This window comes from Tenrec ecaudatus, chromosome 8 (genome assembly GCF_050624435.1).
Source record: "Tenrec ecaudatus isolate mTenEca1 chromosome 8, mTenEca1.hap1, whole genome shotgun sequence".
Classification (NCBI taxonomy): Eukaryota; Metazoa; Chordata; class Mammalia; order Afrosoricida; family Tenrecidae; genus Tenrec; species Tenrec ecaudatus.
Genome location: NC_134537.1, coordinates 93,425,493 through 93,497,581, shown reverse-complemented (window position 1 = coordinate 93,497,581; position 72,089 = coordinate 93,425,493). Strand labels below are relative to the sequence as shown.

The following is a 72,089-nucleotide window of genomic DNA, read 5'->3' as shown; positions in this document are numbered from 1 at the left end:
ATGTGAGTATAGACCAAATGTGACCTCCAATCCATGACTTGTTGCTTTGTGTAGAATGATTTCTTAATTGATGGTGCTCTGTTTACATTGAGCATGTGGGTGGTGAAGGTAGGTTGTAGTAGTTACATAATCTGCTGTCAACTTGAGACTATTAAGAGTGAAGGGGTGGAGTTTCACCTGCCAATCAGGTTGCAACTTGATGATCTCATTTGGAGCACTAAGGAGATAAATAGTTTGCTAGAGGAGGGAGACATACTCATTCTCTGAGAGACATTCCTGTTGACAAGCCACATGGAGCTATGCTGATGGCAGCCAGAGCCTTGGAGCTGGAAGATACTCGTGGAGACCTATGCCAACACTAAGATTCTTCCACCGACACTGGATCCACCAGACTTTCCACCCACTGGCCTGTGATCCTCCTGCACTCAGCATCACTGCATGTGTTGTGTGAGTCTGAAGAGAAATTTACAGACTGGTACTGGACATATGGGCTAATATCAGACTTATGGATTTGATCTGGACTGGGCTGGGATGTTTTCTTAATGTACAATTACGCTTTATATAAAGCTCTTTCCAATATACATATCAGTGACCATTACTTTGTTTCTCTAGTCAACCTGGACTAACACAAAGGTTTAAACCATCAGCCTTGCAATTAACAGCCCAACTTTTAACCCACTGAAAGAGCAGCCCAATGATTCCAACTAATAATGAGTTGATTCTAACTCATGATGACCCTATAGGAGAGAGCAGAACACCCCTTTGGGGTTCTAAGGCTGTACGTTTTCACAGAAGTAAGAAGCCACGTCTTTCTTCCTTGGCCCAGCTGGGGGTTTTGATTGTGCAACCTTATGTTTAGCAGCTCAACTCATGACCTACTTTGGCACCAGTGTCCATTTTGCATCACGAAGGCTCCTTCATTAACATAAAAGAGAACAATAAAGGATTTCTTTCCTCCAGAGCAGCCCGCATTGTTAATGTTGGTTATATGCTCTTGGAATTAGACTTGGTGCTGCAATGATTACAGCATTTAGTTGCTAACCAAAAGGCTGATGGTCTGAACTCCCCAGTTGCTCAACTTGCTTCCATAAATATTTAATGCTTTCACAATTCCACAGGGCAGTTCTTCTCTGTTTTATAGGGTTGCTATGAGTCCTATTATATTCAACAACAGTGGGATTTTGGTTTGATATTATCATTGTGATTTTGGTTTATAATACATCCAAACCAAACACTGAACTCATCATCACAGAGCCAATGCTGACACATAGTGATGCTATAGGACAGAGGAGAACTGCTCCTGTGGGTTTCTGATCATGTAAATCCTTATGGGAGGAGAAGCCTCCATCATTATCATGTGGAGCAGCTGGTGGTTTCAAACTGCTGACCTGGGGGTTAGCAGCCTAATACATAATCCATGACGCCACCAGGACTCCTTAAATGTCATGGCTGTTTCTTTTTTCTTGGGTAACTGTAGTCTTATAGAAAAATTATTTTAGATACTCATCTTCATTGTCATGTGGCAAGTTTAAAACATTTCAAAGAGCCTTTAAAAAAAAAACATTATTGTTCTTTTGAGTAGCCCTAAAGGTTTATTCTTTCAACTTATATTTTTTGGTGGTTTGTTACTAAGGATCTGGAAGGAATCAAAAAAAGAACTATATATACATTTTACATTCCATATCTTTAATTCATTCTAACAGAAGTGTTAGACCTGTTCTGATATAAAACCCACAATGTGAGAAAATCTATCCAGTCATGAAAAGTTGCTCAACCTATTCCTGGCTAATATTACATTGATACTATTTTGTTGGTAGCTTATATTTAAGCTGTTTTATGTATTCACAGGAAATACTTTGCAGCATGGATTAGAAGTCCTGGGGATTTGTCAACGCTCTCACTGATAAAACTGTTTGTACCCTGAGCACCATCTTTGACCAAAACCTTAAGAAATAGTAACATATTATGTAAAATGATTAGAACAAAGATTCAGAGAACCTCCAATTAATCTTGCCTTTAACTGATTTCCCTTTTTCTTCTTCCTCAGTGTTTCTACACCTCCTGCCTTTGAAACTTGACCCACTAGCTTTATTAGTTTTCTAGTGATGCACAACAAATCACAACAATCGTAGTAGCTTAAAGCAGAATCCAGTTTCTGTGGTATAACAGTCTGGGTACAGCTTCATTGGTCCTCTGTAAAAGATCTAGGAAGATGACAACCAAATTGTCAGCTAGATATCAAAGTGTGGTGAGGAAATCAGATGGGTCCCAATTGACAAAAAACATAGCATCTTGAGTCTTAAAAGGCTCGTCTTAATACAAGCAGTCATCTAAGTGACTTGTCAGCTAAACCCCTACAGAAGGAACACAGCGGCCCATGTCACCCAAGGATTGAAAATAATAAAATCCAAAACCAGAGGAGGGAATTGTATTGGAGCTTAAATTTGGGGTCTCTGATTTGCAGAAGGCAATGGATGACAGGGAATGCTCAAATTCCATCTACAGAATCGCCATGTGGATTAAACCTTTACTGAGCATCCTTGGATCATTGATCAGGGCTGTGAATACTCTTATCTTCAAACAGAGTGCACTGGAAAGTAGTTTACCACAGGTGTGCCAATCCAAACCAAACCAAACCAAACTCACTGTCATTGAGTTTATTCTGACTTACAGTGCACCTATAAGACAGACTAGAACTGCTCCTGTGCGTTCACGAGACTGTAACTCAGATTGTAACTCTTTATGGGAGTAGAAAGCCTCCTCCTTCTCCAATAGAGCATTTGGTGTTTCAAATTGTCACCCTGGTGGTTAGCCACCCAAATCATAATCCATTGCACTATCAGGGATCCTCACGTTTTATGTCCTTTATATTCCCTTCTGACCCATTTATAACTTCCTCTAGTTTTTATTATTTTCTGTTTTCATTTAGGTTGCTATTTTTGCGTGTTTTATTTTGTTGTAATTGCTGAAATACATGCATGAATATGTAAATATATGTGGGGGTACCCCGCCCCCTCAAAAAAAACCAGAATTTCACTGAGCAGAATGGAGTTTTCACAGTAGGCATTTCTCCCGTTAGGCCATCATTGAGCAACTCACTCTGAGTTTGTGCACCTAGTGCTGTTGCCTGGTTCACTCTGGTCATAGTGAATTTTTTCATAAAAGTAATTTTGTTCAAACTTAATTTTTTGTGATGGTTGGTTTAAGAGAACAGCATGTGGATGTGAAATTTTGTTTCCCGATTGGGAAAAATGCCCCAGAACCTGTTGTGATGTTGAACACAGCTTACAAGGACAACCCTATGGGAAAGATTCAACTGTAAGAGTGTTTTTCTTGTTTCAAAAAAGATGAAATGTCGATTGATGACAAATTTCATTCTGGATGTCCATCAACTTCCTGAATGCACGAAAATGTCAACTGGTAGTGTGTTTGGAGTTTGTTCCACCAGGTCAGACTTTTAACCAATTTTTCTCTTTATCAGTTCTGAAAAGATTGCATAACAGTGGAACAAAAAAGGCCTGATTTGTGGCAGATGGGGGACTGGTTTTGCCACCACAACAATCACCTGCTCATACGACCTTCTCACTGTTCCAGGTTTTGGCAAAAAACAGCATGCCTCTCTTGCCCTATGCATCCTACTCACCTGACCCTGCTCTGTGCAACTGCTTTTTGTTTCCAAGGATGAAGAGGGACAAGGAAGGACAGCAATGTGAGGACATAGAAGAGGGGAAGAAAAAAATGAGGGAAGTGCTGTCAGCCATTTCAATCGATGAATTTGAAAAGTGTTTCCAAGAATGGAATTGCAGATTTGACAAATGTATTAGGTCAAATGGACAGTACTTTGAAGGCGATAAGGTTGTTTCACAAAAAATTAAATACATAGCTTTGAAAAAAATCCATTTTTTTCTTTTTTTAGTATCCCTCATATAACTTACTTTATATGGAATCTAGGATAGGTAAATCTATATATAGAGAGAGTAACAAGATTAATACCTCCTCAGGTTTATGACATGAGAGTTGGGGGAAAATGAGAGCTAATAAGGATATATGAAACAATAAAGAAAATGATCTAAAATTGATTGTGGTGATGATTCAGAAACTCTTTTTAATATATTTAAGATATTAAATTGTATGGTACACAAATTATGTCCTTAAAAATGTTGAATTAAAAAAGACGAATGTGTCAGCTGAACTACAATCCTAACTGGGGGCATGACTCTGGAAGAATCCACTTCCCAGTTCATTCAGGTTGCTGGTAGAATTCATTTTTGTGGTGATTTGGGCATAAAAAAATGAAAGTAAGTTCATTCAGGGATATAGCACTAACAAAAATTGACTTTGACCTAGTAGTATTTTCATAAGCTTCCATTGGCTACACGGTATTTAGGACAGTTGTTGTTTCAGATGTCATCAAGTGGGCTCCAATCATCGCAACCCTACATACAACAGAATGAAACTCTACCTGCTCTTGTGCCACCCTGACATCTTCTTACACTTGAGCCCAGTGATGCACTGTGTCAATACCTGTTGCTGAAGGTCTTCCTCTTTTTCGTTACCCTACTATTTTACCTCGAATGATATTCTTTTCCAGGACTGGGATCTCATCGTAACATGTCCAAGTTATACAAGACCAAGTCTCACCATCCTTTTCTCTAAGGTGCTCTGGCTGTACTTTTTGCAAGATAGAGTTGTTTGTTCGCTGGCAGTACATGGATTTTCAATATTCTTCACCAGCTTCATAATTCAAATGCATAAATTCTTTTTTTATTAAATCATTTTATTGGGGCTTCATACAACTCTTATCACAGTCCACACATACATCCATTGTTTCAGGCACTCCTGTACATTTGTTTCCCTCATCATTCTCAAAACATTTGCTTTCCACTTGAGCCCCTGGTATCTGCTCCTCATTTTTTCCTCTCCCTCCCCGCTCCCCATTCCCCCATGAACCCTTGATAATTTATAAATTATTATTATTTTGTCATATCTTACACTGTCTGGCATCCCCTTTCACCCACTTCTCCACTGTCTGTCCCCCGGGAAGGTGGTTAAAGGCTTGAAGATAAGCAAGTGGTCATCTAGCTTAGAAACAACTAAGCCCACATGGAAGAAGCACACCAGCCTGCCAGGACACAATGGCTGAATACAAAGTGGGGGCATAAGCAAATGTGGTGAAGAAAGCTGATGGCGCCCGGCTATCAAAAGTTATTGTGTCTAGGGTCTTAAAGGCTTGACGATTAACAGGCAGTCATCTAGCTGAGAAAAACAAAGCCCACATGGAAGAAGCACACTAGCCAGTGTGATACGAGGTGTCGAAGGGATCAGATATCAGGCATCAAAGAACAAAAAATCATATCATTGTGAATGAGGGGGAGTTCAAAGTGGAGACCCAAAGCCCATCTGTAGGCAACTGGGCATCCTGTTAGGGAGGGGTCGTGGGGAGGAGACCGGCCAGTCAGGTGCAGTGTAACAATGATGAAACATACTATTTTTCTCTAGTTCTTAAATGCTTCCCCGCCCCGCCCCCCCCCCCCCCCCCCCCCCGCACCACCACTATCATGATCCCAATTCTACCTTACAAATCTGGCTGAACTGTAGGATGTACACTGGTACAGATAGGAACTAGAAACACAGGGAGTCCAGGACAGAGGAACCTCTCAGGATCAGGGGTGAGAATGGCTATACTGGGAGGGTGGAGGGAAGGTGAGGGAGAAGGGGGGAACCAATTACAAGCATAAATTCTTCTTATTCCTTTCTTACTCAATGTCCAACTCTCTCATGCATTGAGGTGGTTGAAAACACCTTGGCTTAGGTGAGACACAACTTAGTTCTGAAAATAACATCCTTACTTTTCAACACTTTAAAGAGGTCTTCTGCAGAATATATACCCAATGCAATGCAATGCAGCTTTTGATTTCTTGATTGCTTCTTCCAGGAGCATTGATTATGGATTCAAGAAAGACAAAATCTTGGACAACGTCAATCTTTCCCCTAAATATCATGAAGTTACCTGTTGGTCCAGTTATGAGGATCGTCAGATCTTCTTTGCATTCAGTTGTAATCCATCCTGAAGGCAACATTCCTTGATCTCTAGTGGCAAATGCTTCAGGTCCTTAGTTTAGCAAGCAAGGATGTGTCATCTGCATATCACAGGTTGTTAATAAGCTTTCCTCTAGTCCTGATGACACATTTTCCTTCAAATAATCCTGCTTTTCTGATTATTTGCTCTGCATACATATTGGTCAAGTATGGTGAGAAGATACAATCTGATACATATTTTTCCTGATTTAAAATCATGCAGTGTTCCCTTGTTATGTTTGCACAATGTCTCGATTCATGTACAACTTCCAAATCAGTACACTGGAATGTTCTGGCATTCCCATTCTTTTCAGGGTTATCTATAGTTGTTTTTTAATCATTCACACAGTCGAGTGCCTTTGCATCATCAACAAAATCAAGTAAACATCCTTCTGATAGTCTTTACTTTCATCAAAGATCCATCTGAGGTCATCGATGATATACTTGGTTCCATGTCCTCTTCTGAAACCAGCCTGCACCTCTGGCCACTCACCCTCAATACAATCCTGCAACTATTGTTGGATGATTTTCAACAAATTTTTATTTGCATGTGATATCAGGGACATTATTCTATAACTTGAGAATTCAATTTGGTCACCTTTCTTTGGAATAGCCACAAATATCTATCTTTTCCAGTCAGTTGGCCAATTAGCTGTCTTCCAAATTTTCTGAGATAAATAAATGAATGCTTCTAGTGCTTGATCAGCCTGTAAAAATAGTTCGATTGGAATTGCATTAATTCCTGGAGCCTTATCTTTGACTAATGTTTTCAATACAGCCTGAACTTCTTCTTATAGTACTATTGGTCCTTGATCATATGCTGTCTCCTCAAATTGTTCAATGTAAATGAGTTCTTTTGGGTACAATGACTGGGTACATCTTTGTCGGATATTTCCTGCATTATACAATATTTGCAAATGGAATCTTTCAATCTTGCAACTTGAAGCTAGAAGTTTTTCTTGAGTTCTTTCAGCTTAAGATATGCTAAGCATATTCTTCTTTTTTGGTTTTCTAACTCTATAAATGTGGCCCAATAGAATACTCAAAATATAGAATGAAATCATTGACATCATACATAATTAAATTTTTACTTAAGATTAATGATGGTTATAGCAACAAGTCATTGTGCTGAACAGAGAAAAAGTTGAAGTTGTGAAGGATTCTTGTCTTCCTTGGATCCAACATCAATGCTCATGGAAGCAGCAGATGAGATAAAAAAGCACATTGCATTAGGTAAATTTGCTTCACAAGACCTCATTAAAATATTGAAGAGCAAGGATGTTACTTTGAGGACTGAGGTATTCCTTACCAAGCCATGGTATTCTCCATTGCATCGTGTCCAAGTGCAAGTTCAACAATGAATAAGAAAACCATAGAAGAATCAATGAATGCATTTGCATTGTGGTGCTGGATGGACAAGAACACTGAAAGTACCTTGGACTGCAAAATGGACAAAACAATCTGTATCGGAAGACGTAATGCCAGAGCCCTCCTTACAGGCAAGGATGGCAAGACTTCCTCTTATGTATTTTGCATATTGTCAGGAGAGTCCCTGGTAAAGTGGAGGGGCAGTGAAACCGGGAAGACCGTGGATGTGATGGATTGACCCCTGTCACTGCATCAATGTGATCAGGCATAGGACCCATTTTGAGGACATGAGAGATCATGCAGTGTTTCATTCTGTTGTGCATAAGGTCACTTTGGAGCTGACTCAATGGCAATCAACAACAACAAAAACTCCAGGTCTTTGCAGATTTCATTATAATATTTTACTTTATCTTTTCAAACTGCCCTTTGAAAATTTCTGCTCAGCTCTTTACCTTCACCATTTCTTCCATTTCTCTTAGGTACTCCGTTTAAGATCAAAGTTCAGAATCTCTTCTCATATCCATACTGCTCTTTTCTTTCTTTCTTGTCTTAAATGATCTTTTGCTTTCATCATGAATGGTGTTCTTGATGTCCTCCCACAGCTCATCAAGTCTTCTGTCATTAATATCCAATACATCAAATCTGTTCTTGACATGCTCTTAAAACTCAGGTGGGATCGATTCAAGATCATATTTTGTCTCTCATGAAGTTGTTTTAATTTTCTTCAGCTTTAACCTGAGCTTACATTTGAGGAATTGCTCGATTGTCTGTTCTATGGGTCAGTCTATCTATAGCTGCAAATATTGAGCTTCTCTATCGTCTCTTCCCACAGGTGTAGTCAATTGTTTTCTGTGTGTTCCATGTGGAGAAGTCCAGATGTACGGTCACTTTTTTTATCATTGAAAAAAAGTATTTGCTTTGAAGAAGCTGTTAGTTTTGCAAAATTCTATTATGCAATCTCCAGTTTTGATTCTATCACCAGGATCATAGTGTCCTGTTAGTGTTTCTTCCACTGTTTCCAACGTTTGCATTTCAGCCATCAGTAATTATTAGTGAATCTGGATTGCATGTTTGATCAATTTCAGACTGAAGAAGTTGGGAGAATCCTTCAATTTTTTTCATCACTAGCCTTAGTGGCTGGTGCATAAATCTGAATAGTAATTTTATTGACTGGCTTTCCTTCGATGCATGTAGACATTATCCTATTACACACAACACTCTACTTCAAGATAGTGCTTGAACTGCCATCATATGAAGTCATTTCTTTAGAGTGTGTCATTTCTGGGACAAGAAACTATATGTTTTTCTGATTCAAAATGACCAATACCAATTCACTTCAACTCACTAGAGCCTAGGATATATGTCTGTATGCATTCCATTCATTTTTTATAACTCCCAGTTTTTCATATTTTGTACATCCAGGTTCTGTTTATCAGTAGATTTTTGCAGCTGTTTTCTTCTCATTCTGAGTGTCACCTCATCATCAAATGAAGACCGTGAAGGCCCCACTTCCACAGGCTTCACTCCATGAATGTCATGATGGTAGACTCAATTTTGAGAAATCAAAGCATGCCTTCCACATTGAGGTGCCCATCTTCTAGCTTTATCTATGACAATGTTCTTCTTCCATTCATTTAGGCCTTCGACATCTGACAATGTTTCCATGCCTCTGTAAGTTTTCCAGTAGCTGCTTCCTTTGACATGTACAGCTATTTCCTTCTTCATAGTCTGCTCTTAATCTGGAAGCTCTGATGAAACATGTCCACTGTGGGTAACCCTGCTGGCATTGAAATATTGGTGACACAGCTTCTAGCATCCCAGGAACACATAAGCCACGACAGTATGGCAATCTGACAGCTAAGTGGTGGCAAAATTGCTGTAAAGGCACAAGCCAGCTCTAATATTATTTAAAATAGTATATATAGCGCCTTTATTCAATCCTTTTAATTCAGTGGCTATTCCCACACATTTAATAAGAACCTGTCATGTTCTATACCCCACAAGGATATAATTGGGTAAACCAAATTATTATATGGCCATACTAGAAATATCACACTTCAAGGTTATTCTTATTTAATTAAGTAGGATATGTCCACTTTAAAAGAATAAGGACTAAATTTTATATGTGAATAAAATTCCTACAAAGTTCTCCTAGCAGTCTGGCCTGATATTTGTTATGAATTTCTGAGCCCTATCTTTACAGATATTAATGAATATTACTACACATCAAGCTCCAGACCTGACAGATGAGGAATCTTGGGAAAGAGATATCCTCCTGGTTATAGAAATAGAAGTTGAACCTACAGAGATGAATTAGGTAAATATGGTTATAGACTCAAAATACACAAGTTGAAAGAAGCAATAGGGATATCTCTGATACATTGAATGAATACAGAGTCCTCAAGCAGATGCCAGGTCTTTCGTTTTCACATTGTGCTAGTTCTGTTAGTCAGACAGCAGGAATGCATTTGTGGTTTAGTAAACATTGAGAAAATGATTACTAAAAAAAATAAAATCTCTGAACAAACTTGTCGGGTCATATTCTGGCCTGCAAAATGCTGGTTGTTTACAATAGGAATGCAGAAAGGGAAGCTGAAGTCTTTAGTGTCCTAAGGACATGAAGGCTAGGGATGCATAGTGTGCTCCCTGGTCAGAAAAAAGCTGACAGTCCTGAAAGCTTTGCACTATGAACACAGGAGCCTCCTAAAAGCCATGGGTAGCAGCGGCATCCGCACCCCAATGCATGCTGAGATCTCAACGTCTATTTTTACCCATACAAATTCAGACCTTATCCTTTCAGAAATGTCAACTGCTGTGCAGTCATCTGAGCTATAAGCAGTGCATACACACAATATATATTCTTTCTATTTGAGGATTTTCATCTGGAGGAGGTAGGGCTGCTACTACTCAGCGAAGAGAAGAAGGAATGTGTGTGACACCTTGGTTCTCCCCGTGGCTGCTGCTCCGTACACCCGGGCCGGTTGTGATGGCAAGTAGACAAGAGCTGCAATGGCAACCCGAGAGGGACTTTGTGATTAGGACTCACGTCCCTTAGAGATGATGATCTGGATCGTGTGATGCAGTAAATCACACAGGCTAGGAAGGGGGGGATGGTGTCACTGGAAATGAAGGGGATATAAAAGGGACAAAGGAGGAAGGCAATGCCCCTGCAGGGCAGCCTTGGCAGCAGTGGTAGCGAGGGCTGGAGTTCATCCTAGGAAGCCCTCTCATCTCAGTGACCAGCAAGGGAGGGGCTCTGAAATACCGGGAACGCGTGTCTCCAGATGTGTGTGAAGTAGACATGAACAGGGCCAAAACGTGTACAGTGTGTCCTTCCAGGATCCCATTCGATGGCAGGACATGTTGCCCCAGCTCTGGGTGTGTCATCACATGACAGCTGCCAGTGGCCCCTTCATTGAGAAGTAGAGGGATTCCCCCTTCAAGGAACACACCCTTTCTAAGCAAGGACCCATTGTGGCACAGACACTCGGATGGGGTTGACAGAGGCTTTAGACCGACTTAGAAATTCTACTCTTCCTTGTCTTCTACCTTACTGCCTCTACATCCCATTCACAGATATGGGTGCCTGAAAATGCCCTCAGTGCCAGGCTCTTCCTTAGCATCTGCTTCTGGAGAACCCAGAAACAAGGAACATTCAAATGGAGATGATTTGAGGAGGGTTTAATGAAGGGATGCAGGTAAAAGTTGGCCACAAAGGATAGTACAGTGCCCCAGAGTCAGTAACAGTGGAGCTGTCACCACTGGGTGTTCCATTACGAGAGAAAGAGTAAGAGGAAGTGTTTACAGAATCTCAGAGGCAGAGTGTCATCAGGTAAAGAGGGATTAAGAGGAGCTGGGGCTTCAGGCAGAGGCCAGGATGACTAGGCACCCGCCTCATTCCCTTCCCACTTTCCAGTTTCCTCCCAGGGCTGCCTCTGGGTTTACCCGACCGAATGCCAGAGGGCCAGGGAATCTGGTGACGTGGTACACGGTTGAGGAGTGGATATGTGTGAGAAAACATACATATATCTTTTGCCTGTGCAAATCACATATGACAGGGGAAGAGAAAGTTTCCAGAGAGAGTAAATAAAAATGTCAACTGCTATGCAGATATCAAATGGGCTAAAAATTGAAATGAACATCTGTCAAATTCAGAGATGAAGACTTATCCATCCTTGACTTGACTTTCAATGGGGCTGTAGCAGTCGGGAGCAGGGAGCACTGGTTTGGGTCGTGAACAGACTGTCGGGATGTAGAGATGACGGGCAATGGCCTCTTCATAGAATTATCTGTGGAGGAAAGGAACAAGGCTGTGCATGAGGTATTTGATTTCACAATAGAGTAGAATAGTTTTTTGTTTTCGTAGGATGAGAGACATGAGCATGCTGCCTCACTAAATGGAACGTGCTATATTATTGATTGAAGAGACATCTAAGTGTTTTAAATAACAAATGTGTGGGAAGCAGAAGAGAGGAAAAAAAGAGAGGGGAGAGGATGGTTGATTATGTTCTAGTTGAGGAAACCAAAGGATGTGAGACCCAAAGCACAGCATGGCAGTGTAATATAGGGGTAAAAACGTGCAGTCTGGAGGTGGGCCAGCTAGGTTCAATGCTCGGATTACTCACAGATTCGCTGTGTTATCTTGGCTAGAAACGACTGCTCTAAGCACAAGTTCCCGATCTCTAAAAAGTGAATAACAATAGTACCTGCTTGTAAGAGTGCTGAGAAATTAAAATAAGATCATAATTTATAAAATGGTTAGCATATTGACTGATGTCTCCCAAATACTTAATGAGTGATATTTACTATATTAATCAGTCCTGATGGGGTTAGCCTGAAGCAGAAGGGAAGAGGATGTTCCCTTCTGTTATGAAAATCCTAAAACAAGAAGAGCCACAGAGGAGGGAAGATAATTTATAAATGGCAAGAAAGTAGGACAAATGTGTTGGAGTGCCTGGGTGGTCTGAATGATTAACAAGCTAACCAAAGAACTGGTGGCTTGAGTCCTCCTTGAAGCAGCTCAGAAGAAAGGCCTGACACTCTCATACCTCAAAACCAGCCTTTAAAAGCTGTATGGAGCATAGTTTTCCTTTAACACCCATGGGGCACCAAGAGTCTAAACGGACTTGCCAGCCACTGGTGCATGCTATGAAATGTGCAAGCAAGGCTAGGCACACGGAGAGAGTGAACTCAAAGTGTGCAGAACAAGAGCTCATCAGGTAAATTATTGCTGGTCCACCTGAAAGGCCTCTTTGAGGTTGGAGCCTTCGGATGTGCTGTGACATCAATCGGAGTGGTTGAACATTTTTCCTCAGCACAAGTGGGAGTCATTTTTTGTCCATCAGTACAAAATTCAGCTTTCAGTGCCCTGACCCACAAGGCAAAAGTGAAAACACAATGGATTACTTTATTTTTACTTTTTGAACAAATTATACTTTCATTTACAGAGACATTTAAAAAAATGAATGCAGGGATGAATAGGTTATCCAATATCCTTTATAGAAAGGGTATTGATTTACCCATAAGGCAATGTCTTCTGCTCTCATTTACAAACAATAGAGAAACATTCATTTGAGTTTAATTACTTGTAAAAAATGAAAGCCTGGAGAGAGATCTGAAGTCGAGCGTCAGATTGGAAAAGCCATTTTTGGGAGAAGAGAGAAAGAGGAGGATGTTAAGCTTGACCTGAAGGAAGGCATTTTGACAAGGAGTTGAAGAAAATGTTGTCCAGGTGTGTTGCTTATTAATCCCTTCTGACACGCACACAGGGAAAGATTCGCATTAGGCCTGAGTAGTTAACATGTCTGCGACACTGTCCCTCAAATATCAGATGTCTGCGGCTAGGCTGCGAGGGCTGGCTCAGCATGAGTTCATGGCTGCATTCTCTGACAAGTGCCTGCCTGAAAGGCCGGATTTCATGCTGTTGATTGAAGATGGATTAGTGCTCTCGAAGCAGATGTGTGGGAGGCAAAGATGTCATTCTATTGTGAACGTTTCTAAGGCTGGTATACAGCGTCGCCCAATCCACTGCTCTGGATGAATATTGTTTGTTTAATTTCAAAACTCCCCCCTCCCTTTCTAAAAGTTCTGTGGGAAAAATGTTTTATTGGTAAAACAGTTTCTGTTAAATTTGTAAATGAACACATATTATGTTGATTATGTAAATTTAGCCTATTTTCTTAAAAGCAATTTAAGACACTCTGGAATCCATGGAGATGCTTCAGGATGCATTGAGATATAGGTCTTCTTAGATCTTGTTTAGCATAGAGAAGACGCTGAGATTCCTTAGGGAGCCATTGCCCTTTGGGCTCCTCTCACTGATACTCTGCCTCCCGCCCCCAAGCCCTTGAAAGTGATATTATTATTATTCCTTCCAATCAAGTGGTCCCCTACTCTGAAGACAGTTTGCCAATAAGCATTTTTATTTTGATATATTTCTAGTTGTTTTTTTAAAGTATGCTTAGTGGTTTAAGATTCTTAAACCACTGCCTGGCCTGACCCTTAATCCAATTCTGCTTGGGAACCAATGGCAAACAAACAAAAATAAAACAGATGCTTCCCTGTAGCCAGTTTTTAGCAAAATTATTGTTCTGAGAAACACCCCTTCGTCCTCAACTTCATTTTCTTCAAAATACCCAGTAGCTGGATGACACTAGCACTTTTGCCTGTAATTCTCCAGAGAAAAAGTAGATCCAGGCAAAGGATGAGAGACATGTGCATGAGAACACACATCATGCATGCACAACACACACACACACACAATACATTTGTAGTTTGAGTTCTGTTTAATAATATACAACTCAACAGGAAGGTAACATGTAAATGTTGAAGTGAGTTGTTGATTTTTAACTTTAAAATTCCACCATAGCAGATGCCATCATGCCAATTGTTTTATACAACAGGTTACAGGTGGGCTTTTTCCCTCCATCTTATCCTTCTTCTCCTCTTTCTCTTCATTTTTCTTCTTATTGTTTAGTACTTGTACTGCCAGAAGATTGTCATAAACCTGAAGCTGCAGCTCAGGAAGAGGGGTGCTTCTGATCAGGAGAAGTGAGGAGGGAAGGAGAGAGAGTGGAGTACATTCAGGCCCACCAAACCCGGTGGACAATATTCCAGCTCAGAGCAGCCAATACACAGAAAGGACCACAGGGCCAACCCCACCATGAGACACAGGTCCCATAGCGCTACATGGGACAGCGTGGCACTGGGGCGAAACAATGAAGGCACGCAGCAGAGCAGCAGAGGGAATGAAGCGATGAAGTCCCTGCGGAACGTCAAAGGTGGACTTTGGGGCCAGAACTTGCCACCTCAGCGGACTCTACTGGAGGGCTTTTCTTTCTTTTTGAGGACTTTTCTTTTTTGTGTGTTGGTTTTTAATTTAATTATTTAAAATAGTTTTGGGTGTTTTTGTTTTCTTTTGCTGCTATTTTTTTCTTTGCTTTGTTTTTGTGCGTATTATTGTCTCTGCATGTCTACCTGGACAAGATGGGCAGGATAAACAATCTGGAGGAGGAAACAATGGAACCCACAATTTCAGGGGGACATGGGAGAGGAGTCAAGAGGGGTAAGAAAGGGGGTTGCCAACAAACCAAGGACAAGGGAAGAGCAATTGATCTAAAATTGATGGTGAGCAGGGCATAGGATGCGTGGAGGTGGGGGATTGATCAAGGGCAATGTAGCCTAGAAGAATTCATAAAACTTGAACAAAGGCCAAGTATAATAGTGGGTCAAGAGGAAAGCAAAAGTAAATAGAGGAAAGAACTGGGAGCCAAAAGACATTTATAGAGGTTTAAATATAGGCATATATATGTAAATACATTTATATATAATGATAGGGGAATAGATATATGCACATATATTTATTTATTAAGTATTATGGCAGCAGATGGACATTAGGCATCCACTCAAGTACTCCCTCAATGCAAGAACACTTGATTCTACTAAGCCAACACTCTATGATGCTCACCTTCCCAACACTAACGCTGAAGACAAAATGGATGCATAAGCAAATGTGGTGAAGAAAGCTGAGGGTGTCCGGCTATCAAAAGATATAGCACCTGGGATCTTAAAGGCTTGAAGATGAACAAGTGGCCATCTAGCCAAGAGGCAACAAATCTCACATGGAAGAAGCAGACCAGTCTGTGTGACCAAGAGATGCCAATGGGATCAGGTATCAGGAATCAAAGACACCTCCACCCCCCAAATCATATCTATGTCAATGAGGAAGAGGGCAGAGTGGAGACCCAAAGCCAATGTGTAGACAATTGGACATCCTTTGTTAGAAGGGCTACAAGGAAGAGACGAGCCAGTTAGGGTACAGTATAGCACGGACGAAACACACAACCTTCCTCTAGTTATTTAATGCTTCTTCCCCACCTGCCCACTATTGTGACCCCAATTATATCTTACAATTCTGGCTAGACCAGAACATGTGCACTGGTGCAGATAAGAGCTTGCAACACAGGGAATCCAAAACAGATAAACTCCTCAAGACCAACAAGGGGAGTAGCGATACTAGGGGGTAAGGGAAAGGGGGAGGGCGGGAAAGGGGAACCGATCACAATGATCAACATATGACCCCTTCCCAGAGGGATGAATAACATAAAGTGGGTGAAAGGAGACAGCAGTTGGTGTAAGACATGAAAAAATATATTAATTATCAAGGGTTCATGGGGGGAGGGAGGAAACCAAAAAAGGATGGTCATAAACATAGAAGGATGTTTTGGTAGATTTGTCTGTTTGAGAAAAGAAGTAGCGTGTGCTTCTGTTTACCTTTACTTTCAGAACTTGTCTTTACAAAATAAGACAAATGTGGGGGAAGGAAGCATATTTTTACCCTAGATTATTGTGTTCCCTCTACTGAGCTCATTGTGGCAATGGAAATGATTCCTTGGGAAGGAATTGTTGTATGTGGAGGTTCTCTTTGGAGGCAAAAACTTATCTAATATTTATAAATGCTATTTCTGTATTAGAATATTTTTCTGTGTTTTTAAGCAATCTCCTTTGCGTTGGTCTGGGTAGACTAGAGAAACAAATTCATGGACACTCATATGTATATAAGAAAGAGCTTTATATACAAGAGCACTTGAATATTGAGAAAACATCCCAGCCCAGTCCAGATCAAGTTCATAAGTCCAATATTAGCTCATGGGTCCAGTATCAATCTATAAGGTCCTCTTCAAACTCATGAAACACATGCAATGACACCAAGTACAGGAAGATCACAAGCCAGTGGGTGTGAAGTCTTGTGGATCCAGTGGCATTCTAAGCATCTCAGCTCTGCCAGGGGTCTCCATGTGGCTTCTCCGGCCCACAGGGCTTTGGCTGCATCAGGGTAGGTCCATGTGACTTCTCATCAGGAATATCTCCCAGGGAGTCAGCAGAGAGGAAGGGGGAGAAAGAGAGAGAGCAGAGAGAGAGAGCAAGTGTGTGTGTGTGTGTGTGTGTGTGTGTGTGTGTGTGTGTGTGTGTGTGTGTGTGGCCTCCATGGAGGAAATACTGGAATTCCCAGAATCTTCAGGAGAAGATCATGCCCACACAGAGGCCTCATTGGCTATGTCCTGATTGACAGACTAGACTCCACCGCTTTACTCTTAATCCTCTCAAGTCCCAAGTTGACACCAGATTATGTAACTACCACATCCTTCTTTTTTCAGTTACTAGAAAGGAACAATGGTGTGTGTGTGTGTGTGTGTGTGTGTGTGTGTGTGTGTGTTTAAATCCTACTCAAAGTTCCAGAAAGAGTTAAGACACATTTGAAAATTCCTTTTGGGTCCTGTGTTCTATGACCTTTTCTTCTTCCCATTTACTCTGCCAGCCAATCAGTGCATTCAGACTCACAAATTTCATACCACATGAGTTTATGAATGTTGTAACTCTCTCCAGATGAGCTCCACATCTTTCAAGACCCTTGATAATTTCCTCTTTAAGGAAATGTATCATACTGTGATGCCCACTTTGAAGGAAGTAGTGGCTGAAAACCTTATGCATAGCATCTCACATAATCAGACACTGAAGGCCTAATGAATGAAAGCAGCACATTGTCAGAGATAGTGCCAGAGGAGGGGCCCCTTGGGTTGGAAAGCACTCAAAATGTGACAGAGGATGAGCTGCTTTCTCAAAATAAAGTTGAACCTTGTGATGTGGATGGAAAGAAAATGTAGAGGTAAGACTTTTAGGATCTTTATTTGCCAATGGAACACAACTCAAAATGGGAAGGAAAAATCAGTTGCAAAAATATACTACTAATAGGAACATGGAATGATTGAAGTATGAATCCAGGAAAACTGGAAGTTATGAAAAATAAAATGGAATGCAAAAAAATTGATATGCTAGGTCTGAGTGAACTGAAATGAACTGGTATTGGCCATTTTGAATCAGAAAATCATATGGTTTACTATGCTGGGAGTGACATAATCAAGAAGAATGGCCTTCCTGTTGTTGTTAGGTGCCATTGAGCCAGTTCCAACCCATAGCGACCAGAAGCACAACAAAGCAAAGTATTTACTGGCCCTGTACCGTCCTGACAATTGTCCCTATTCTTGCTCTCAGTGCTGTAGCCACTTGCTCACCCTCCTCTTTTTTTACTGCCCTTCTATTTTTCCATGAAATGGCATTGCATTCGTTGTCAAAAGAAGACATTTCAAGCTCTGTCTAGAAGTATTATGCTGTCTGTAATAGGATAATATCAATATGCATCCAAGGAAATTCAGCCAATACAGCTATTATTCACCAACCATTAAAGCTAGTGATGAAGAAATTGAAGAATGCTACCAATTTCTTCTGTCTGAAATTGATCAAACATGTAGTTAAGATGCATTGATAATTACTGGTGCTTGGAATGAAAACATTGGAAACAGGAAAGAAAACACAGCAGTTAGAAAAGATGGCCTTTGTAACAGAAATGAGGCTGGAGATCAAGACAGAATTTTGCAAGACAAAGGGCTCCCCCACCAACCCGAAAATATGTCCACAAACACAAAAGGTAACTATGCACATGAATGCCTCCAGAAGGACCTATGGTATTGAAGGAATAAGTCCAAGCTGCATTGAAGGCATTCATGAAAAACAAGGCTCCAAGAATTGAAAGACTATCAATTGAAATTTTCTAATGAACTAATATAGCACTGGAAGCACTCACTTGTGTAGGCCTAGAAATTTGGAAGAAAGCTACCTGACCAACCAACTAGAACACAATCATATTTGTACACTAATATTAGCCTATATGTTTGTCACCAATCCATAAAGTCTTCTTCAGACTCTTGAAACACATGTAATGATACAGAATGCAGGATAATCACAGGCCAGTAGGTGGAAAGTCCTGTGGTCCAGTGGCAGTATATGCATCTCAGTGCTGACAGGGTTCTCCACGTGGCTTCTCCAGCTCTGAGGTTCTGGCTGCCATCAGCCTGTCTCCATGTGGCTTGTCAACAGGAAAGTCTCCCAGGGACTGAGCCTTGTCAGTAGAGAGTCTCCAAGGGAATGAGCGTGTGTCCTGCCTCCAATGAGTTACGGTAGTTATTTATCTTTTAATACCTCTAAATGAGGTCATCAAGCTGCTACCTGATTGACAGGCTAACCTCCAACCCTTCATTCTTAATCCTTCAAATTGACAACAGATTATGTAACTACCACAGATCACCCCTTGTCCATTCGACACTTTCACACAACTCTTTAGCCATCTATAATTTTTAACAAAACAAAAATATAATCATATCTGTACCTCACAGGATAAAATTAAAATGCATAAAATTCAATATGTGCCACCCTCGTTTAAACATAACATTCTATAAGTGAACAAATTAAAAATATCCTATGCCTAACAATTGTAGTTAAGTAACACCTTCACAGCAATTTTATAATCCTATGAATCTATGTTCTCCACCTGTGAAAGTTTGTAAGCCAGCCACTTCATGCCCTTATCCCTCAATTTGGGGTATCCAATTTCTATACTGCTCACTTACATCAACCCAGTGCTCTGAGAAGCCAATCATATTCTTTGATGTGAAGAATCTGCATTCCAATTGGAACCTTGTGAACTCTACATCCATAAACAATTTCAAACAAGGTCATGTGGTCTATAAAGTCTGCAGCAATAGGCACCATTCACAGGCTCAAAAATCTTCTCTTCATCTAGTCCTGTTCTGATCAACTCAATGTGGGCTGCCTCACTTAGTCTCACCAGGGTGCCCATTGGTCGCCTTGCCTTTAGACCATGGCCCTATCACAAATCCTCAACAACCATAACCCCCTTATGCTATGTCATGAACTTCAGTTCAACCTGCTCTCATCTAGTCCCTGTCTATGACCAGACTCAACCTGTCTGTTTATTGCTGCATTTCTCTCACTTCCACTCAACAAGTGGATCCAGATGGTCACCTAGAAATCATTTCATCTTCCCCACAGGATCCCCTTAATGTTCAGTCCTAGAGAGGAGCTTTTATCATGATTCCAGATTTTTCCAGCTTCTGACACAAACCACTAGTTCAAAATTCAAAAATCCAAAGAGTTCTTTTTTTCTTCAATCTGTCAACAATCCTCTAGGCGGATCTCTTGGCATGAAATTATCCTGAGTACTCCAAAGCACTGGGTGGGATTTATCTTTTCCAGAGTCTTTTAAAGCATGTCCTAATCCATTTAAAGATTCACATTTTAATGGCTCAAGGAAAGCGGGCCTATAAGCTCTCTATTTTCATATTTCCCAATAATCATTTATATCAACAATAGGAAGCAGAAGAAATCAGTTTAAACAAAGAGTCAGATACTAATCTCAATTCTTAAAACAGTCCATTTCAATCCTTATTTAGTTTATCTTAATTTTTATCTAAACTATTTATTGATACAAAAATATGGGATTAGGCCTCTGACAGCATTGTCTCAAGCCAGGGCCAGGCCTTCTGTCAGCCATTTTGACCTCAGTCAGCCATTTTCTCTAACCAGCATGGTCTCTGAGAAATTCAAGGGGTGATTTCTACCCCAGAGCTCAAAATATAAATTAACAACATTCTTTTTTATCATCTCAAACAGGAATAGCCAAAGAGAACAGCCAGAGAAATTAATCAAAACTTTAACATTCCCTAGTCTTTCCAGAAAGCATCCCAGTGAACTGCATGGACATATCTGACTTCTGGCTAGACAAAGAAGAAAAATCACCATGAGACAGAGGCCAAATAAACTTCCACTCTCCATCTCTATAATTGGTACCCGACTCCTGATACCATAATGTATTAGTATGCCCAGACTAACACATATCACATTCAAGTAAAATTTTGCTGAAGATAATTTAACAATATTTGCAGCAGTATATTGACAGGGAGCTGCCAGAGGTTTAGGCTAGATTCAGAAAAGGGTGTGGAATAAAGACCATCATTGCTGACCTCAGATAGATTTAGGATGAAATCAGAGATTACCAGAAAGATGTTTACTTGTGTTTTTGTTGTTTGTTCTTTGTTATGCGAAGACATTTGACTCTGTGGGTAATAACAAATTATTAATAGCCTTGAGAAGAGTGATAATTCCAGAATACTTCCTTCTGCTCATGTGGAACGTGCACATGGATCAAGAGACAGTTGTAAAAAAAGAAAAAAGAGAATGCTGTATGGTTTAAAATCAGGAAAGGTGTGTATCAGGGTTGTACTCTCTCACCATACTTATTCAATCTGTATTCTGAGCAAATAATCAAAAAGATGAACTATATGAAGAAGAATATGGCATCAAGATCAGAGGAATGCTTTTTAACTACCTACAATATGCAGAAGATACAGTCCTACTTGCTGAAAGTGAGAAAAACTTGAAACACTTGCTGATGAAGATTGCAGCCTTCAGTATGGATTATAATTTAATGTACAGAAAACCAAAATGCTCACAACTGTACCCATAGGTAACCTTATGATAAATGAAGAAAAGAATGAAGTGGTCAAGGAGTTCATTTTGCTGAAACCCATAATCAATGCTCACTGAAGCAGCAAGGAGAGAACAAATGACACCTTACATTGGCTAAATCTGTTGTGCAAATCCTCATTACAGTATTGAAAATGAGAATGCCTCTTTGAGGACTTATGTGTGCCTGACCCAAGCCATGGTATTTTCAATTGCTTTATATGCACGTGAAAGTTTGACATTGAATAAAGAAGACTACAAATGAATTGAATGGTGGTGCTGGTGAAGAATTTTGAAAGTCCATGGACTGCTAGAAGAATAAACAAATCTCTCTTGGAAGAAGGATAACCCCAATACTCCTTAGAAGCCAGGATGACCAGATTCCATCTTGCATCCTTTGGACACATTATCAAGAGAGACCAGTCCCTGGGGAAGGACATCATGCTTGGCAAAGTAGAGGGGCAGTGAGGGCAGGCCCTCAGTGATAATGGGTTGGCATAGTGACTGCAATGTGAGCTTAAACAGGGGGGGATTGTGAGGATGGCCCGGGACTGAGACGGTGTTTTGTTCTATTGTACTTAGTGTCACTATGAGCTGGAACCAACTCACTGGCACCTAAGAACAACAACCTATTTATGCTGGTCCCATAATTGACCTTCTTGGGGAGAAAAAATATCTCCATTAAGTCTTGAATCCAAGCTATGTGCTATAATTCAGCTTCGGAATGTTGTTAGAACACCAGACCTTTGCTAAATCTACCTGAGAGAGATTTTATTTTATTCAGCTCTTATTATTTCATGGAGTTACCTTGGAACCTTTCTATAGAAGCTAGAATTAGGGGCATTGGGGATTTAACATTCTCTAGTCCCAAACCAGGATCTTTTCAATAAATTAACACTTCATACTTAGTCACAAACATTGTAGACCAAGCCTGGGTTTGAATTTGAGATTAAAAAAAAAACTCTAGCTGTATGTATATTTTAATTTGTAGCTGCCACAACAAAGTACCATAAAATACTGTGTATGCTCAAGTACCAGCTGGCCTGAATATAAGCCGAGGTACCTAAGCTTACCACAAAAAACTGGAGAAACTTATTGACTCAAGTATAAGCCTAAGGGTGGGAAATACAGCAGCTACTGATAAATTTCAAAATAAAAATGGATACCAATAAAATTACATTAATTGAGGCATCAGTAGGTTAAATGCTTTTGAATATTTATTTCAAAGAAAAACAAACTAGCTCTGTAAGTTGAAAAGAGGATCAACAAAACAATATGGCATCGCCAATAACTATACACACTGTGTCACCGCATGCATCGCATTACTACAGACATAGCTTACCGCATGCACACAGTGCAGCTGGCATAGTTGGAGGCCTAGCGCAGGCTGATGATATTCCAGAATGTGGTGACAGGACTGTTGGCAGAGAGCAGCCAGTGTAGGGCTCAGACTATACACGCTGCAGTTGTGGATGCACTGTTACTGCATGCACAGCATCACCTCCTATGTATGGGAAGTGCTAATGCAACGCATGCAGTAACAGTGTGTATACAACGCAACTTGTATATTATGAGCCTAACCCAGGCTCCTCTATGAAAGCATTGTCAACACTGTGTTCAGATAAGGATTAATAAGAAAATAAAAAATAAAATATAGCAGACTAAGTACTGTAAATAAACATACTGTATATTCTAAACCAGAGATATACCGGTACTTGTGATCAGCAGTGCTTGAGGGCAACAAGGGGGCGTGGCCAAGCACGGGTAAGACTGTAACGGCTATGTCATTGGTCACAGCCTGAAGAAGAGCGGGAGAAGAGCGGCCGCATCTGACATGCATCTGACAAGGATGTGGTGCGCCCCAGGTACCAGCACACAGAAGAGGGCAGGTTCTTGCCCAGTACAGCACGGACAACCCCGAGGCTGCCGGCGTGCAGGAGAGAAAAGCACAGTCACCGGACCACCCAAAGAGGCTGCCAGGTGCCCGGAGATGAGCGGGAGAGACCAGAGAACACCTGCACTGCACGGGGAGAACAGGTAAGTGGGACCTTCACTCGAGTATAAGCCGAGGGGGGCTTTTAAAAAAATCATTTTATTAGGGGCTCATACAACTCTTTTCACAATCCGTACATACATCATTTGTGTACAGTGCATTCGTACATATGTTGCCATCATCATTCTCAAAACACCTGCTTTATACTTGAGCCCTTGGTATCAGCTTCTCATTTCCCCCCCTCCCTCCTCATTCCCCCTTCCCCCCTCCCCCATGATAATTGATAATTTATTATTATTTTATCATATCTTACACCATCCGACGTCTCCCTCACCCATTTCTCTGCTGTCCATCTCCCAGGGAGGGGGTTATATGTAGATCTTGTCATCTGTTCCCTCTTTCTCCCTCACCTTCCTGCCACCCTCCCGATATTGCCACTCTCATCACTCATCTGAGGGGTTCATCTGTCTGGAATTCCCTGTATTTCCACTTCCTATCTGTGCCAGTGTACATCCTCTGGTCCAGCCGGATAGGTAAGGCAGAACTGGGATCATGATAGTGGGGGAAGGAAGCATTTAAGAACTAGAGAAAAATTGCATATTTCATTGTTGCCACACTGCACTCTGACTGGCTTGTCACCTCCCCACAGCCTTTCTGGGAGGGGATGTCCAATTTCCCGATGGGGACTTTTTAAACATAAAAAATGTGCTGAAAAACTTGGCTTTAACACAAGTATATGTGGTAATTGCTTTTAAAATGCAGATATTTATTGTCTCACAGGTTGGTGTGCTAGAAATCTAAATTTGGGACTTTGTTGAATCCATTTTGTCTATTTCTCTGTCATCTCTAAAGGAAGAATCTTGCCTGGCATTTCTTGGTGTTCCATGGCTTGTAGATGACTCCTTATTTGATGTATTCCTTTTGTGTGTGTATATATATATATATATATATATATATATATATATATATATATATATATATTTCAAATATATCCTTCTTCTCTTTGAAATAACACCACTCGGAAGGGATTAGTATTAGGACCTTCTCAGGTAAGATTTAAAAAATATGTAACCATAACATCTGTAAAGGAAAGCCCCTCCTATAAAGAAAATCCTACCAAAGTCACCTTCACTGGCACCGGGGGCAGAACTACAACATATCTTTTTGATGACACAGTAACAAAATTAGTCTAAAGCTAAATTATTCATACAATGTGTAGGCATTTAAATACAGATTTTTAAAAATTATTTTGAAAACTTAATTTAAACATTTAAAAAGTCTTTTTAGTATATAATTCGCATACTATAAAATCCAATAGTTCAGTCACATCAAGAAGAGTTGCACAATCATCACCACAGTCAGTCTCAGAACATTTTCTTTTCCTTTTGGTTAACTTATTTTACTGGGGGCTCTTACAACATTCCATAAGTCAATTATATTGAACATATTTGTACATATATTGCCATCATCATTTCCAAAATATTTTCTAATTGGTATAAGCTCCTCTCTTTTCCTCTCCCTTCCCCTAGACCATTTTCTTCATTCTTGCAATCATTATCATTAGCTCCCCTTTTCTCCTCAACCATTCCTGCCATACCCCCGAGGAACCATTAATCCTGTCTCCATAGATTTACTTGTTATGGTTTTTACATACAGAGAAACATTTGTTTTTAAAAGGCCTAAGAACAGTAACAAATAAAAAAGATAAAACTCCAATAGAAAAGTAAACAGAAAATATTAAAAACTAGAATAAGTTAAAAATGAATCAATGGGGAAATCAAATAATGTGCTACATTTTAACCTACCAGTAATCACTCTAGTTATTCACTTGCCAATACATTCTGCATGACAGCAAGGCTATTGACATTCCTGGTCCATGGTCAGAAGGGATTCACCAGACATCAAGGCAGTTCATCATGTCATCATCCCACCTTCTTTTTCATGTACCATGTTTTTGGCATATTCTCTACTCCTTTACTGCGTCTTTATGTTTGAATTCCAGCTGGTTTCTTCTAACCACCCTTAGAACGTGCTCCCTCAACATTGGATGTCTATTGGCATTTCTGTGACACATACACTCACATCACATCATTCCATCCCAACCCTTTCCATCCCTTCCCATTCCACCCCACCCACACTCCACACCCCATCCCACCCCACCCACCACACCACACCAGACCACACCCACCACCCACAACCCCATCCCACCCCACCCCACCCACCACACCACACCACACCACACCATACCCCATCCCACCGCCCCACCAGACCATACCAGACCACATCACATCTTTAGTCTCTATAGATAATTGACCTAGACCTTCTGGATAAATTTTCCAGGAAAAAGAAGGGTAAGAGATAAAATTATCTTTTCAACTCACAATATAGGAATAATTAGTCTTTTCATAAAGGGAGTTCCCTTGAACCATTTAGTCAGGGACCCCAGGGAGAGGGCTGTGGTTCTGTTGCCTAATTCATGGCTGCTTAGGCAGAAAAGGCTATTTAGTAGGTCCAGAAAAACATGTGTAAGTCATGCTTTCTACTAATAAGGCCATTGAAAAATGTGGGTTTTTTTTAAAGATGTTTAGGTATGACAAAATGGAGACTTCAGTTACTATGCATATAAAGAAAAGTGTCCTTCTTGTACATTATGTATTTATCTGCATAACAAATTGCTCAGTAATTTGTAGCGTAGAATAGCAGTAGTAATTACAGCATAGTAGGACTGGAGAGAGAGCATGTGACCCGCCTGGGAGGCCCTTGTAAAAGAGGCTCAGGACAATGGGAGAACCGCACATACAGTATGTGAGTCCATGATGCTTTTTCCTCAAGCCCCTCAGAGCCTCATTCTGTGCTTTGCATACTGTAGCGTTAAATAAATGTCTATTGATCGGTACTGAATTGAAATGCAGTGGAAGACACTTGGCCTAGTATCAAATGAATACCTAGTGTAATCTTTATTCTCTTCGTCTAAGGTTACCTGTGACTCTTGAGAAGTTCCTTCCAACTCTGTCACCTGGGAAGCAGAGCTCTTGAACTAAAATGAGCTCTGTGGTGAAAGAGCAGCATAACAAGTGTTTGAATGCACATCTAACTTTCCTCAAAGTGACATGCCTGACCACAAATAGTCCTGAAGCAAGATAACCGAGGAACAATTAGTTGCTGTGTTGTGCACTACCCACTGAAAGCAATTAGTGGAGTCCTTGAAATATCACCAGTTAAGTGCCGATTTGGGTGAGCTGTGTGTGTGTGCTTAAGTCAGCTTCTTAGGGTTTCATTAAAACTAAATCTATATTTGGGGGCTTTTTTTCCTAGTCAAATGATTTCTTTTGAATATTTACATAAGTATATAAAATTGCCAATTTCTTCTGAGTGTGACACTTCAGAGCGATTTGCAGTGTATCCTACCTTCTGTGGTTCCTAAGGCTACTCTCAAGCCCAAGTTAAGCCTTCCTTACGAAGGGAAGATTCTATAAGTGTCAATAAGACAGATTGAACTTCAGCTCATAATTGTGTTTTATAAAACCTCAGTTAAGTTGAGGAGGCTGGGTGCGAATCTTTCCTCCTGGACGTTGCTGGTTGTAAGCCAGAGAATATAAAAAACTGGAAGCTATATGTTACTTTATAATTTGCAGCATTCATTTACATGCTCTCACTTGGACTGAGGAATTGAGCAACATTGGTAAATTCACCATTGAGGTCAGGTTCTATGCTCTTTTGATGGAGAGAGTTCACTGGGGCATGTGCTGTCGCGCGCTCAGTCTCGCCAGCAAGAAGGACGCGCCACAACAGGATTCTTCCACAGGCGTTTAATGCGGGTTCGATTTGCAGATGCGGAAAAAGACCCCGAAGCCCCAAACTACTGCTGCTTATATGCGCTCTATGGGGACGTGCTGTGCATTGATTGGTGCTTTCGCCAGAACCCTTATTAGCATACTTCAGGGTGGAGTTATGACTACGTCATCTAAGCAGTGCGCATGTTCTAAGTGGTTATTTACCACTTAACTGGGCCACCGCCCTGACTGCCCGGCGCCATCTTGTAATGGCGGCGAGAGCTGCGGCTTCCCACAATGTGCCATGCCAAACCCTGGGCACTGGGAAAACAATCCAAATCATGAGCTTGCTAAAGGGTTGATGGTAGTGATAATCCCTTTATTCACCTTATCTACTCCTGACTCGTTAATCAGATTATTTCAGTTGTGGTCTTTTACGGGCCTTACATTTCAGAAGAAAGATCCACTAGTTTCACGAGGCTCTCAGTAAACCAAGCTGACAATTTGATAGTCAATGATATCTATTGGCCCTGGTTTTGAAACGAGCAGGCACTGTGGGGTATAGGGAAGGATGTTCTGGATTCTGCCTTGAAGAAGCTTCTGTCCACTTAAAAGATGGAGTGTGTGCGTGAGTGAGCACACATGTGTGTGCATGTGCGTTTTATAATAAATGACTGAAAATGAAAGCGTCCCCTCCCCATTACATAATATATTGGAAAAAAGTTATAAAAATGGGATGAATCCCTTCTATTGCTCAGACTTAAGCTGTATCTTTCTATAAACAAATCTCTGACCAAGATCTATAGGGCTGGGAAGCTTGAACAGGGGGACACTATGTGGTGGTAGTGGTCGTGGTGGAGGTGGTGGTGGTGGTGGTGGTGGTGGTGGTGGTGGTAAGAGCAAAATTTCCAAGTCAGAAAGGAGCAAACATTTTGTAGAAATTTTAGCTGGAGCGAAAATTACTTGGTTTTGTACAAGGAACTGTGACTAACCAATGTGGAGGTGGCATATTTGGGGGAAAAAAATAAAAAGGACCACTTCAGCCAAAACCAGGGAACACAACCTGGAGCCTTGTTTCTTAATGAATTATGGAACAGGAAGCATTTCCATTTGTTCTCTGGTAGGTGGGCAGGGTGACCAGAGTATTTTCCATTTTAGCTCTCCCTGCATCTATAATTCAGAACTATAAACAGGGGCAATGACTGAAGCGCTGGGTTTTCATAAATCATTATCTTGGGTGACTGGGAGGTTTTGGATGCCGCTTGGGAGCGCAATGAATCAGTTCCTCTTCCCCTTTTACACTGCTTTTTCTTGAGCATGTAGGTGGGTTGGCGTGGCTTTTGTTTGCCTCATCCTCCAGGGACCTTGCCAAGGCAAATGATGGTGACCGAATCCGTAAACTCTTAAGGAAATAACCCTGCTGATGTAATGCTATGTTGGTGGGCATTGGAGCCTCGAGAGTTCTGAGTCTGAATTTTCAATCATCCTTATATTATGCCTGCCATCGACCATTCTCTCGTGGTTCATTTAATTTGCCTTCATCAGACATGCACTAATGAGTTCCTGCTGAGAGTGTGGTGTGTGGACAAGAAGCATTGACTTCCAGGCCTCCACTGAGCTTTGTGAAATCAGAAATGGGTAGATCTCAGACGGACTCCAATGCACATCAAAATAGGAGAAGCACTGCTTTCAAGCAGGCGTAGATGTCTCCAAGCTCTATTTCAATTCTAAATGTTAGTTTCAGCATTCGGGGATCTCTTGCTTTGAATCATTCATGGGATGTAAAGATTCTTAACATAGCTCTGGATAAGACAGAGTAATTGGGCTACAGTGACCAACTGTCCAGGTTTACCTGAGACAAAGGGATTTCCTGGGACATGGGACTTTCTGTGCTAACGCTAGGAAGTCCTGGGCAAGCCAGAAGAGGTTGACTATTTCCAGGGCATCTGTTTTCTACACGTTGAAAACAGCTTGATGGAGGTGAGATCTTTGGTTGCTCGGTTGGTTGATTCCTGGATAGGAAAGGTTGTGGCTGTTCTGTGGTAGGATTTCACCTTCCATGAAAGACATTCAGGCTCCTGTCCTGGCCATTGCACGTTGAAAGCTGGCACCATCCACCTGCCAGTGCGACTTGTGTGGTGCTCTCATGCCTAACCGGCTTTGGTGGCACCACCAGACTCAGAGACTTAGCGAGAAAACCACGGGATCCATGTCAAAATCAAGTCAATGAAAACCATAAGGATCACAATGGCCAGATCCAGGAGCAGACATGGGATGATGGAGGACCGGGCAGTGCTTTGTTCTTTTGTGTACAAGGTTGTCATTAGTTGGGGGCCACATTCCTGATTGTGGTTCTTTCTAGATCAACAAATATTCCCTCTAATGCTGAGGGTGTAAAGTCATGACAAATAGATTCTGAGCTTCATCTATTGCAATCGATTTATGGTGTTCATAGACAACTTATATGAGCCCGTAGACAGTCTCAGAAGGAATTCTGGAAGCTTGTAGGTGCCATTCCTAGACTCTCTGAGTCAGACTCTCATGTAGAGGCCTGGTCGATGGAGACAAGAGAATGAATCATCATTATTCTACAAACTGGAATAAGGTTCAGTTTGGTGATCAGTAGGTTAGACTTAACTTGCCTAAAGAGCTAGTATTTTAAAATAATACCATAGAATTACATCTTCAGCTATGGGAGATATCTTGAGGCTGGATGGGAAATGCAAAGACATAAACAACAACAAATAGAACCCTATCATTTTTGAAGAAAATAATTTTTATATGGAAAGAATTAACAAGTGAAAATGTATGCTTCAAAAATACCAATTTATAATTGTGACCACTGTTTACATTTATTTTTTAGGGGTAACAAGATGTTTAAGCAAACTGTTCTGACTTGATTAGGGGCATAGTGAACAATTATCAATAGGAATGCATGGAATTTGTAAGTTTATGTGTGTATTTACAAATAGATTGATTGCTGTATGGCACTGAATTGATTCTGACTCACAGTAACCTTGTAGGACAGAGTAGAACTGCCTTATAGAATCTCCGAGGCCATGGGCATTAACATGGAAGCAGCCGGCCGGCCACATCTTTCTGCTCTCCTTCTGGGTTTCTTTTTCCTTTCCTTTTTAAAAAATGGGTTCCTTATAACATGAAACAATACATATTTTGAGCCAGAATTTTCTCATATTGTAAGGCAAATTATTCTACAAACTTAAGCATGTATAAAGCATGGCTCTTAAACAATGATTGGTGGAACTGAGGGCTGAGCGAGGTGGTTCAGGTGCTGCGTGTACTTGGGTTGTTCAGGAGAAATATTCAGAATTAAGACTTTCAACTACAATAAACAAACTCTGGCACATTCACGCAACAGGGTGTTATCCATTCTTAAAAACATGAGGCGTCTGTGAAACAACTCAAGACACAGACACAATTAGAGAATCAAATGCTCTGCAAAGTTAGTCAATCTCATAAAGATAAAAATTGTATGACACCATTATTATATGGGGAAAAGGGCATAAAAAAACTGGTTTTCATGCCAAAGGATAAGACTTTAAAGACAAGATGAAGCCAGGAGTGGGGGAGTGAAAGGGGGAACAGGAAGGGACAGAAAGCTAAGGAGGGAGCCCAGGGTGGGGAATCTGAATAAAAAAGACCCACAACTGGAGGGCGGGGTTTAACGGGATACTGTCACTGATTTGAGGAGATAGACTGTGCCACTACGTAGAATATGTTTTCTTTTGTATTATTATATGCCACAAACATAAGGGACACATTAAAAAATAAATAAAAATTTAAAAAAAAAAAAGAGAAGGGTCACAGCGTGAAAAACCCTCCGCATGCCTTCCCCACGAGACCCACACATTGGTCTGCATGACTATAAAGGTAGGAAGAGTAGAAGTGAACGTGACTTGGGCTCTTCTGTGATGTTCAAGCTAGTTTCACCAAAGAGCAAAGACTCCTTTAACCAGAAGCTCTTCTTGAGCTGTTCTGTAATAAATATTGGACTTCACTGGATTATTCTTCCCTGGAAGTAGACATTCTGGCCTTAAGAACATTATCAATGTACATTTTTCTTTTATAGGAATACTAAACTCTAGGCCCAACACAATTTCTGATCTTCCCCCCACCTCCCGGACCCTCATTTCATCTCTTAGGCCCACCCCAAACCTGACCTACATCCGATCTCTGACCTTAACCGCATCTCAGACCTTCAGCTCATACCTGATCCCCAGCCCACCCCTGACCCTCATCCCATAGCTGTCCCTCCTCCCACTCCCTCTTCCCTCCGCTTCCTTCACCCCTGACCCTGACCCATCTCTAATATTAATCCTTTTGCTGGGCACTGTATTCCATTCTTGATTCAGATTCTCTTTCCTGCTGCATATCCACTCTTTATTCTGCAGTTTGATTGCTCTTAAGGAAAGACACACTACAGATCTGTGACAACAGAGTTTACTGAGTATGCGTCTAAATCAATAGGAGATAATATCAAATGATTTTACACTTCTCGGTCCTTTAAAACTGGGTCCAACCTAAATGAAAGAGATTATTTTGTTGAAAATTAAAATGTTCAAAGTCTTCGACTTTTGAATTTGTTCTATGTTTCCTTGTCTGCCTGGGTGTGCCTTGCTTTAGACAAAGACCACAGGGTCAGACTGTTCTTTTAGGGGTGACTTCCTACAATGTTCCAAGGAGCTCCAGTGACCTATGTTATTATACATTTTTAGAAAAAGAAAATAAATGAAAATGTTTAAATTTCATTGTGTAGCTTTTATGCCAGATACAATGCCTACAAACTTAGCATGAAAACCCCTCACTACCTGTTTTTAATATTAATATAAGTACAAGAATTCTAAACAGAATGCCGCCAAATAAGTTCCAGCAGTGTATTTAAAAATACTATGTATTATGATCAAGCAGAATTTATTTCAAGAATGCAAGTTTGACATAATACTAGGAATTTATTAATATAACACAATATCAATAAGTCAGAAGAGCAAGAAAAAGCCCACACATATGTCTCATTAAATATTCAACATGTATTAGCTAAAATGTGGTGTAGTGATTATATGTTTGGTTATTAACCAGAAGGTCAATAGCTTGGAAGCACAGTCAGTCAATAATAGAAAGATGAGGATTTTTATTCCCCTAAACAGTCACAATCTCATAACAGGGGCAGTCTACCCTGTCCTGTAGGGGGACTATGAACCAGAATTGACACAATGGTAGTGAGATTTCTGATTTTACAAAATAAAAATGTTAGTAAAGCATATCTGAAAGATATTTTCATATCATGTTTAAGAAGATAGGAAATCAAGAGCAATCCCACTTTAAAGGATGACGCTATTCTATTTCCATGTTATTGGTGGAATTTGGAGGGAGCGCTGTACATTCTAGGGAATTCTTATTCCAGATTACAAACCATGTAAAGACCTGACCACCAATATAGGAGTGTTTAGAAGCCCTGATTTTGGAGATAGATTGTTTTGGGTGAAACAAAGTAGGTTAATTGTTCAGTTTTTGCTATTAGTTGCTGTCTTTTACCATCTCCGTGATCTTGAAAATGCTTGCGTCAATTGTGGAGACTGGTGTCCATCCCTCTCATTGTATGTTTTCCTCATCTTCTCTGACCATCTAATTTATCAACATGGCGTTCTTTCCAGCAGTTAGTTTTCCTGATGATGTGTCCAATTAAGCAAAGGAAAGCCTCTCTACTTTGCTCCCAAAGCACGTTCCAGATCTATTTTGAAGACTGACTTATTCTTCTGGCAGTCTATGGTATTGTCCAAAGTTTCAGCACTACAGTGCCAGTGCATTCATTCAGTTCTTGTCTTCTTTTTTCATTGTCCACCTTTCATGTGTCTATGAGACTGAAACAATTCGTAGCTTGGTCAGACATAGCATGCTGTTGTTCTCAGATGCCATCAAGTCAATTCCAACCCATGGGGACCACATGCACAACCGAACAAAACGCTGCTCAGCCCGCCCCAGGCCCATAATTGTTCCTATGCTGTGTCCGCTGCTGCAATCCAGCTCGTTGAGGACCTTCCTCTTTTTCGCTGCCCCTCTACATCATCAAGCACAATGTCCTTCTCCAGAGACTGATGTCTCCCGGCAGCTCATCCAAAGTATGTAAGAGGATGTCTGAGAAGAGCACTCTGGCCATATTTCTTCCAAGACAAAACGGTGTGTCCTTTCACCTGCCCATGGTATTTCAATATTCTTCTCCAGCACCACCATTCACACGCACTGATTCTTCTTCAGGTTTCCTCACTCAGTGTCCAACTTTCACATGCATGTGAAGCAATTGGAAACATCATGGCTTGGGTCAGGCACACTTTAGTCCTCAAAGTAACATCTTGTTTTTCAATACTCTAAAGAGGTCTTGTGCAGCAGATTTGCCTAATGCAATTTGTCTTTTGATTTCCTGACTTCTGCTTCCATGCATTTTGATTATGGATCCAAGCAAGATAGCAACCTTTGAACAACATCAAGCTTTTCTCCATTTATCATAATGTTGCTCATGTTAGTCCAGTTGTGAGGATTTTGATCTTCTTGACATTGGTTTGTAGTCCATACTGAAGGCTGCGATCCTTGATCTTCATCAGCAAGTGCTGCAAATCTTTCTCCCTTTCAGCAAGGAAGGCTGTGTCATCTGCATATTGTGTTAATAACCCTTCCTTAAATCCCGATGCTCCTTCTTTCTATAAATCACCTTACTGATAATTTGCTCAGCATATCGATTGAATAAGTGTGGTGAGAAGATACAACACTGATGCACGTCTTTCCTGATTTTAAACCATGCAGTATTCTCTTGTTCGCTTTTCACAACTGTCTCTTGATCCATGTACAAGTTCTGAATGAGCATAATGAAGTGTTCTGAAATTCCTCTTATTCTCAAGGTTATCCATAGATGATTATGATCCATACCGTTGGAGGCCTTTTCATAGTCAATGAAACACAAGTAAATATCTTTCTGGTGTTTTCTACTTTCAGCCAGAATCCAGTTGACAGCAGCAGGGACATACATTCCGTTGTTCTAGGATCTCTTCTGACTGTGGTCTGATGCTCTGGTAGCTCTTTGTCAATGACCTGCTGCAACCATTGTTGGTTGATCTTTAGCATAATTTTACTTTCTTGTGACATCAGTGATATTGTTCTATACTTTGAGCATTCTGCTGAGTCACCTTTCTTTTTAATGGACACAAAGATGTGTCTCTACCAGTCAGTTTGTTGTCCAAGTAGCCGGCTTCTAAATTTCCTGGCACAGACAAGTTGCTTTCAGTGCTTCATCAGTTTGTTGAAACAGTTTCAAATGGTATTCCTTCAGTTCCTGAATCCTTGATTTTGGCTAATGCTGTTAGTGCAGCTTGAAGTGCTTCCTTCAGTACCATTGGTTCATGCTCATATGCTACCTCCTAAAACCATGGGATGTTGACTAATTCTTTTTGGTACAGTGAATCTGTGTATTCTTTCCATCTTCTTTGGATACTTCTTACATCATTCAATATTTTGCCTATAGAATCTTTCAAGATTACAACTTGAGACAAAGTTTTTCTTGAGTTCTTTCAGTTTAATATATGCTGAGTGTGTTCTTCCCTGTGTTGCTCTAATTCTACATCTTTGCACATTTCATTATAATATTTGACTTTGTCTTCTCAAGTTGCCCTTTAAATTATGCTCTCCAGCTCCTTGATATCATCCTTTCTTCCATTTGCTTTAGTTACTCTATGATTAAGAATAAGTTTCAGAGTCTCTTCTGACATCCACTTTGATCTTCTCTTTCTTGTGGTTTAAATGAACTTTTGTTTCTCGTCATGAATGATGTCTGTGATGTCCTCCCACAGCACATCAAGTCTTCTGCTCAATGCTTCAAATCTGTTCTTGAGATATTCTCAAAATTCAGGAGTGATAAACTACGATCATATTTTGGCACTCATTGATTTGTTTCCATTGTCTTCAGCTTGCTTATGAACAATTGAGTCTGTTGCATAGTCAGCCACGGGTCTGGTTTTCGCTTCCAATCTTGAGCTTCTCCGTTGTCTTATTCCATGGATGTAGTCAGTGTGATTTCTGTTTCTTCCATCTGCAGAAGTCCATATCTGTACTCACCTTTTGTTTTGTTGAAAAACGTATTTGTTAGGAACGAGTCATTGGTGTTGTAAAATTCTAGTATGCAATCTCCAGCTTTATTTCTATCACCAAGTCCATGTTTTTGAACTATTGTTCCTTCTTTGGTTCCAACTTGTGCGCTCCAATCACTAATAATTTCAATGCCCCTTGATTGCAGGTTTGATGAATTTCTTACTGAAATAATTGGTGGAATTCTTCCATTTCTTTAGGACTAGCATTTGTGGTTGGTGCAAAATTTGGTAAGAGTTGTGTTGACTGGATTTCCTTCACAGGGATAGGTATACTCCTGTCACAGACAGCATTGCACTTCATGATCGATTTGCAATGTCCTCTTTGACAATGTGTGCAATGCTCTTTCTCTTGGTTTTGTTGTTCCCCAAATAGTAAATTATATGATTTTCTGATTCAAACGGCCAATGTAAGTGCATTTCAGCAAATAAATGGCTAGGATATCAATCTTTATGTGTTCTATTTACTTTTTTTTACCCCTTCTGCTCTCCTTAGATTCATACTTTGCACAGCCCAAGTTCAGACCATTTGCAGAGTTTTGCATCTGTTTCTCCTTACCTTGAGTCCCACCCCATCAGCCAACACCTTAGGCATCTAAGTTAATCTTTAGTATTAAAACCTTAAAGAGGTGTTTTCAGCCAATTTGTCCAGTATAATGTGTCATTTAATTTCTTCACAGCTACGTCCATGGCCATTTGTTGTTGATCCAAGTAGAATAAAATCCTTGGCACCTTTGTTCCCCTCCATTTATTACTGTGCTGTTTGTGAGTTCACTTGTGAGGATTTTAAACTTTATTTAGCTTACATGCAATCCAAATGGCACCTTACCTGCTTCAAGTCATCTTAACTTTAAACAAGCAGGTTATCAATGTGAGTGTCCAAGTTATTAATGTGTCTTTCTTCAACTCCAATGTCACATTCTTCTTCATAGGAGGCAGCTTCTTAGGTCATTCATTTAGCATGAAAAGCGAAGAAGAAGGTGAGGGATTGAACTCCGTCACACTCCTTTTTGAATCCTTATTCCATTCCAACAACTGCCTCTGGATCCATGTACATTCTGCATGAGCAAAACTAAAGGTCCAGGAATTACAATTATTTATAATTATCCATAATTTATTATGATACACAAAATCAAATGCCTTTGAACTGTTCATAAAGTACGAGTAAGCATAAAGAGAAAACGTTACTACTGTACACGATTGAAGAAGAAAGCAATCGTCTGAACTTGAAGTGATGCTACCATAGGCTGAGTGTCAAAGAAGGCACATGCAGTACTAAACGTGGTTGTTATTGTTTAGTGCTATCAAGCGGGTTCAGACTCATAGCGACCCTACGTGCAATGAAAGGGAACACTGCCCAGTGCTGGGCCATCCTTGCCATTGTTCGTATCTTTGAGCCATTGAGGCAGCCACTGTGTCGATCCATCTTGTTGAAAACCTCCCTTTTTTTCCACTGCCCTGATACTTTACTAAGCATGATGTCCTTCTCTAGAGTATGTGAGAAAAAAATCTCACCATCTTGCTTCTAAAGAACGTTCTGGCTATGTTTTTTCCCAGACAGGAGTGTTTGTTCTTTTGGTCGCCATGGTACTTTCAATACCCTTCACCAGCAACCATCCTAAAAAAGGGCCATGTTTCAGGATTGGGGACTTGCACAGGTAGGAAGCCAGATGATCCTATGAGGAAGCCAAGGAAGTTAGAATTCCACTCCCTTGGAGAACGAGTCTGATTCCTGGTACTCTGGTCAAAGCATGTGAGAATGAAATTCATATGTCACACAGCTAGACCTCATCCCTAAAACAATCACAATTCACTGCTGCCTGAGCCATTTAGATAGACTCATGGAAAGCCTACATAGGATTTCTCTGCTCCCAAGTTTAAGGAAGCAGATAGTCTTTCTTCCAAGGAGCCAAATCTGCTAACCTTGCAGTTAGCACCCCAATGCTTACCTGACATGCCACCAGTCCTCCTACTAGGTCCCACTGAGTATATAAAAGCTACCCCCTGATGAACATGCTCCCGCATCTGTATCCCCAGAAGGAAACTATATGTGATGAATAGTTTCCCTCTCAAGATTTATGTACATCTGGAACCTAAAATGTGACCTTGTTTGGAAATGAGTTTGTAGATGAAATTAGTTGATGTGATATCATACTTGAGTTGGCCCTAAGTTTGATGAGTGGGATTCTTATAAGTAGAATGAACATACAGACGCACAAAGAAGAGAGGGATGCAAAGGTGACGGCCCAAAATGAAGAGATGTAGCCTCTGAGTCAAGGAGAGGGAAAGATTACCTGGCGTTGTCAGAGGCTGGAAAATGCAGGGGGGATTTTTCTTTGGATCCTTCAGAGGGAGCATGGTCCTGTCAACATGACTCTTCCTGGCTTGTAGCCTCTCCAACTACAAGTCAACACACTGCTGCTGTTGTAAGTCCCCCAAACCAGTTGCCTTCGAGTTACGTCTTATTCATTGTGACCCCATGTATACGAAATATGAACTGTGCTCCATAAGTTTTTCAATGCTGCTTTGCAGATTATAGATCACCAGGACTTTCATATAAGTTTGTGAGTGAAATCGAACCTCCAACCTTATGATTAGCCGTTGAGTATGTTAACTATTTACACTGCATAACAACTTCCCTGACCAGAGGTAAGCGCTTCACTTTTTTACCCCTGGGTTAGAAAAAGAGAAGGCTTTCTCATGTTGGAGCTGATCAGGAAGAAGAGACTCAGCAGGAGACTGACACTGGAGAACTGTATATACCAGATCCATATAGGGTCGCATATAACTTCAAATTGCATTGACTTTCAAATATTCTCTGGAGCCAGACTTGTCTTGCAAAAGACAACATTGCTTTCACAAACATCAATGTAGTGGAATTGTTTTGAAGCATCCCAATATTTTACCCTAAAGATTTTAATCCCCACAAGAAAGATGAAATTTATACTCGAGACTTATAGTGACTGGCAAGTCTTCAGACTTACAGTGAGTACAATCATTCTTTCCATCTCATTAGCTTCCCGACTATAAAAACCTCATCATTTTTTTTCAGCCTTGAAGAAGAATATTTTTCACTAGAGACAAAAGCAAGAATGAAGATGTCTTCCTGTTAGGACAGTGATCTCTGGTTTCCACAATAACTAAAATATTTGCTGAGTTTGTCGCTCTATTGTTATCTACTACTGAAAGTCTTCCTTCTAACTCAAAGTGTCAACTCTGCTCTACCCTGTAGGATCCTTATAAGTCAGAAGTGACCCTACAGCAGTGAGGTTTTATTTTTTGTTTGTTTTTTCTTAAGTCTGAGAAATATTAGTAGAGGAACCAGTGATCAGCAAAGTGCCAGTCAAGTATTCTTATGCTTTTGTGCTTGTGATCATTTGTCTATTATTTCATTATTGTTGCTGGGTCCTTTTAGGGATTTCTTGGAATTTTAAGTCTATAAGATGCTTCAGATTAAAGAGAAGAAAAGAAGTCACGGCCATGGGGTGTTTCCACCTTGTCCAACCTTCTCTACAGATAAGATCAGTAACTTGCTGGGCCTCTCTGTGACTCACAGTGGTTTGCTAACAATTTGGTTCAAACACTAAGTATTTTGGGCGCCTCTTCCATCAATGGTATGAAGTGCTCTGAAGGTAAGAGTGCACATCTCTCTATCACTTTTGATGCCCGCCTGTGTGGTCCCCGGCGTGCGGGACTGGGAGAGGTCTGGAATTAGGCCTGCCTTATGGGAGGAGCTGTAAGCAAACCTCCCTAGAGGTGAGGATGCAGTAGCAGAAAGGAAGAAAGGATGATGGCAGGTAGAGCGCGTTCAGATCTTCGGATGCACCAACGAAATTTTGTCTCCAGATGCCATGTAGGTTTAAAGCACAGGCCAAGGAAGATTTGTCTAGATTTGTGGGTATTCCCATCTTTTACCCCCTATCCCCATCCCACCCCACCCCCAAAGCTCCAATTTGAGTATGCAAACCTAAGAGAATAAAGCTATTGTTAAGAAACAGAAAAGTTAAAATGTATAGCTGATTTTCATGAGAAAGAAATGGAATGGATAAAGTATATTTTTGTCTCTAAGAAGCTATGAAGGGGGTCCCCATAGACCAATTGCCTTTAGTTCCTCCAATGCTTTGTTTGAAATAATGGAGGCATTCACAGTACTGTGCCGCTTGTCCAGTAAGCAGTTCACATTATTGATAAAACTAAAATCAGAAAGTTTTATTTAGTTGCCTTTTGTTTGTTTTTATTTTAAGATATAATAAACATATTTTGATGAATTAATATTTTAGTTTTCAAGGAGTCAAAAACAGATTTAAGATGCACAGCTTTGGGCAGGAGATAGAACTGATGGTTGCCCAAACTGGTCAGAGTACCAAATGCCATGGGATTGTGTACTTTAAAATAGTTAATTTTATGTTATGTTGAATTATTAAAATAGATCATTCTACCCAAAAAATGTAGTTTAAAAGTGAATAGGAAGTCTTAAAGATCATTTTATTGGGGGCTTGTACAATTCTTATCACAATCCATACATATATCCATTGTGTCAAGCACATTTGTACATTTGTTGCCATCATCATTCTCAGAACATTTGCTTTCTACTTGAGCCTTTAATATCAGTTCCTCATTTTCCCCCTCCCTCCGCATTCCCCCTCCCTCATGAAATCTTAATAATTCATAAATTATTATTATTTTCTCATATGTTACACTGTCCGGCATCTCCTCATGCCCACTTCTCTGCTGTCTATCCCCCAGAGAGGAGGCTATATGGTTCTTGTAATTGGTTCCCCATTTCCACCCCACATTCCCTCCACCTTCCAGGTATCGCCACTCTCACCACTGGTCCTGAAGGGGTCATCTGTCCTGGATTCCCCATGTTTCCAGTTGCTATCTGTACGTACCTATGTACATCCTCTGGTCTAGCCAGATTTGTAAGGTAGAATTGGCATCATAATTGTAGGAGGAGGTGGGGGAAGGAAGCATTTAAGAATTAGAGGAAAGCTATATGTTTCATCGTTGCTACCCTGTACCCTGACTGGCACATCTCCTCCCAACAACCCTTCAGTAAGGGGATGTCCCATTGCCTACTGATGGGCTTTGAGTCTCTACTCTGCACTCACCCACATTTACAATGATATGATTTTTTGTTCTTTGATGCTTGATACCTGATCCCTTCGACAGTTCATGGTCACACAGGCTGGTGTGCTTCTTCAATGTGGGCTTTGTTGCTTTTGAGCTAGATGACCGCTTGTTTATCTTCAAGCCTTTAAGGCCCCACATTCTATATCTTTTGATAGCTGGGGACCAACAGCTTTCTTCACCACATTTGCTTATGCACACATTTGTCTTCAGTGATCATATTGGGAAGGTGGACACCAACTGATATGATTTTTTGTTCTTTGATGTCTGATAACTGGTCTTTTCTATACCTTGTGGTCCCATGGGCTGGTGTGCTTCTTCCATGTGGGCTTTGATGCTTCTCAGCTAGATGGACTCTTGTTTATCTGTTAACCTTTAAGACCCCAGATGCTATATGTTTTGATCACTGGGCATCATCAGCTTTCTTTGCCACATTTTCTATTCACAGATTAATAGTCTGAAGGAGAAAACAACGGGGCCAATGGTTCTGGGGGGACATGGTAGAGGGGGAGGCTGGGGTAAGGAGATGGTGTTGACCAACCCAGGGACAGGGGAACAACAAGTGATCCAATATTAGTGACTAGGAGGGTGTGAGAGGCCTGGTAGGGATTCAGCAAGGGCAATGTAACCGAGAGAAATTACTGAAACCCAAATGAAGGCAGAGCATGACAGTGGGACAAGAGGAAAGTAAAAGAAAGTAGAAGAAAGAACTGGGTGACAGAGGGTATTTATAGAGGTCTAATTATAGGCATGTACATATGTAAATATATTTATGTAGGATGATGGGGAATAGATCTAAGTGCATATATTTATAGGTTTAATATTAAGGCAGCAGATGGACATTGGGCCTCCACTCGAGTACTTTCTCAATGCATGAATACGTTATTCTGTAAAATTGCCATTCCATGATGCACACCTTCTTGTCACGATTGCAGAAGACAAATGTGTGCATAAGAACCATCTTTTATATGAACAACCTAAAATGTTTTTTTTCACAAGAACTGCCTGATGTAAATCAAACTTTAAACAGAAACTAGGAACATCTATTAATAATTGAAATATGGAAGGTAAGAAGTATGAAAAAAATTAGGATTCAAAAAATGAAATGGCAGCCACAAAGATTGATATCCAAAAAAAAAACCAAAAAAACCCAAACTCACTGCCATTGAGTTGATTTCGGCGCACAATGACTCTATAGGACAGAGTTGAATGTCCCCTGGAGGTCTCCAAGACTATAACTCTTAAGTGAATAGAAACGCTCATCTTTCTCCCTGGTGGTTTCAAATTGCTGACTTTTCCATCATCACACTGACACATAGCCCATTTTGCTACCAGGGCTCTATCCAAGGCATTAGTGAGCTGCAATAATGGCTATTTTGAATCCCACAACCATATGGTCTACTAAACTTGGAATGACAAATTCAAGAGGAATTGTACTGCAGTCATCGTCACAAAGAACACTTCAAGATCTATTTCTAAGAACAATGCTGTATGTGATAGGACATCTATACACCTAGAAAAAAGGTCAGTTAATATGACTGTTAGTCAAATTTATATACCTACCACTAAAGTCAGTGATGTATACATTGAATTCTGAAAACTTTTACAGTCTGAAATTAATTAAACTTGGAAATAAAATGCATTGATAATGACCAGTAATTTGAATGTGAAATTTGGAAACGCAGTCGAAGAATCAGTAGTTGGAAAGTAAGACCTTGGTGATAGAAACAAAACTAAAAATCCCATGATAGAATTTCAGAAAACCAAAGGCTTCTTCATTGCACATACTCCCCTCTTCCCCTGAATAAACATAAACTATGCATGTGGATCTCATCAGATGGAATATAAAGGGATCAGATAGAATAAATCTATGGGAAGAGTTCATGGAGAAGCCAAATATTGTTAGCCAAAACAAGACTAAGGGCTGACTGTGGTACAGACCATCAATTACTCATATGCAAGTTGAGGTTGAAATTGAAGAAAATTAAAACAATCCAGGAGAGGCTCTCTGCTCCTCCTCGTGCGACAGACAGCCGCCTCTCCCGTTCCCGTGCATTCCCAGCCGCATCCCCGAGACACGATGGTGAAGGTCGGAGTGAACGGATTCGGCCGCATTGGGCGCCTGGTCACCAGGGCTGCTTTCAATTCTGGCAAAGTGGACATTGTTGCCATCAATGACCCCTTCATTGATCTGAACTACATGGTCTACATGTTCCAGTATGATTCCACTCACGGCAAGTTCAAGGGCACCGTCAAGGCTGAGAATGGGAAGCTTGTTGTCAATGGGAAGGCCATCTCCATCTTCCAGGAGCGAGATCCCGCCAACATCAAGTGGGGAGAGGCCGGTGCCGAGTATGTCGTGGAGTCCACCGGTGTCTTCACCACCATGGAGAAGGCCGGGGCTCACCTGAAGGGCGGTGCCAAAAGGGTGATCATCTCTGCCCCTTCTGCCGATGCCCCCATGTTTGTGATGGGCGTGAGCCACGAGAAGTACGACAACTCCCTCAAGATTGTCAGCAATGCCTCCTGCACCACCAACTGCTTAGACCCCCTGGCCAAGGTCATCCATGACAATTTTGGCATCGTGGAAGGACTCATGACCACAGTCCATGCCATCACTGCCACCCAAAAGACCGTGGACGGCCCCTCTGGGAAACTCTGGCGCGATGGCCGTGGGGCTGCCCAGAACATCATCCCTGCATCTACTGGCGCTGCCAAGGCTGCGGGCAAGGTTATCCCGGAGCTGAATGGGAAACTGACTGGCATGGCCTTCCGTGTCCCCACCCCCATCCGTCGTGGATCTCACCTGCCGTCTGGAGAAAGCTGCCAAGTACGATGACATCAAGAAGGTGGTGAAGCAGGCGTCCGATGGTCCCCTAAAGGGCATCCTGGGCTACACCGAGGACCAGGTGGTCTCCTGTGACTTCAACAGTGACACCCACTCTTCCACCTTTGATGCTGGGGCTGGCATTGCCCTCAACGACCACTTTGTCAAGCTCATTTCCTGGTATGACAATGAATTTGGCTACAGCAACAGGGTGGTGGACCTCATGGTCCACATGGCCTCCAAGGAGTAAGAGCCCCCCTGGACCAGCAGCCCCAGCAACAGCACTAGAGGAAGAGAGGCTCTCAGTTGCTGGGGAGTCTTTGCCCCCAATTCAATCCCTTAACATACTGAGAATATAACATCGGAACCCCCTGAAGGAAGGTGAGGGGCTTAGAGAGCCCGACCTTGTTAGGCACCATCAATAAATTACACTGTACCTAAAAAAAAAAAAAAAATCCAGGAGAACCAAAATATGGCTTTGAGTATTTTGCACTTGAATTTAGATACCTTCTCAAATATAGATTTGGCATATTGAATACTGATTGAAGACTTAATGATAACATTAAGAAAATCATACTTGCAGAAAGCAAAAGGTCATTAAGGAAAAAACATATAAAAGACCAAAGTGTATGTCAGAAGAGATTCTGAATATTTCTCTTGAATGTAGAGTGGCTAAAGCAAGTGGAAGAAATGATGGAGCAAAAGTGGTCAACAGTGACGTAGTTTATTGTGTCAACCTGGCAGATAAACACATGAGGGGTTAATTGAAGGGCGGAGGGATAAACGGCTCAGTGAGCATCGCCTTCCTAGTTCTCCGGTCTCTTGCTTTCTGATGGTTGGATCACGGTGCAGCTGCCTTAGCCAGTTCCCTGCTTCAGCTAGCTAGGCTCACTTCCTGCAAGACACCCCTGAGGAGAAACCACATGGACCTACCCCTATGCAGCCCTAGGTGCCAGAGCAGCCATCTGGAGACCCCTGCCAGCGCTGGGATATTTACTCATTCACTGACTTGGCTTTCCTCCTGCATTCGGCATCATTGCATCTGTTTTGTGAGATGGAGTACTTTGTGGATTGGTGTTGGACATATGGGTTAATGGGTTACTGTTGGACTTTTGGGGTTGGGCAGCACTGGGTTGGGATGTAGTCTTGATGTGCACTTAACCTTTTTATTAAATTCTCTCTTGTGCAAGAGTTTCTGTGGATTTGTTTCTCTAAAGTACCCAGACTAACACAAACAGAAAACTTCAAAAGACTTCTTGTGAAGGCAAAATAAAGCATTATAATGAAATGTGCAAAGGCCAAAAATTAGAAAACTCAAAGGGAACCACATCCTGAACATATCTCAAAATGAAAGAAGTTAAAAACAAAGTTAATACTTGTAGTTTAATATGGAAGGATTCTGTGGGCAAATATTGAATCATATAGAAAGCTGTAGAATATGTAAAGAATGAATACTATCGCTATACTAAAAAATAATTGGATAACATTAAACCATTATGAGAGACAGCATGTGATCAGGAACCAATGGTATTGAAGGAAGAAATTCAAGGTGCCCTTAAGGTATTGATAAAAAACAAAGCTACAAGAAATGCCAAAACTGGGCAGCACCAGAAGTATGCACTCATCTATGTCAAGAAATCTGGATGGTAGCTACCTGGCCAACTGACCGGAAGATATCCATAATTGTGCCAATTTTAAAGAAAAGCAATTCAACAGAATGCAGAAATTATGTAACTACATGTCAGTGGTACTACATGCAAGTAACATTTTGCTAAAAGTTGATTCAAAATTAGTTGTAGCAATATATCATCAGGAAGCTGCCAGAAATTCAAACCAGATTGAGACAAGGATGTGGAACAAAGGATAACGCTGTTGACATCAGATAGACCTTGCTTTAAAGCAGAGAATAGCAGGAATGTGATTACTTCTATTTTATTGACTACGAAAACACATTTGATTGTGTAGATCATAACAAACTATGGATAACATTTAGAACAATAGAAATTCCAGGACACTCATTATAATCGTGCAGAACCTGTACGTGGACCAAGAGGCAGTTGATTGACCAGAAGAATACACGACATGTTTTAAAGCCAGGTGAAGTGTGCATAAGGGTTGAATACTTTTACCATACTTATTCAGTTTGCATGCTGAGTGTGTTAGTCCAGGTGGACTAGAGAAACAAATCCAGAGACACTCATATATGTATAAGAAAGGGCTTTATATCAAAGAGTAACTGCATATCAAGAAAATATCCCACCCTAGTCCAAATCAACTCCATAAGTCCGATGTGAGTCCATAAGTCCAATACTAGTTCATAAATTCTTCTTCAGAAGCACACAGCACCTGCAATGATGCAAACTGGAGGAAGATCATAGGCCGGTAGGTGCAAAGTCACAGGCCAGTGGACCCAGTGCCAATGGAAGGATCTCAGAGCTCATACGGGTCTCCACATGGCTCCGCCAGCTCCTGAAGGATGACTCTTCAACAGGGAGATGAAACAGAGAGAGAGAGAGAAGTTCCCAGAATCCTCAAGAGAAGGCCATGCCCACAAGAGACATCAGGCTGGGACCTGATTGACAAGCTAGACTCCACCCTTTCACTCTTCATACCCTCAAGTTGACAAGAGATCATGAAACTGCCACACCAAGGAAATAATTAAAGAACCTGGACTGTAGAAGGAGAATGAAGCGTCAAGATTGAAGGAAGCATCATTAACAAGTTGCATTTTGTAGATGAGACAATCTTGCTTACTGAAAGACAAAAGAATTTGAAATAGTTCCTAATGAAGATCAAAGACTACAGCCTTCAGTATGGACTACAATTTAAGGCACAGCAAATCAAAATCTTCACAACTGCATCAATATCCATTGTGATAAATAAAAAACAGTTGGTGTTGCCAAATATTTCATTTTACTTGGATCCCCAATCAGTCCCCATAGAAGCCAGCAGTCAAGAAATTAGATGAAAAACTGCATTGGACAAAGCTGCTGTGCAGCCTCCGTAAAGTGTTGGCAAAAATGTCGCTTTGATAGTTACAGTGTACCTGATTAGGGCCATGGCATTTGCAATCACCTCATATGCATTGTGAATGCTGGCCAATGACTAAGAAAGAACACAGAAGAATTGATCTATTTGAATTATGGTGTTTCACAAAGAATATTGAATGTACCATCGGCTGCCAGACAAACAAATATGTCTTGGAGGAAGTATGCCGGAATATGTGTTGGAAGCAAGAATGGCTTCACCCTCCATACTTTGGACATGTTCTCAGGGATTATAGTTCCTTTAAAATAAAGTAATGTTTGGTAAAGTAAATTGTCAATGAAAAAGAAGAAAACTCTCAAGGAGAAGGATTGACACAGTGGCTTTAATAATGGACTGACACATTACCACAACGCTGTAAGGACAGCTCAGGACTCGGCTGTGTACCTGTTGTACATCGGGTCACTAGGAGTCTGAACTGATTCAGTGCACCCAACAGCAGGATTTCACGAAGCAATTATATTCCTAATTATATAGCTTAAAGAAATATTTGGTGGTGGTGGTAGGTGCCACTGAGTTGGCCCCGACTCAAAGTGACCCTATGGACAAGAGAACGGAATATTGCCCGCTCCTGTGCCACCCTCCCAACTCGTCTTTTGTTGTGTTTGAGCCCACTATCGCAGGCACTGTGCCAAGGCATCCCATGCATTCCAAGGTCTAATTATTAATAGAGGTTTATAACTTTGTTTTTTTCTTTTTAACTTTCATTTTCAATTCTTCATTATAACTTCATTTTTTCATTTGAGACATTCCCAATAACTGTGGTCTTGAAAGCTTCGGCCTATCCCCATCACTATGGGGGGCTCTGCTTTGAGGAGATGCCTCTTCTTCAGTCGTATCTTGAGTGCCTTCAACCTGAGGAGCTCATCTTCTGACACTACATCTAACAGTGCTCTCTGCTGCTCATGAGGTTTCTAGTATCTGGCGATGCCCCACTGCTCTTTGTAAGATTTTAAGTGACTAATACCTCATAAGTGGACAGCCCATTCTTTCTTCATGAAAAAAATTTATATACATGCATTTTAAAATATTTGTATGCATTTCCATAAAAGTATTTTTGTATATTGAAAAAAATGTGGTGAAACTTTGAATATTAAAAATGGAAATATTGATAACTAAACCGTGGCATATAATTATTAAAATCAGAGAAGAACAGCATCCTCATAAGCTGTGTGACTTGATTGGGGACAACTAGGATCAACTCAAGGCCGATCTTTATGAGGTAGAGACCTATCTCCACTCTCCAACACTTTTGTTAAGTCTGACACCAGCCGGCCTTCCCACAACACTGTCTATTTCTCCTTTAGGTTTGATAATTAATCAAGAGGGACACGCATCACTCATTAGCTCTACTTGTGATAAAGGAGTTAAAGGATGTAATGAGGTATAACTTCGGATCAGTATCAATAAAATACAATTCAGAATCAAGAAACATATAGACAAAGTTTCCCTTCTTTAATGTAGGAAATCTCTCAGGGCCTTTCAACAGGACAGTCCTCCTCGAAGCCCACCGGGGACAAGGTCCTTTCAGCTCATCTCACTCCTCTTGATCCTGCCTTTTATCACCACGAATTCTGCCACAGAGCGGCTCTCACAGGGCTCTTTTAGAAGACCCCTGGTTCCTCTCTCTCAGCTTCTTTCTTTATTTTCCTTCTTCTTGTTACTTCTCTTCATCTGTAAAACCTGTGAGGGGGCCTGCTTATAAGTCCTCTTCAATTTCAAGTCATGATCCTCCCACCAAGGTCATGAACAGCCCAATTCTCTCTCTGTAGGCCAGAGACATGTTATTTGCATAGTACATGTTGACATTTCATTCCCCTGGTCTATAGTCACGTAGTTTGCACAGTACAGCACCAATCCTTCTTTACAAGGTGCATAGAGTAGGTGGCAACCGTAGACAAAAATGTATCAAGCCATAATTTATTTAAAGTTTGCTTAGTAAATAGCAATTAGCCTGAACAAAACAACAAACGCTCTGGTGTTAAAAATGAGGGCAAAGGTATCTCCTCAGGATTAGGGTGTGGGCGGAATCTTCCAAGCAATTAAAAAATTTAAGAAGCAAGGCAAAAGTTCACATAAAGGAATTTGTTTCATCACAATAATGCAATGGGACACTAGACAAGGTGGCCTTTTATCACCACTTTTATCTAATATCGTTTTTGGAGTTTTAGCTAAAGCCATAAGACATAAAACAAAATTAAATCTATCTACAGAGGCACAGAAGAAATTTAAAAAACTCTTTATTTGCATATGACATAATTCTGTATTTAGAAAACCCCAAATATTCATGAACTAATTGAAAATTTTGGCATATAGCAGTCCAATATACAGAAATCAGTTGTATTCTTGTATATCAAGGATGATGATAATAAATAAGGTACCGAAAGAATAATATTATTTACAATAACTGCACACTTTTAAAGAAAATACCTAGTTAGCTCTCCAAGTAGAGAATGCCACCCTTGATTGTGCTTTTTTGAAATAACCTATATGAAATTAAATGGACAAAAATTATTCAAAAGCATAGATGAGATGTTTGGGAGGCAGTCAGCCTAAAGAAAGTGCAACAGTTTAAATAGAAATAAGATTCTAACACACACTGAAGATTGTAACCAATATTATGTATAAGAATTATTGAATGGAAACCGGTTTTTCAATATACACTTACACTAAAAATGCTCAAAAAATAAAAGAATTGGAATGTACATATATTTTTGGAGTGATTAAGAAATTTACCACAAGGATTAACAGAAAAAAACCCAAAAGCACTGCCATTGAGCCAATTCTGATTCACAGCAACTGTACAGGACAGACAAGCACCGCCTTTTTGAGTTTCCAAGGTTGTAAATCTTTCTGTGAGCAGAAAGACTAATCTTTCTCCCACGGAAAACCTTACCAGCCCAACATGGGACCCACTACATCACCAGGGTTCAGAGGGATTAACATAGATGAGTCAAAAATACATAGTAAGTGGACAAAGACAATTGCAAACTAATATGTACAGTTTTTCATTATTAAAGTTTTAAACCCATTGGTTAAGATATATCATGGATGACATTGATTGTTGATCCACGTAGAGCGAAATCATTGATAAATTCTGTTTTTCTCAGTTTATCATGAAATTATTTACTGGTTCAGTGGTGGGGATTATGAGCATGGACCCTCTTGTTATTAATCTTCTATGTCTTTTCTGAGCCTTTCAAAATTTTCTCCAAAAATATCCTGTGAATCCCTTGCTCGTGTCTATGATTTTTATTTTTGGTTTTTAGTTTTGTTGCCAAAATAAGTGGTTAATTTTTACAGTGTATTAGTTTAGTGTAAGAAAGAACTGTTACTGATTTCTTAAATTGACCATGTACTCAACAAACATTCTAAATTCTTTTATTTGTTAAAATAGTTTGTTGCTTCTCTTTTTATTTTCTAGGTAGGTGATTATATCTAACACAATTTTCTCTCATTGCTTATCCTAATCAATACCTGTTATTTTTATTTTCCCCCTTACCTTAATTGTCAGTACCTTAATACTACGGTAGTTATCGTAGGCATTATTGTCTTATTCCTTGCCTGGAAAAGAGTTTTATGAGGGAAATCAAAGTGTTAAGTGTTCCAGTTAGGGTGTTTGTTATAAAGGATATTTTTTGTGCCATGCGAAGAACCAATTTTAAGACTAGGGCTAATATCAAATTTTTAACAAAACACAAATGAACTTCTTGCCAAATTATTGAAGGTCTGCAATGAGTTCATAGGAATTCTGTTCCAAATAAAATAGCAGATGGACCAAGCATCATAAGAAGTGTTGGGCAGACCTCACTGCTGAGCCAAAGCAGAGAAGATTATCAGCTACGACTCATGAAGAAGCTGTGGCTAAAGTCTGGCAACTGGTGGAAGAAAACTGTAGAATTAGCATCAATAGCTCAGCTAATAGAAGCTGAGAATCTCGCATATTTTTTAATCTTAAACTAACACCTTGCCCTTTGCATGCTTTAAGCTCAACAGATGCCAAAAGCATTACATAGTGATCATCGAGCTCAAAGAACTAATCTTTCCATCAATCAAGCACGATCAAAGTTAATGAAGCTGGTCCTATGGGATGGATTTTAACCAAGAATTTAAAAGGAGGATTTACCAATGTGATCCAGAGAGTAGAAAGCCCAATGAAACGGTGCTTTCCAATGGACCTGCTGAGGCTGTTTAATTAAAAGCAGAGAGAAGTCAGTTCGGAAGTTAATGATGACTGTATCGGGGTACTCAAGAGAGGTTCTTTTGACTGATTTTCTCAAAAGACACCAGGCAAATGCAGCAGGGAGGCTTATTTGGAAGATGTTTTTTTAAAAAATTAAAACCTGCATTGGAAAGAAAATTTCCAGGAACGTTGAGTGGAGGAAATTCCCCACATTGTGGTAAAGTACCTGTTCATATTTTGATGGTAGCAAGGGTTTTCCTTTGAGAATTTCACTGGGAAATCTCACTCCAAGTAGCCTACAGGCCTGTATTGCTCCTTCAGACTTCATTTTGTTCCCCAGACCCAAAGAACACTTCAATGAAGGATCTGAATCAGCTTCATAGGTTTCTGAATTGCATGAGTGTTTCCAAACTATCTCTTTATGGGAGCAGAGAGCCTCGTTGTTCTCCCTTGGAGTGGCTCATGCGTTTGAACCACTGACCATGTAAATGATTTGGAGTATACCAGAGGATGTCTATATGGCTATTTGACAACATGTAAATCAAATAATGCAGAGCTCTTTGGGGGAAAGATTATTGTTGATAGATGGCATAGAGTTAGTTCGACTGACTCATAACAAACCTATGATGACAGAAAGAAATACTGTCTGTTCTGACTTCATCTTCACAATTATCATTATATTTGAGTCCATTGTTTCAATCCATCTCCTTGAGGGTGTTCTCTTTCATTGACTTTCTACTTTGCCACACATGATGTCCCTTTCCAGGAATTGGCCCCTCCTGACAACATGTCCAAAGTCTCGCCTTCTTCACTTCTAGGGCGCATGCTGACTGCACTTCTTCCAAGTCAGATTTGTGTGTCCCTTCGACAGTCCATGGTACTCTCAATATTCACCAGCACCATCATTTGAATGCGTCAGTTCTTCTACAGTCTTCTTCATTCGTTATCCAATTTTTTAAATGACATGAGGTCATGGAAAATACCATGATTTTGGTCAGGCTCACCTGAATCCTCAAAGTAACATCTTTGCTTTTCAACACATTATAGAGGTCTTGTGCAACAGATTAAACAAAACAATGCATTGTTTGATCTCTGGATGCTGCTTCCATGAGCATTGATTGGCACCTTCAACATTTTCCTCCATGTTTTGTTTATTGATCCAGTTATGAGAATTGGGGACGAGGGTTGTTTTTTTTTTTTTTAATTCCAAGCCAGACTGAAGGCCACAGTCTTTGATATTTAATAGCAAGTGCTTCAAATCCTCTTGGCTCTCTGCAAGCTAGGTTGTGTCAAATATCTATCAAAGATATCGAATACTGATGCCACATTTTTCTTCCTATAGTTCAGTTTCTTGCATGAATAAGTATGGTGAAAGGGTATAAGCCTGATACACATTTTTCCTGATTCTAAACCATGATGGTTTTCTGTTTCATTCATACTACTGCTTCTTGGTTCATGTACAGGTTTCCCATAAGCACAATGAAATGTTCTGGTATTGCCATTCTGAATGATCCACACAGTTTAATGCTTTTTCATAGTCAACAAAATATAAATGAATGTCTTTCTAACCAGAAACTATCTTCAGAGTTACATTGACTTAGATGAAGGATATATAAGGAAGCAATAGCTTTGAGGACTTGGCCAAGATGGCAACCAGATAGGTAGCTCACACCCAGAGCTCCACAGAGTTGGTGAGTGGGAAGATTTGGGGGCTGAGTAGGGATATCAAGTCTGTCTGTTGATTCTCAAGACATCTCAGAGCACTTCTCTGAACCAGAAGCGGACTTTGACCACATTGTCTGCACTCCCTGCAGACTCCTGTGATCTCAGGCCCACCAGTTGCCTCTTTTGTGGTGCTCAGGGTGTCTGCTCTGCCTTGACCAGGCAGCCAGACCCTTCATCAGTGCTCCTCACAGACCCACCAGCCAGTACTCCCCCACCTAGAGGTGCCCACACCTTTGGGGAGCTCTTCACAGACCTGCCAGCCAGCCTCTCCCCCAACCAAGGGGCTTGGGCCCTGGAACCACAGGGCAGCCAGGCATATGGCAGAGGCTGCGGCCCTGACATGTTATCCATGCATACCCACCAGTCAAACCAGCCTCCATCCCCATACTCAGAGGCCCCTGCTCCATCTCAGCACACCCCACAGACCCACCAACCAGCCTCCCCACCCACCCTGACACAAACACAGAGGTTCCCATCCTGCCAGGATGTTCTGGGCCTGCCAGATGTTGGACACAAGTCTGGCAGAAGCTTCTGCAACTGCAGCATAGGGACCCAAGCCCCTGAGGGCTTGCCTAATGCATTCGCCCTTCTCCCTACTCATTCCTACCCCACCCCCTTCTGTGCTATAAGCAGTAGATCTGCATGCTAACAGAAGTAGCAGGCCCCCCAACCCACCTTCCTATGGGAAGTGCCCCTAGCCAGGTACAGATCACTCAATCCCAAACCCATCCCTGAAATGCACTCCCCTGGGTATTTGACTTTCCATCAGACCACAGAGTGCACAGCTGAAAACAGCCCTTAAGGAGACTTGAGGGTGGCTGGAACAAAAAGCATAAACCAAGGCGAGAGGCAAACCTCAGCAGGACAAAGGTGAAGCACACTCCTCAAGGCAGTTGGCTGTAGGCAGCCTACAGATTCACCAACACCAACCTCCCAAAGAGAGAGCCCAAGGCTCTGAGACAGCCGGGAAAATGGCACCTAGTTCCAACATTTCGACCAAACATTAAAAATCCCCTGGACCAGATGATTTCACAGGAGAATTCTACCAAACATTCAGGGAAGAACTGACACCAATCATACATAAACTCTTCCAGAGCATAGACAAAGATGGCAAATGACTGCATTCTTTCTAGGTATAATTCTTACTAGTATAATCACTATAATACTCCTATAATTCTATGTAATAATTCTTACTAGTATAATTCTGATACCTAAACCAGGCAAGGATCCCACAAGAATCAAGAACCAATTTCCCTAACGAACATTGTTGCAAAAATCCTTAACAAAATACTGGCCAACAAAGTACAAAAGTATTTGAAACAAAAAATCACCATGACCAAGTGGGATTCATACCAGGGATGCAGGGATGGTTCAACATACAAAAGACCATTAGTATTATTCACCACATTGAAATGAAAAATTATAAGAACCACATGATAATATCAACAGATGTGAAAAAAGCATTCACCCACATCCAACATCAATTCCTGTTTAAGACACTCCAGAAGATAGGAATGGAAGGAAAATTCCTAAATATAATACAAGCTATATATGAAAAACCAATCACCAATGTGGTAGTCAATGAAGAAAAGATGAGAACAATTCTTCTGAAAAACGGGATTAGTTGAGGATGTCCCTTGTCCCCACTCCTATTTAACATCATATGGGAGGCCTTAGATAACAGTATAAAGCAAAGAAAAGGCATCAAAGTTATTTGCCTGTTGAAGGAAGAAGTGAAATTATCGTTATTCACAGATGATATGATTTTCTTGGGTAAAAGATGGTAATTTTATTTATTTATTTATTTTGATATTTTAGTTTTTATTAGGTGCAGTTATTACTCAAAGTCCTATGTCTGAGTTTTCTTTTTAAAACAATTTAATAGCGGCTCATACAACTCTTATCACAATCCGTACATATACAAACATCAATTGTATAAAGCATATCTGTACATTCTTTTCCCTAATCATTTTCAAAGCATTTGCTCTCCACTTAAGCCCTTTGCATCAAGTCCTCTTTTTCCCCTCCCTCCTTGCTCCCCCTCCCTCATGAGCCCTTGATAATTTATAGATTATTTTGTCATATCTTGCCCTATCTGGCATCTCCCTTCACCCCCTTCTCTGTTGTCCGTCCCCCAGGGAGGAGGTCACATGTAGATCCTTGTCATCAGTTCCCCCTTTCCAACCCACTCACCCTCTACTCTCCCAGTATCGCCCCTCACACATCTGGTCCTGCAGGTATCATCCACCCTGGATTCCCTGTGCCTCCAGCTCCCATATGCACCAGTGTACAACCTCTGCTCTATCCAGACTTGCAAGGTAGAATTCGGATCATGGTAGGTGGGGGGGAGGAAGCATCCAGGATCTGGGGGAAAGCTGTATTCTTCATCGGTGCTACATCGCACCCTGACTGACTCATCTCCTCCCCTAGACCCCTCTGTGAGGGGATCTCCAGTGGCTGACAAATGGGATTTGGGTCTCTACTCTGCACTTCCCCCTTCATTCACTATGGTAAGATTTTTTTTTTTATGATGCCTTATACCTGATCCCTTTGGCACCTCATGATCACACAGGCTGGTGTGCTTCTTCCATGTAGGCTTTGTTGCTTCTGAGCTAGATAGCCACTTGTTCACCTTCAAGCCTTTAAGATCCCAGGCACTATCTCTTTTGATAGCCAGGCACCATCAGCTTTCTTCACCACATTTGCTTATGCACCCGTTTGTCCTCGGTGATCATATCATGGAGGTGTTCGGCCAATGATATGAGTTTTTGTTCTTTGATGCCTTATACTTGATCCCTTTGGGACCACATGATCACACAGGCTGGTGTGTGGTTCCATGTGGGCTTTGTTGCTTCTGAGCTAGATGGTCGCTTGTTTATCTCCAAGCCTTTAAGACCCCAGACACTATCTCTTTTGTTAGCCAGGCACCATCAGCTTCTTCACCACATTTACTTGTTCACCCGCTTTGACTTCAGCAGTTGTGTCGGGAGGGTGAGCATCATAGAATGCCAATTTAATAGAAGAAAGTATTCATGCATTGAGGGAGTGCTTGAGTAGAGGCCCAAGGTCCTTCGCCACCTTAATACTAAACCTATAAATATAGACAACTAGATCTATTTACCTATCCTCATATATATATTTGCATGTGCATGTCTTTGTCTAGACCTGTATAAATGTCCTTTACCTCCTAGCTCTTTCCTCTATTTCCCTTGACTTTCCTCCTGCCCCACTATCATGCTTCGTCCCCACCTGGGTTACAGCTATACCTCTTCTTTACGTAACCTTACCCTTGATCATTCCCTACCAGGCCTGCCACTCCCCCTCACCACCAATTTGGATTCCATGTTGTTCCCTTGTCCGTGGGTTTGTTAACACCACTTCCTTACCCGCCCCCCCCACCTCCCCCTATCCCAAGTCCCCCCGGAACTGTCATTCCCATTGTTTTTCCTCCAGATAGTTCATCCAGCCTGTCTTATTTAGACAGACCTGTGAAGATAATAACATGCACAAAAACAAGACAGAGGAAAACAAAGCAACAGTATACAACCAAACAAAAAAAACCCCAGCAAAAACAAACCACTGACAAAGAACAAAACAAAGCACATCAAGAAAGAAAAGCTTGTAGTTAGTTCAAGGATCATTTGTTGGCCTTTAGGAGTGTTTTCCAGTCCAGTCTGTTGGGGCACCACACCCTGGCCCCAAAGTCCACTTTCAGCATTCCCTGGGGACCTTGCCACTCCATTCTCTTGCTGTTCTGCTGCACTCCCCCAGTGATTTGCCTCGGTGTGGTGGGATCAGGTCAGGCGCAGTTCACACACTGTGTCTCTGGTGCTGTCCCCTGTATCGCCCTTAGTCACTGAGTGGCATCATTTCTCATAGTGGGGCCAGCCATGTTGTTCTCTCTGTTGACTGGCTGCTCTACTCAGGAACATCATTCTCACGGCCTGGTGGGCCAGGCTGTGTTCCACTCTTTCCTCCTCCCCCTTCATCTGCTCCCGTGTGCTCTGATCAGATATGTCCCTCTCCCGGAGCTGCAGAATCAATATCGTCCTTTGAAACAAATTCTTCTTGGTGGAGGGCCAGGAATCCACTTAATTTTTGGTGCTGGGGCCAGCCTCCCAGACCTCTCCACTGGTTCCCTACTCCACGCCGGAATGTTGCATTCACACCTTGTGGCACTGGGTTGAAGTCTGGTCCCTCTTTCCCTGTGGAGATATAAACAATACCCTCTCCTTGTGTGGGTTAGTGCCCCATTCCCCTGCTCCCCTTTTCTTCCTTATATTCATCCTTTTTTTCCCTTTCCCCCAAATCCCAAAAGTTCCACGAGAGTAGTACAGGAAACAAAGAAGGAATATGGCAGAGTGGCAGGTTAAAAGATCAACAAAGAGAAGTCTATTGGACTACCATACACATCAGACAAGGTCACAGAAGAGGGGATCAAAAAGGTGGTACTCTTCACAATAGCCAAACACAAATCAAAATAACTATGGTTATACCACCAAAAACCAAAAGACCTGTACAAGGAAAACTATAAAACACTGTTGATAGAAATCAAGAGTAACCTCAACAAATGGAAGAATATCCCATGCTCGTAGATCAGAAGACTCAGTATAGTAAAGATGTCTGTTCTACCAAGACACCATATAACTTCAATGCTAGTCCAACCCAAATACCATCATTTTCAAATAATTGGAAAAACTGATTACCAACTTCATGTGGAAAGGGAAGAAATTCAGAATTAGCAGAGAACTCCTCAAGAAGGACAAAGTTGGAGGGCTTGCTTTGCCCGACTTTTTCACATATTATACAGCCACAGTAGTCAAGAGTGTGGTATTGGTATAATGATAGATATTCAGACTAATGAAAGAGGATTGATAACCCAGAAATAAAATCATCAGCATACAGACAACTGATCTTCAATAAGGGCCCTCAAAATACAAATGGGAAGGGGCTGCCCTCTTCATATGTGGTGTTGGAAAAAAATGGGTAAATATCTGCAGAAAAATGCAGCAAGACCCTTACCTCACTCCATGTACAAAACTAAACTATAGGTGGATCACAGATCTAGAACTAAAACCCCAAACTTAGGACTATCAATGTAGGAACTGGAACAAATCTGAGAACTTTGACTCAGGGAATACATATGCTATCTGAAATAGGGAAGGACAAAGAAACAGAGGAGGCACAAATTGACAAGTGGGATATGCTGATATCAAGGGCTCAAGTAGAAAGCAAATGTTTTGAGAATGATGATGGCACCAAATGTACAAATGTGCTTGACACCATGGATGTGCGTATGGATTGAGATAAGAATTGTACGAGCCCCCAATATAATGATTTAGAAATGAAAACAAAAAACACTTGTGTACATTGAAAGAATTTGCCAAGAAAGTAATGAGAGACCACAGAATGGGAAAACATCTTTAGCAATGACACATCAAAGGCCTTATTGCTAAAATCTACAATACTCTGTTAACATAGAACAATAAAAAATTCAATTGTCCACTGAGGAGGTGGGCAAAGGTCCTGAATGGAAGCTTCTCAAGGGCAGAAATCCAAATGGCCAATAAATATATGAGAAAATGTTCTAGATCTCTAGCCGTAAGAGAAATGAAAATTAAAATAACTATGAGATGCCACCTAACACACTCAAAGATAGCCCAATTCAAAATATCAGAAAGTAACAAGTGTTGGAGGGGCTGTGGAGAGATAAGAACTCTTGTCCACTGCTGGAGGATCTGTAGGTATGTACAATCATTATGGAAATCAATTTGGTAATATCTAAAACATGGAAATTGAGCTAACATGATCTAGCAATCCCCCTACTGGGCATTTATCCAGAAGAGCCAAGAAACAAACCACGGCCAGACATCTGTGCTCCAGTGTTCATCACAGAACAGTTCACGATTGCAAGGAGCTGGAAACAACCCAAATTTCCATTAACAGACGAATGGATTAAAAAACTGTGGTACATACATACAAGGGAGTATTATGTGTCCCTAAAAACCAGTGATGAACGCATGAAGTACATTACCACTTGGGAAGACTGGGGGAAGTTATGCTAAGCAAAGTAAGCCCAACACAAAAGGACAAGTACAAGCTGAGTCCACTGAGGTTAGCTCCAAAAATCCAAAAGGGGCCTAGGGAAGAAGATACCGAATACATACATTCCTGGGGTGAGGTCCAGGTAATATGGCAGGGGCCAGACTAAACTCAAGGATACATGTGGTAGCCAACTAAAACGGAGGGAGAAAATAAAGAGAAATGGTAGATGGAGGAACAGAGCACTAACCCACCCAAGTGGAGGGTGTTGCTTATATCTCCACGGGGAAAGAGGGACCAAACTTCAACCTGGTGCTCCAAGATGAGAACACAACACACTGGCAGGAAGCAGGGAACCAGTAGAGAGGCCTGAAGGGCCGGACCCATTACCAGCCACGTGGACAGTTCCCTCAGCCCCCAGAAGAATTCACTTCAGAAGACAGCACTGAAGCTACAGCTCAAGAGAAGGGACATGTGTAATCAGGGCACAAAGGAGCAAAAGAAGAGGGAGGAAAAAGAGTGAAGCACATCCTGGCCCACCAAGCATTTATAGAGATCTCAATACAGGCATGCACATATGTAAATATATTTATATATGATTATGGGAAAATAGATCTATTTCCCCCAAGGACAGTATTTCTGCTCGGAGCAGCTAATGCACAGAGAGGACCATAGCACCACATAGCACTGACCCAAAGAACCACAGGGGACAACACTGGAGATACAGGGCGGGAATTGTACCCTCCCTGATCCCACCTCACCGAGGCGAGATGCTGGGGCATGCAATAGAGTAGCAAAGGGAGCAGAGCAATGAAGTCCCCAGGGAACACCAAAAATAGACTGTCGGGCAGGGCGTGGCACCCCATCAGACTCAACTGGCAAACATTTGTAAAGGAGAACAAATACATCTTGAACTATTTATAGGCTTTTCTTTGTTGTTGTTATTGTTGTTGTAGCTATTGTTTTATTTTCTACTGTTGCTTTGTTTTGTGTTTGTGCATACTGTTGTCTTTGCATATCTATCTGGATTGTGCAGGCGGGATAAACAAGCTGGAAGAGAGAACAATGGGATGACAATTCCGGGAGAGAGGGAGATAGGGAAGAGTAAGTGGGTGTTAAGAATCCCAGGAATAAGGGAACATCGCTGAAAATCAATGGCAAGGAGGGTGTAGGAGGCCTGGTAGGGTGTGATCAAGGGTAATGTAACCAAGAGGAATTACTGAAACCCAAATGAAGGCTGAACATGATAGTAAGACAAGAGGAAGGTAAAAGGAAATAGAGGCAAGAACTAGGAGGCAAAGGGTATTTATAGATATCTCAATACAGGCATGTACATATGTAAATATATTTATTTATGAGGAAGGGAAAATAGATCTATGTGCATATATTTATAGGTTTAGTGTTAAGGAAGTAGATTTACATTGGGCCTCCACTCAAGTACTCCCCCAATGCAAGAACACTTTGTTCTATTAAACTGGCATTCCATGATGCCACCTTCCTGACACAATCGCTGAAGACAAAGCCGGTGCAAAAGCAAATGCAAGAAAGCTGGTAGTGACTGGTTATCAAAATATATAGCATCTGGGGTCGTAAAGGCTTGAAGATAAACAAGCAGCCATCTAGCTGAGAAGCAACAAGGCCCGTATGGAAGAAGTACTCCAGCCTGAATGATCCTGAGGTGTCAATGGGATTAGGTATTAGGAATAAAAATCGCAGAACAAAAAATCATAATGTGAATGGGGAGTGGGGGGAAGAGTGCAGAGTAGATACCCAAAGCCAATCTGTAAGTAATTGGACATCCCCTTACAGAAGGGTCGTGGGGAGAAGACGGGCCAGTCAGGGTGCAGTATAGCCCCAATGAAACATACAAGTTTCCTCTGGTTCTTTAATGCTTCCTCCTACCCACTATCATGGCCCTAATTCTATCTTGCAAATCTGGCTAGACCAGAGCATGTGCATGGGTACAGATTAGAGCTGGAAACACAAGGAATCCAGGACAGATAAACCCCTTGGGACCAATATTGAGAGTAGCTATGCCAGAAGGGTAAAGGGGAAGGTGGGGGGAGACAGGGGAAACCGATCACAATAACCTACCTATAACTCCCTTCCTGGGGGATGGACAACAGACAAGGGAGTAAAGGGAGACATTAGACAGTGCAAGAAATGAAAAATAATAATAATTTATAAATTATCAAGGGTTTATGAGGGAGGGAGGAGGAGTGAGGGGGAGAAAGTGAGGAGGTGATACCAAGGGTTAAAGAGAAAGAAAATGTTTGAGAATGATGATGCCAACGAATGTACAAATGTGCTTGACACAATGGATGGATATATGGGTTGTGATAAGAGTTGTACGAGCCCCCAATAAAATGATTTTAAAAATAGAAACAATAGGTTTACATTTGAATATGTTTGTTTAATATACATTTTTATAATTTTTCAGCGATACTTTTTGACTTACCCATACACTTAAGTTTTCTAATATAATTGTTTCTTTCAGTTATAGTGCATAACAGTTTTCAAGCTCTAGTCTCCTACTGTGCTAACACTATTTCCATAATATATATCAAGTTTTATCAATTGCTTTTATGCATCACTGTTTTCTTTATGAATGTGGTTAAAAGAAATTTGTTGGTACAACTGTTAGGTGTTTGGCTGCTAATCAAGAGGTTATGGTCCAAACCCATGCAATTCCTCTGTCCAGAAAGACCTCACACCTGCTCTCATAACGCTCACCAACTCAGAAAACTTCTGCTCTCACCTGGGGTCACCAGGAGTCAGAAATCCACTTGCTGGCGTCTAACAACAACTATATGAACTGGGAACATTATTTGACAAGTCATCTAATACAGAGGTAATCCAGGATTCCAGAACTCAATTAACTAATATTTAATGTCGGATTTTCGCGTGTATATGCATAGTAAATGGCATTATAGTTTTCCAGATAATTTACCTATGCTAGCAACGAAGAGCACATTTATCTCATAAAATGAATCGAAAATGTTTACTGTATTTTCTCTCTGAAGCACAAAGCATTTATAAGATAAGAAACTCTGGTGAAGCTGTGGGCTAAGTATTGGGCTGCTAGCCTCAAGCTCGGTGGTTCAAACTCCTGCACCGCTCCATGGGAGCCAGGATGCTATCTGCTCCCATCAGAGCTACGATCTCACAAGCACCAAGGAGCAATTCAGAAACCTAAGGAGCAGTTCTAAAACATCCTATAGGATTGCTATAATTTGGAATACACTCCACCGAAGTGGGGTGGCTCGGTCAGGGTTGTAAATTTTGTAGAACGTGAAACCCTCTTTGTAGGAGGAACTCTGTACCCTAATAATTCTTTTCTTGTGTATTTACTTTTCATTGGCATCATACTTTTAATTTTGTACTTCTTTAGAAATATATGCATTTGTTAAAATTTTCAGCTTACTGAGCCTACAATCCTTTGCTTTATAAACCTCTCTTATATCACCGCTGAAGGAGAAAGACCTGGCACTAGGCTCCTGTAAAGCCTGGGAGCTTGGACATCCTTATGGCGGTGCTACTCTGTCCCATGGAGTCACCATGATTTGGAGTCAACTCGACAGCCCCCAGCAACAACAAGAATATTGGATGCATAGTTGTTTCGGTATTTTACTTTTGATATTTTATTTCTTTGCTTTTTTTCTATGTTTTTCTGGATCATTCTTAGGGGAAGAGTAAATGATCTATCTTACTAAGCATTTTAAAGAACCAGCTTTTGGGCTTAGGGTTTTTTTTTTGTCTTATTTTTTTATTGATTTCCTCTCTGTGACTAAGTTTTTAATGTGGAAAAACCTCCACTTCCCACAGCTGTGCGTTAACCAATCTGCTGATTTCTTGACCTTTTCAAATGATGCTCAATTAGCACATGGTGAGATTCTGTGGGAGCAAACCTGCCAACAGGGCCTTATTGTTTATTTCTAAAACTATTGCTTAATGGGGATTTGCCCTTTTTCCATATCCAAATATTTTAAATATATTTATTCATCAGCACATAGAAAGACAGATTCTTACCAAATAGAATAAAAATTCTTTATGTTAAGTAAAGTAAATCTAAAAGTGACTTTGATCCAAATTCTAAATAGTTGTATAGCTTCTTATATCAAAGCCTATATTTGGGGGTTTAATTTTAACCACATAATGTAGCTTTTACATGTAAGAACCAGAAATTTCTTTTTCAGAAATGCAAACATTTCTGTATGAATGTTCTTGGATTCTGATGCTTGAATTTTTGCTCTCCTTATTTTTTGATCACTGTTGTTCTCACCAGTATGGCCCATCTCAAACCACATTAGAATATTATACATTCATCTATGATCAGTGCAGATTTTGCAGGTATTTAAGATTAGAAAGCACTAAGAATGTTCATATTCAAAATGCCTCTTCAGAAAAAGCTCAAAAGAGGGTATCGCAGATCCTCCCAGCTGGGAAGCATTAACATTAATGATGCCTTCAAAAGATTTTTAGCAGTAATTCCATGTGTCTTCTAAGAGGCAGGAAATTTCCCACTTAGAGCAAGTTTTGATTAGAGCACCAAAGTGGAATTTCTGGAGACCTTGGAAGTGAATTTAGGAAAGTTTTTTTGTCGATATAATTTGTTTTCGATACCATTGAGCGTATGTAGACTATTTGTTTTTATTTTGTTAGGTGACATCACGTCAGTTCTGATGCAGAGTAATCTTACGCACAGCAGAACAAAATACTGCCCGGTCCTGCACCATCCTCACAATTGTTTCTATGTTTGAGCCTACTTTTGCAGCCACTGTGTCAGTTCATCTTGGTGAGGGCCTTCCACTCTTTTCCTGCCCTTCTACTTTACCAAGCTTGACAATCTGGTATCAGTTTGGGACTTGAGAGGATTAAGAGTGAAGGGGTGGGACATAACCGGGACATAATCAGGACATAACCAATGAGGTCTTTGTGTGGGCATGCCTTCTCCTGAGAATTCTGGGAATTCCTGCATTTCCTCCTTGGGCAGGAGACACTCTCTTTTGACACAATTCATGCGAGACATCCTTGAGGAGAAGCCACATGGGCCTACCCTGATGCAGCCCTGGGAACTGCAGGAGCCACGTGGAGACCCCTGCCAGCGCTAAGATGCTTCTATCACCACTGACTTTGCACTCACTGGCCTGTGATCTCCCTGTATTTGGCATCATTGCATGTGTTTTGTGAGTCTAAAGAGGACCTTATAGGTTGGTATAGGACATATGGCCTAATATCGGACTTAGGGACTTGATCTGGACTGGGCTGAGATGTTTTATCAATATTCAACTGCTCTTGTATATAAACCCCTTTTTTATACACTTATGTATGTCCATGAATTTGTTTCTCTAGTCTATCCAGACTAACACAATACCCTTCTCCAGGGACTGGTCTTTCCTGACAACATGTCCAAAGTAGGAGATGAAGTCTTGCCATCCTTGCCTCTAAGGAGAACTCTGGCCATACTCCTTCCAGGACAGGTGTGTTTATCCTTTTAGCAGTCCATGGCACATTCGATGTTCTTCACAGCACCACAATTCAAACACATCAATTCTTCTATGATGTTCTTTTTTCAATATCCAACTTTCACACGCATGTGAGGCAATTGAAAACACCATGGATTGGATTAGGTACAACAAAGTCCTCAAAGTAATTTGTTCTTCAATACTCTAAAGAGGTCTTGTGCAGCAGATTTACCTAATGCAACCTGTCTCTTGATTTCTTGCCTACGGTTCCCATGAGCACTGATTGTTGGTACCAGCAAGACAAAATCTTTGACAATTTCACTTATTTCCCATTTACCATGATGTTAACTATTGGTCCAGTTGTGAGGATTTTGGTCTTCTTGACACTGAGTTGTAATTCATACTGAAGGTTGTAGTCCTTGATCTTCATCAGCAAGGGTTTCAAGTCCTCCTCACTTTCAGCATGCAAGGTTGTGTCATCTGCATATTCTCGGTTGTTAATAAGCCTTCCTCCAGTCCTGATGCAGTCTATTTGGGGTTATATAAAATATGAAATTCCAAGACGTTAGTTTAATCTGATTTTAATTATGGAAGAGAAATAAAATGATGTATAATGCAATAGTCAATATCCCTTTCTAGCCAGCAGCCACACCCTCTAATCTTGTCAGCACACTTCAAGAATCCCTCAAAACTCACCACATCACACAGTGTTCCAACAAGCATTGTTTTCTCAGCCTCTCACACCCACCCGTGCTATTCCTACCCCAGTCTATTACCCAAATACTTGGGGGTTAACTTTCTAAATTCCAATTACAACCACTTTGCTTTCTTGCTCAAAATGATTCATTGACTTGAATATTCAGGTACTTCATTAAGTTTTCACTCACTAGTTTAGCATGTTTTCCCTTGACCTGTTCCCACTTCCTGTCATTTCCACAGGCATAGTAATGCACTTCTAGGCCTTTGAGTACACTGTATGCCTTCTTCTTTCTTGCCTTCTCAGTGGCTGTTTGCTCTGCCTTGAGTAGCTTGTGCTTTATCTACCATCATTCTTCACTACTTGCCAGTGTTCTTGTTAAACACCATCCAGTCAGTTCTGACACACAGGACATGAACATTGCCCAGTCATGCACCACTCACAAAATCATTGCTACATTTGAGCCCACTTAGGTAGCCACTGCATCAATCCATCTCATGAACCATCTTCATTTTTTCCTGACCTTCTTCTTTACCAAACCTGATGTCCTTCTCCCTCGGCTGGCCTCCCTCATAAGACACCCAGAAGTTAGGAGAGGACATGTTGCCTCCCTTCTAGGAAACATTCCCACCGTGCTTCCACCAGGGCAGATTTGGTCGTTCTAGCAGTCCATGGCATATCTACTGTTTTCAACTGCATAACCCAAAGGCAGTAATTCTGCTCCCGGCTCCCTTTTCCACTATCAAGTGTTGCATGATTTGGAGGCAATGAAAAGTGCCACGGCTTGGGGCAGGCTCACCTCAGTCCTCCCAGTGACACCCCTTAGCACTCAAAAGAGTTTTTTTTCCAGCAGATTTGTTCCATATGTCTTTTGATTTCTCAACTTCTGCCTCAATGAGTTTTGCTGGTGAAGCCAGGTAAAATTAAATCCTTCCCTTCAACCTTTTCTCTATTTATGATGATATGCTGCTTATATTTCCAATGATGAAGACTTCTGGGTTCTCACATTGAAGTGCAATCCATACCAAAGGCTGTCATCTTTGATTTTAATCAGTAAGCCCAGCAAAGTTGTGTCAACTGCATATTGAAGGTTCTTAATGAATCTTCCTCTAATTCTGATGCTGCCTTCTTCATATATCCCAGCTGCTCGGATTGGTTGCTCAGTATGTAAATTGAATCCATTTGGTGAAAAGACACAAACATGCCACATACCTTTTCTGATCTTAAAACAGGCAGTATTCTCTTTGGTCCAAATGATTGTCTATTTGTCTATGTACAGGTTCTGTATGAGTTCTGCAGGTGTTCTGGCATTTTCATCTTTTCATAATGTGATTCATAATTTTGTATGGTCCACACATGATAACGTTTCTGCATGCGAATCAAGCATAGCTTGTATTTTCTGTGGGAGCCATCTAATAGCAACAATGATAGCCCCGTGTCATGTCTCTTCTGAATCCAGCTTGCACTTCTTGCAGCTCCCTGGCAAGATTTATCTGCTACCACTTCTGGATTATCTTCAGCTAATTTGTTCATGTGTGATATAAATGATATTGTTCAATAATTTCTGAATTCTGTTGGCTCCTCTTTTTTTAGAATGATGCCGAGACAGCTGGCCTCCTATGGCCCCCAAGACTGATTGCCATAAGGTGGAGATCAGGCAGGCCTCCACCCCGCATTTTCTCTGAACTGATACCGATCATTTCTTCCTATGGTACTCTACTTCCGTGACTTAGTTTGATAATTTATTATAAGGGTCACACAGAATTCACAGATGATGTTCATGCTTACGATGTTTATCAGGGAAGTGAACAGGTTACAATTCAGGTGAGACATGTTCAGGATACAGTTGTTCTGTGATGATAGTCCTGACATGTCTACAGGAAGCCTCTCCCTGGACCTCAGATTTCTGTCCTGGCCTCTGCCCTGCTCAGGAAACCTATGAAAGCTCTCTTACTTAGGGTTGCTAATACATGTCCCAAATGCTTGCTATTCCACTCTAAGCCTCAAACTGAAGACACTCAGCATGAGCTCTGTGAGTCAACAAGCCCGGATCCCCAATTAAATGCCTACAGACACCCCACTCCACAAGCCAGTTTCCTGCCCCAAACCATTCAGCTTTACTTGTTCTGTGCATAGGAAAGTTGAGCAATCTGTTTCAGGCCAGGTCCTGATTCTGCCATCGCCGCTTCTCTAAAACTCCCCTACTCCTATTGTCAACATTGTCTCCTGAATCAAGGAGGGTAGTGCAATTCCCCACGTCCTGCTTTTGAGATGACTCATCTTACACCTGGCAGGTTGGCAATCAAAATTAACCCTGTTAACAATCACGCACAGCTGAATCATATAATCTTATCACAATACCAGACTCATCAGGAGAACAAAAGTCATTTGGTAGGAGTCAATAGAGATATTTATAAAGAGCTGCAGGAAAAATTAAAATAGGCACACAAGATTTCTGCAAAACAGGTCAATCAGGAAACTGCCAGGATATGTATGTAGCCAGAAGGAATACTTCTATGAACTAAGTGCATGTATCCTAAGGGAAGTGGATTTGAAAACCATCTTGGACATGCCTTTCAATCAATTCCCAGAGGAAGAGAGCAACCAATGTGGCTTTTATATACACATTTTTGTGAGTCAAGAATACAGTGTTCACTGGGATTGTAGTCACAATATAGTTACAGACACAAGGCAGGAAAGAAAACATTGCCCCCAACTTAACAGGGCAGAGCAGTGTGGCACTGGCATGTTTGATTTTTACCAGGCATTAGTACTGTTGGGTAAGGAGGGAACGAATACCTGCAAGGTCTTCTGTTCTCTGTTTTCAGCCAAGAGCCATCTGCCATTAGCAGTGGCGTCCCTTGTTCCAAGTCCTCCTCCGAATTCGTCCTGGTGATGGTGATGCTGCAGATGGTAAAGAGGGAAGGAGTAGGGGAAAAGCAAGGCTTCAGTAATAACAAGTGTGAGAGATCTATCACTGCTGTCATGAGCAGGCCGTTTTGGAGACTGAAAGTAAATTATTGTCATTCCTTGTCATGGAGTTGTCCTCAGCTCACCATGACCTTGTGTTTAACAGAATGAAATGGTCAGTTTTAGGCATCTTCATTATTATCTTGAGAGACTTAGTTATGCAGAAGCCACAAGAAAATATATGTGAAAGACCAGGGGTCCTATATGGTCAGATGTTTGATTTCTTGAATACCCATTGATACTTGTGTGGCAGGGTGGTACAGGAGGCATTAAGTCCTTTTAGCATTAAACATTTTTCATAACTTATGTTCACAGAAAAAGGCAACTTCAAGATAAGGGCGGTGAATGGTCACTCATGACAGACTTCTCTATTCCACTATATTTCTAAATGTCTCCAATGGGTTTACATTAGAAGTGGGCTTAAAGGTATTCCCCCCAAACAGTCCTGACTAGCACATATTTTTTTTCTTTCCTCAGTTTATTTGAGTGATGACATCTATGAATCATAGTGTATTGTGGAACAACTGGCTTTGGAAGGGTAAACCTCTGGTTTGTGATATTTGCTGACATTGGAGATGTGGTAGGTTACGTGTTGAGCTGCTAACCACATGGTCTGTAATTTGGACCCACCAGTGACTCTGCAGGAAAAAGATGAGACTTTATTCCTTGTAAAGATTTACATCCTCAAGAAACCCAAAGGGATACTTTTACTCTCCCCTGTAGGGTCACTGTGAGTCAAAACTAACTCAAGGGAAGTGGTTTTGGGGTTTTTTGTCTAGTGAATATTAACATTGTGCCCATCTGCAAGCTATGTCCCATGGACTGGACATACATGGGACTATTAGCTCTCATGAGCAAGACCACTCCAACACACCACTGCTTATAAAGCTCCATTAAGTCCCCTCCCCGACCACTTGTCTGTCGCTTTATCATACTGTGGCGACTTGTGTTTTGCTATGACATGGAAAGCCATGACACTGCTATCTCAAACACGAGCAGGGCCACCCAAAGTGAGCAGGTTTCAATAGAGCTTCCAGACTCAGAACAGACACGAATAGACAATGAACTGCCCACGTCAGAGGACTTAACCACTGAAAACATGGCTAGCATCAAAACAGTGTCAGGTTCAGAAGACCATCTAAACAGAGCAGAATAATGTCAGACAGACTTCCAGGAGGTTAGTGCCTCAGGGTGAAGGCACTCAAAATATGACTGAGGAAGAGCTGCCGCCTCAAAGTTGTCAGCCATCCCGACACGAACGGGACAGGGGCTGTGGCAGTAAAGCCTCTGGATCCTCATTTGCTGATGGGACAGCTCCCAAGGGGAAGAAACAGTCACAACTCTCTACTACTAATAGGAACATGGAGCAGTCAGAGTATGAATCGGGGTGTGGTCCATGACTGTATCTTTCCGCCATACTTATACGATTTCTATGCCGAGCTGGAGATGGGAGCAGCCAGGGTTATGAAGAATGCCGCTTTTGGGCTGGAGACTCCTTAAGAAAGACTCATTCAAGGGACAGATGACACAGCCTTGCTTGACTTATTAATGAAGACCAAAGACTGCCGTATGAGTTACACTTGAACTTAAAGAAGGCAATAGCCCTCACCACTGGAACAGTCAACAGCATATCCGGATCAAAAGAGAAAAGACTGAAGTGGAAGAGGTTTCTTGACTTCACAATCAAAACCCATTGAGGCAGAAGTTGAGAGAGCAAGAGGCATATTGCATTGAACAAATCTCCTGCCAAAGACCTCTGTAAAGTGTTAAAAATGTCGCTTTGAGGACTAAGAAGTGGTTCATCACCACATTAGGGCTGAGTTAATTAAATGTTTGACCAGTGTGGCCTTCAAATAATGTTATAAATATCCAAATGGTCCTCGACAGAAACAAGGTTTTAAGTCTGGGTAGACTACAGAAAAAATGCATAGACACTCATATGTATATAACAAAGCACATTATACACCAGAGCAATTGAGTATTGAGAAGAATGTCCCAGTCCAGATCAATTCCATAAGTCGGATATTAGCCCTTATGTCGGATACCAATCTATAAAGTCCTCTTCAGACTAATGAAACACATGGAATGACACCAAATGCAGGATGATCCCTGGCCAGTGGGTAGCAAGTCTTTGGATCCAGTGGTGGTGTAAGCATCTCAGCGCTGGCAGGGGTCTCCACGTGGCTTCCCCAGTTCCTAGGGAACAGGGTCTATCAGCATAGTGCCCTGTGTCTTATCAGTAGAGCATACTTGCTGTGGACTGCTCTGGACTGTCTTGTCCAGAATCCTCAGGAGAAGGCCATGCCCACATAGAGGCCTCATTGGTCATATCTTGATTGAGAGGCCAGGCTCCACCCTTTCACTTGTCATCCTCTCAAATTGACACCAGATGACATAACTACCACACCACCCCTGCCTTAAAAGATGCCTTTCTCAACCTAAGTATAGATAAGGTAACGCATTGCATTGTTCGAACAAGCTTGTTAGACTATGTCAGGGATAGTGAAATTCTGAGGCGATGTCATCCTAACACAACATTTCTAGCAAAGGAGAAGTTACAATCGACCCCCCAGCTTTGCCTGCGGGGTGGATGGAGCACAATAGCGCTGAAGTGCTCTGCAAGTGGCCTCTGTGTGGAACCTTCAACTCTTGGAACACCCCACTTTGCCTTGCTTGTTTGCAGGCTGCCTACTCGGGACTGATGCTTCCTCTATGCAGATTCTGAACATTTTTTAGATCTCATTTTTAGAAACGGTATAGAATTGCAGTGGGGTAGAACCATAGAATGGTAAGTACCACATGCAAGCTGCAAATTACGCATTTAAGGCAGCATAAGTGTGGGAAGCCTTCTAGGATCTTGAGGGTGATCAAAGTTGCTCAGGGTGGTATGTCAGTGGCTCTCCCAGACCATTTGTTCTGGGCGAGAGAAGATAATTGGGCTTCTCTCCCACAGAACCCGCCCATGGATACCTCGACCTTGCATCAGTTCTCACCAGTCTAGCACACACTCAGACAACCGTTTGAAATTCAAAGTAGAGATTTCTGGCTGTGAATTTCACACAATTTTACTGGAAAACTTGCAGTTCCTATACCAAATAATTCATGCTCATAATCTTCCTCTACCCTTTCTGTGATCCCTTCTTAACCTTGTGTCTAGAGCCCTGTCTTTGTCTGCTTATTAAAAACTAATTATAGAAGTCCAACGCTTTTCTCTATATATTAAAACTTTCAACATTTCAAGTTTGAATGACCGTTAAAGTCACTGGAGACACTTAAAACGTCCCAAAGGGTCAAGTTATATCACAGAGTACTTGTAATAGAATGATGGGGGAGGGAAGAACTGGAGCCTCATTCTTCCATAACACAGGCCAGATTGGGAACCACTGCTCTGGACACGGAGTTCAGCACTGGAACTCACGTCAATGGCTTTAATATACCACTTGAATGCTAATGACTCTTGTTGAGGCTTGAATGCCCAAGACATGGCATTTTTGATAACTTTATATGCATGTAACAGTTGGACATCCAATAAGAATGATTGAAGAAAAATTGATACATTTCTAGATGAAAGAAAATATTGAAAGTACCATGGACTATCAGAAAACAAACAAATCTGTCTCGGGAAAAGTTCAGTGAGAACTTCGAAATAAGGATGGCGAGATTCTGTCTCATGGCCTTTGGATATATTATCAGAAGGAACCAGCCCCTGGAGAAAGGCATCATGCTGGTAAAGTAGAGGGGCAGCAGAAAAGAGGACGACTCTGGATTAAACGGATGGATGTAGTGGCTGCAGCAATGGGCTCACGCACAGCAGCAGCTGTGAAGACGCGCAGGCCAAGGTGGCCTTTTCCTCTGTTGTGCAAAGGCTCGCTACGATTTAGGACTGATTCACTGATTCCAACTGACAACTTACAGCACTTATCCCACCTATTAAAGTCTCTCTGTCAAATAAGAAACACATCTGGATTCTGTAAGGACAGACTTTTTCCAAAAGGCTATTTTTAGAAAGGAAAATAATTGTAATAGTGGGTAGGGGACTATTGTAAAAGCGAGAATACTCTGACTATAGATTAATCTGTGTCTTAAAGGTTAAGCAAAAATGATTACATATATGTATATACATATATAAACAAAGTAGATGTCAAAAGAGACTGAAACTTGCGCTTAAACATAGAATAACTAAAGGCAATGGAAGAAATGATGAAGTAAATGAAGTGAACAAAATTTTTCAAAAGGCAGCTTGAGAAACAAAGTGAAACATTATAAAGAAATGAGCAAGTAATCAGTTAGTCAACCAAAAGGAAAGAACACGCCTATCTTAGCTCAGTCTGAAAGAAATTAAGAAAAATTAAAGCCTTGAGTTGCAAAATTGAAGAATTCTTGTGCAAAATATCGAACAAAGCAAAAGCATGAAAAGAAGATACAAGGAATATGCAGAGCCACAGCACCACACAATAACTTGTCCACAATAAACTATGTCAAGAGGTAGCATATGATCGAAAACTAATGATCTTAAAGGAAGAAGTTCCAGTGTCACTGAGGCATTAATGAAAATAAGGCTCCAGAAATTGACAGAATACCAAATGAAATATTTAACTAACTGATGCAGTACTGGAAGCCAATGCCAAGAAATTTGTAAGCTAGCCATTGGCCATCTGATAGAAAGAGGTCAATATTTATGTCTTTTCCAAAGAATGGTAAAACAACCGAATGTCACCCTGCCCTCGAGTAGATTGCAACTCCTAGTGACTCTGTAGGGCAGAGT

At 41.1% G+C, this 72,089-nt stretch overlaps 1 pseudogene; it reads left to right on the top strand.

Annotated features, from left to right (window-relative positions):
* Nucleotides 1-42,379: 42,379 nt before the first annotated feature.
* On the top strand, nucleotides 42,380-43,524 carry LOC142455052 (glyceraldehyde-3-phosphate dehydrogenase-like; annotated as a pseudogene).
* The last annotated feature ends 28,565 nt before the right edge of the window (nucleotides 43,525-72,089 follow it).